Consider the following 72,089-nt stretch of genomic DNA (forward strand, 5'->3'; position numbering starts at 1 on the left):
TGTATTGCAAGGGAGAAGCTTCTAGAGAGTGTACTTTCTAGAAATACAATTAATTATTGTATAGGAAAGGGGGAAGCTTCTAGAGAATGCAATTAAATAATATTTTATTTCTTTATAGAAGAGTGAAGGAAAAGAATAAATAAAGGGGAGAGCTTCATTGTTAATCATCCGATTATTGTGAATTGCATTTAATATAAACTTGGAAAAAAAACTAAAATTTCTAATTTCAGTTAACTATTGGAGAACGTCAACTCTTCAGTGTTGCAACCATTTGAGGTCATGAAATATCTATTGAATTTGGTATTCAGGAGAGCTTCAATTTAGGAGCTCTATTGTGCTTAAATTGGAGCATACAATTATTGTTGGCTACTACAGTATGCAAGAACGATGTCATGCTACAGTACTTATGCTTGATTCATCTCCATCCTTGGGCATCACTATTATCAGGTTCCTCTTGTAGCTATTAGTAGTTAGCATTGTAATTTTTAGGCATATGATTTTGTTGTGATAATTCATAATCAGATTTTGGCATTACTGTAGTCATTATTGTAAGCCCATTTGTCTTGGAAAACTCATAACAACATTGTACATGAGAATGAATTCAATAAAGGAGATACATGTTGCATACAATTTGTTTGACGAAACATCCATCTAATAGCATATATGATCAACATAATATTTGTATGTTAATTGTTTGCCAAAATATCAGTTGGTTGTAGGTATACATTCCATATCTAGTTTCCATGCATATGCATTGAAAATATAAAAAGAACTGTACTTGCATATTAGCTCATTGTAAGAGGCATTGTAATATCATTTGTGAACATTCTAAATTTCTTAGCATTGAAAGGAAGTAATACAAGTGTTTGACAATATTCCTTGAGCTAAAATCAGTTAGTTTGGGCAAGGGATATTACAAAATAACCATATTTTATACACACACACACACACACCCACACCCAAACACACACACACATAATACACATGCGCATGTGTGCCTACACACACATACCAGATATATCCAAACCTCCACTCAATTATGCACCCTGGTCTTTAATCACTATTATCCCCTTTTCCAATTATCATTACTTAGTGAGCTAGAGACCCATCGCCCCTTATTTATAAGATGAGGTGCCTCAAGAACTTCATGATAGGAAGTTAATTAGATAGTTAATATAATTAGTGCTAGAATTTTGAAGGATAATGAACTTTAGCTCTTCTTAGAAATCTAGCATTTTCCAAAACTATCACATAGCTTTTTAAACCCATCCATTAACAAAAAAGGTCAACTCTTCTATGGAAACCAACATAGTAGTGTATCACTCCTCGAAGGCAACAACAATTGCATTCATATGTGAAAAAAAGCCCAAAAGGAGGAATAGGATTCTCAACAACTTGGATGATTTAGCTAGACAAGTTGTAGAAAGGGTTGTTAGTTATAGTCACTTTGATTATAGTAAAACATGGCACACAAACAATGCTATTATAGGGACTTCCATTACATGCATTTTCAAGGCCAATCTAAACAAGTGGGATATTGTAGCTCTTTGTAAAGCAATATTTGTTAAAAACTAGGTCAAATGTCTTAATAATGTTATTTTTAGTATCAACAAGAAAGTGGGAATTCCATATTTAGAGGTGTACATGGAAACTCCCATTGGTAGTCTAGAATTTGCAAAATTGGCTAAATGACCAACCCTTGATATTAGAGATACAAGGACCTTTGACAAGTACTGGTCAGATATGGAACATAATAAAAACTTCTTGTTAAGATGTTTCAGTTGTATCCAAGAGGAAAATACCCAATGGCTCAAACAATAGATTCATGCATATGAAAACAAAATCCTCCTTTAATGGATTTGAACAATCTGGAAAGAATGAGGTTTTCCCTCCCCAAGCTTCGCAACAATAGAAAGATGAATAACTTAGCTACTATTTAAGATCATAAGGATAAGGCCATGATTCTTGAAGATATAGATGCAAATGATATGGAGGATGAAATCATAATCATCCATCGAATTTAAATAAGTTTATTCTCATAGCAGTCTTTTTAGCATTTTTTGGTAGTTGTATAAATGCACTTGTCTATGTTGATATTCATATCTATCTTTATTCTATAACAAGCTTACCATATTAGATACTAAAAAATTATTAACAAAACTTTTGATTTTTAAGGTCATCAAATGAATTAATCATCAAGGGATTAAAATAGGTATCAAACTCAAACCTGGTCTCTATATTCATTTTCATTATTGAGTTTAGATTCTAAAATGAATCTAATTACTAGCATATATATAGAAGTAATCATGTAGATTTTAATCCTTGATCTTGTTATATTTTAAATATTTTTCAATTATGTTTTAATTGTGCCTAATTATGAGTATATTAAATTCAATCATGTATCTCAAAGACCGGAAAAGATTAAGTATCATTCAATTCAATCTAGCTTATTTAGCTAGCACATTTTAAATTATTAGTAAGTTACCAATAAACGTTGAATTAACGAATTACCATTTATTGTAGATAATTCACTAATTGGTATTATATGTAGGATTTTTTTATGGCCAAGGATTATGTATTTGTTTTTGTCTATCATAATAATGAACAATCAAGCATATCTAGTTTCTCACAGCTATGCATAGATGAAGGGGTAAGCAAGCATCACCCTAACCCTTAGCATGCGTATTAATATTCATTTCTACAAATTTGGAACACTAGTAATGCCTGATTATTAACATAATTTGCAATACCCCAACAAAAAACTCTATTGTTAAGATCTAATTCATAGAAATCTATGCCTAGGAGTTAATTCTATCTATGATTTAAGACTATTTGAAATATTACAAATGTACACATGGAGAAAGGAAAATCAAGAATGTGAAAGTTTTAGCAAAAATTCTTTATAGTTAGGATAGTTTTTCCCTCCATAAAAGTTTGGCTATTAATAGCTCTTATAGCTCATATGTTTAAGTTTGGTTTGCTTTAGTATTGTTATCCTTGATTTTGGTTTTTTAGGTAGGAATATCTATATGCAATGACTCATCTGTAGTTTTTCATGTTTGATGTTGTTTTATCTTGATTTTTTTTGTTTTCCAAAGCTAGCATATTTGCTTTTTTTTTTTTTGTTTCTAGTTTCCCTTCTAAGTTGTTCCCATGTTTCTCTTCTAGCTCTTTTAATGGTTCCTCTTTTACAAGGATGTTGTATCTTGCATAATCTTTAGCCAATAGGATAAAGATATGTAGGTTACAATTTCTTCAAGATAAGGGCATGCGATATTTCTTGGCGTTTACACCTTGTCCTTAGCTTTGTTAGTTAGAATCATGTTTCTTCATTGATCTCTCTGTTGATGTTTCTTTAGTTTCTTGTCCTTTTCATATTTCTTTTATGGTATTGATTTGCCATATCTTTTTCTTTGATATTTTTTAATGATTTTCATATGGCTTTGTTGTATGAAATTATATTATAGTGATAACTATATTCAATCTAACAAATGCAAGAGATTGTTTTCAAAAAGGATTCTACATATAGGTATGAAGCTAAGCCAAAGATACTCATCAAAATTTGGAGGACACGTTTCCTTTATCAAAAACATGGTAACACCATATAAAATTGATAATGTAATAGAAGGAATGCCTTCTAGCCCCATTGAGAAGGGATGGTAATAATATAAGTGGAGGGAATGCCCTCCAAAATCCTTTTTGATAATAGGTTAACTGTATCTCATATAAGAGGTTTCGTTTTTCCCTAGTGCCCACACTTAAATGATAAGATTGTAACTTTAAATAATAATTACTAAAATCTGGTAAATACTTTTATCAAGAAAAAATATATATAATGCATTATGTGATATTATAATTATATTATATTTTATAAATCATTTTATTATATTTATTTTTATTTAAATATTAAATTATTTTAAAATAATAATATTTCTAGATTTACTATCAAATTCAAAAGTACACATTGATCCAAAATCTACAAACATTTAAAAACTAACCATCTAATTTATTTTTTTATTATTTTCTAAATTCTAAATGATTTCATTATCCAAATTCTAATTATTATTATACTTTTATTTTAATGTTTGAAAAACACACTTTATACTCATTACTACCATAATACATTAAAAACCTATCAGGTATGGGGGATTTTATATTTCCTTAGCTCGTGTTGGTCACCCTGGAGCAAGAAACAACTGACGATGTATTTGGTACACTCGAGCTTCAAACAAATAGAGGAGGCATAATTTGGATAAAGTCTGAACTGCTATAAGATGCCTTCACAATTCATTGCAGTATCTCTATGGAGAAAACTGGAGTAATTAAATTCATGGAATGAATTTGTTATTTGTCCAAAATCAAAAGGAGACAAAGCGTGCAGCTGGACAACAACAGAATATTGAGCCGTCTCGTCAAGGGCTCAAACTAAGCGTGCTGGCTTCTAGACATCCAGGCTTCACCAAGTAACAGTCAATAAAATAAGAATGCCTTTCTTTTTATATTTCCTCACTTCTTAGGGACTGCTAGCCGTTCACGGAAATCTGCTGCCATAAGTGGTAGTCCCTCCCGTAGGGTAACCTGAAAGATGCATAGTTCGTTGAGATGATTCATAAGAAAAAAAATGACATTCTGTAGACTAGTGGAGCAAAGAAAACAAAGCATGATTTAAGTACAGACCTTTGGCTCCCACCCGAGAAGGGTTTTTGCCTTGGTAATGTCTGGCTTCCTCTTGCGTGGATCGTCTGGAGTGTTTTCAACCATTTTTACATCTGCTGCGGGTTCAATAAGCTAGGGAATACAAACAACAAGAAATGAAGCTTTTTTGGTAGCAAATCAAGAACAAGAATGAACAGTCATTAAAATCATAATTTGAGACATGCAATTATGGGGTACACCAGGAATATTGTAAATGTAGAATACAGATATATCGAATTACTTGCATGTACCTATGTATTGATCGAAAAAGTGTTTAGAATTCTTTTAAGTTTCTTATTGTTGAGGTTGTAACTCCATTAAAAGGATCAAGGTTAAAAAGGATAATGAACATGACTGAGAATTGTGCTTATCTGTGAAAATGGTATTCAGAAGACCAGAGAATCGGTAATTCATAATTTCGTAAGACGGTTTTAAAAGATTAAAATTAATCACAAAGTCCATCATAGGAGAAAATCTCCACTCACACAAATAAAACTAAGAACTAGTTTTCATAATCATCATATTTATTTTGTCCGGTTTCCGGTAGGGAGCAAAGTTTGCTACACAAAATGAACATACAAGCCTATAAGATGTAGGAATATTCAATAAACGGTCCTCGTATGATGACAAACTACGATCTACCCCACTGAATTCAAGAAACCCAGAATATATCGACTGGAAACTGTTGCAAGATGTTGAATGTTTTGTAAGATTCATAAGGCTACTTGCAGGCATCAGTATGGTTACAATTTTTTAATTTAAATTGCTTATTGGGACTTTCTTAACGCATGAGATTGGGAATATTTTAACTGCAATGAATTGGTAGCTACATCATGAAGTTGTGCAATCACTCAAGGATTGGCAACGTTAAGGACATAAAAATGTGTAAGATTATTTAGCTTTTGGTTCCTCCCTGATCCTCCCTAACTGGCCAAATTATAAGGGTGACTGGATTGGATTTCCCTGTTGTTTCGAAAGGATCAATAGAGGATCCCTTAAAAGTTCATACTCAAAAAGACAAAAGGTGTGGATGAATCTGGTGGGAAGACCCCATCCTGAGTATCATTAATACTTAGTCTGGGTTAGATTGAGAAGATATTAGTAATAGTTTGGATGCCCGTCTAGGCCAAATGCTTTGAAGAAAGCAAAACAATTCTCCCAACCTACTTTACATATTATACTGCAAGTTGCAATGTTAAAAAGCTGAAAGCCCAAGACAAGAAGTTTGTGGTCGAGTCCTTCTGCAAAGATAGATTTAATGTCTTCATTTTGAGCATGACTGACTTGTGAGCATTTAGCTTAGTTTTTAAGTTTTCTGATATGCTTCTTGTCGAGTTGGGGATACTCTAAACTTCTTGCAGTGCTCTGGGTTTGTTAGTAATGATTCTGTTTTATGGCAATGAGCATCATGACGTTTGAAACGTGATTTCTGCATTGGGGTGTTCTTCAAACTTCTTGGATAGGTCATTTACTTTTAGAGGTCACCCAGGCAGTTCCAATCATCACCACTCATCTCCAATATCATCTCAGGGTGATCGGTGTTTATCCTGATGTAGTTTCAGTGCTTTCCGCAACTCAAATGAAATTAATTAAATCTTGACTCAAATTTTCAATGTAACATTACCTTTTAAGGGGGTTATTACACATAAAAAACAAACAGATTAGTCTGTCATTTTGGAGAAAAAAGAATTCTTTTATTTTTAAATTGATATTTTCCAAAAGGCTATCTTAGGAGTTGTTTGGGCTCATTTGAAAGAATGACTTGTGGATGCTAAGGTTACATTGCTGGAATGAACCTGAGTTTTTCCAAATCTTTATGGACGAAAGTTGAAACCCCTCTCGCGATTTCTAGTCTCGAGGACAAAAACTCGCCTAGCTGGATCAGTGTGATCTCATCGAGCAATCATCATTGCTGTGAACTGAAGCTTCCACTTTTTTATTTCAGTCATGAATGTCTTTGATATTTTCAAGTTGCAGATTTGATAAGGGTTTGTGAGGTATTGTTGAGGACTTGCAGAGTTAAAGGAGCAACCGGCTAGTAGCATTGCTTGCTGGCCATTCCTTTGATTGAATATGCTGGTATAAGGTTTCTTGCAGATCAAAGCGCTTCATTTGATTGTTACTTAGCTAATTAAGGACCTCCTGGAATTACATTGCAGATCACCTAAACTTTTGGTCCTATTTCATGCTTAATGTTGGCACATAGTGTATCCAAACTTAATTCCAAGCAATTACAAGGTGGACTTGAGTTTTTGACGAGTTTTGTATATGTTTGTTATTGCTATTTAATTCATCGGCAACTTAGTATGTTGTTTTACACCTTTAGCAGCTGTATTTTCCGTTTCAGTCTAACCTCACTTGATCAGCAGTGTTAGGACATTGTGGAGGTGTTTTTACTGTTTGGTGGTGATCTGAAGAGCTTCTTTCAGTAGCATGCCTGTGGGCATGTTTGTGTGCAAATAAACTGAGTTTCCAGGGCTCTAAAAGAAATGAATCAGATCTGATTTATTCAAGAAAATTTGTATTAAAGATATTTGCATACCTGCACTTGCGTTCTTATTCACTTATTCAAGGTATTTCATTATCTCATTGCCGAGTTGTTCGGTACATGTAATTGTGATGCAAGAGCATCCGTGGGTCATTGGCAATCTTGCATTACCCAAAAATATTTCCTTTCAGTTATTATTTTTACTATTAATTTAGACAGTATTCCTATTGTTTTAGGTAGTGATGAATCCAGTTGGCTCGTTTTCTTATGCAATCCTTGTTGGCGTGGTCTACACATCATAGAGATCCTATGTCTAGCTTCGCATATTATTCCGATATTTCCAGATGAAGTCATTTTAAGATTGGTCCGATGCTATATTTGGCTTTCCTATTATAACGGCCAGGTTGGCGAGTTTTGGCTTGCGATAGGATTTTACCACATGTGATGCTAATTGGTGCATTGTTCTATGTTGCTATACATGTGGTCGACCCTCTTATGGATCCGCACGACATGATGTATCTATCTATTGACCTATATGTTGTAATACATTTACTTTGTCTCAGAGATTGTTGATTAGATAAGCCGACTTGAGGTTGGCAATCTTGTATATAGGTAGGGTAGTTGTTCTTGTTTAGGAACATAAGAGAAGATAGAGGATAACTTGAAGGCTAGTTTTTGTGTGCCTGGAATATAAGAAGGCTTATATCCTAAATCTGTAATTTGTACTTGCAAGCCAACTTGATGATAATTGAAGTTCCTATTTCCTTATTGGCAAGTGTTATTATTGCTTTGTGTTGTTATTTCCGTTGTGGTGTTTCTTGCTACAAGATTGGACATCTTTTTTTGGGAGATTTCCGACCTTGACTGCCTCAAGTGGTATCAAAGCCAGGTGCAATTCTTGGTTTACAGATCCGGATTCCCAAGATTGTGAAGTTGTTTACTTGTTGCTTGTGGGGTGGCAGAGTTGAGGATCAGACCTACATCAACTAGTGGCTTCCTCAAGGTGATTAGGAATTGGATTTGTTGTAGAAAGGTATGACAAAGAGAGTGATAACAATAAGGAATTGATCAGATCAAGTTCCAGAGTTTGTGAACCATAGAAATCTTGGTTGTGGGGTAGCAGAAGATAGATCTGATCTACAATTGCATAGGGTTACACAAGGAAGAGTTGGTGGATTAGTTGAGTGGTAAGTTGGTAATTCTAGGACTAAGCAAACCAGTTGCTTGAGGCAAATTGTTGGTTTGTGCAGATTGCTTGTTGGTGTAAAACAATCAACACTTGTGATTAGATCCCCAAACCTAACGAGATTGAGAACCATAGATTACTTAATTTTGCAAGGATATCGCCTAGAAGAATGAATCCTAGAAGGCTAGAGCAAATGATGGAGGAATTTAGAAATGAGATAATGACTGCGATCCAGAATGCATTGACTGGGGTTAGGAGAAACCCTGAGTCCGAAGATGAATTTGAAGAAGTTATTGAAGAGCTTGAGCCAGCTGAAGTTGAGTTTCCTACAAAGGAAGAAGGATTGTTGAGAGCTATGGCGCAAATGGGTGAGTCATAAAATGGATGTTGCATGTTTTTTTGCTTCATTACATCTGGAGGAATTGATAGATTGGGTTAACGAACTAAAGGGTTACTTTGAGCTTGAAGATGTTAGAGATGCACTAAGGGTTAGCTTAGCACAAACTAAGATGAAGGGTCATGATGAGTTATGATGGAAAGAGTTGACAGAGAAGATAATGGTGAACCTAAGATCACTAGGTGGAAAGTTATGGTATCCACACTTAAATTCAAGTTCATACCGAAAGATTATGAATTGGAACTGTTTAAGAAATTGTAGAATTTGAAGCAGAAATATTTAACAATGAAGTGCATTGAGGAATTCTATAGATGGTGACTCCAATGTAGTTCTATTGTTGTTTTCATAGTGATTTGAATTGAAATCTTTTCCATTAGTTTGTGTAGACCTAAGAGAACTGATCATACTATTCATATTTTGAAATGTTTGGAGAAGCGATTGTGGTGAATGTTTCTATCGCTACATAGTGGCTGTCAACTCATTCTCTTGATCTAACTCACAATCACCCATATTATTATTTCCTCTACCTTTAATTTGGTTGCCAGTTGCCTCTTGTTTTTTTGAGCTCTTCAGCTCAATTCCATATACTATATTTTAGATTCAGAAGCTGCCAGGATCAATGCTCTGATACCCATTGTAATGCCCACTTTTAGGATATCTTTGACATATGTCTTACGACAATACTCTTTACTGAAAATGGTAATGGCTTTGTCAAAAAATTTGAATTTGTTATTATATTCAGGTCAAAAAATCATGATACTATATTGAAAAGTCAATAATATCTTGAACGGAAATGTTTTCATATCTGCTGAATCAGAGGTTTCCATCCCTAACTCGAGTGGCAATATCAAGGGTTTTCATCCTCTTCGATCAAGATTTGGGTTTTCATCCTCTTCGATCAAGATTTGGGTTTTCATCCTTAATCTATAATGAACTTGGAAGGGTTTTTGTCTTCCCTATTTGCAAGTCACTTCCTCCAATTCAAGATTGATTGCTTGAATGTCTGATTTATTGCTGATTCCTTGATTAAACTTTTCTGACTGATATTTCTTTAAGGACTGATCAGTGAATGCATGAAAGTTGAATGATGCTCTGTTCCCTAGAAATGGTCTCCCCTTTCATACATTATTACTGAGAGAGTCACAACCTTCCACAATTTCTTCCTTTTGAAAGAGTAAAGTACTTCATTCCTAATCATCGGTATTCTTCAATTTATTCCTTAACCAACTCTTTACAGAATTGTTGCCATGTTCATTTCAAGGGCCTACGTTTTGAGTTTAAAGGCTGCAAGCCTAAACCCATGATCTCTTACATTTGGCAGGGCCATGATAGTTACAGTAGTTTGTAAACAAGCTCTTAACATCAACAACTAGTCTTCTTAATATGATATTCATGATGCGGATGTCCTAATAATGTAATGCCATATGGTTATACCATCGAATGCTATTTTTTCATGTTTTTTGAATTGCAAGACTGGATAGTAGTACCACTAGTGTTTTTCTCTTGTTATTTGTTGATAGTTACCTTACTTAATAAGTGGTTTTGTTTGTAATTACTCCCTAATGGATAAGTGGAAGAAGCTTATAGGTATCCAAGTGATGGTGATTTACTCCAAGAAGTGAAGTGTATAATTGTACAAGTCTTGGCTGAAGTCTAATAATATAATTGTCCTCTTTCTCGTATGGAGTATTTTTCGGAAAGGGTTTCTCCATGTAAATCTGGTGTCTCCTGGTTTTCTGAAAATGTGCAACACACAAAATCTCATTTTGTGAAGAAGATTCTATACCATGACCACTACCTCTCGCCAAAATCTTGACAAATTCCATTGCACTAGCTATGAGTTGTGGAAATTGAAAATGAAGGATCTTCTTGAAGAGAGATATCAGTAGTTACATGGGGAACCATTTGGCTGTGTCTTTCAGATTCTTTCCTCTTTAGTGTCTCTTCAATTTATCAATTTAAAAATGAAAGATGGTAATTTAATTACAGATAATTAAAATGCATTTAACTTACTTATAAGTCATTTTGGGAAAATGTAATTGCTATCACAAGTAATGGTAATGCATAGCTAAATATGAACATCATTGCAATAATTATTTCAAAAGAAATGTGGGGGAATTCTATGACTGTTGGCTCCCAAGATTCTAGGTCGAAAGTGAAAGGGCCTAAAAAGGTATAAAGAAGGATAAATCTAAAGAATGCTCTAAAACCCCCATAAGGAGTAAAGTGTTCAAATTGTGGTAAAAGAAAGCATGTGAAGAAGTCTAAGAGCAAGGAAAAGAATATCGATTCATCCATGGAAAATTCTTCCAATAATGATTTTAATGTTTTATTTATTTGATCTAACATTATTACTAGTGATGCTTAGCTTATTGTCCGAAGTTTCTCCTACCATATGACTCCTCACAAGGTGTGGTTTTCTTCATACAAAGCATATGCTGGGGAGATGTTTTCCTCGGTAGTAACAACACAACGAAGTGTAGACAGAAAATCAGCTGTAAGTAAATAAATAACACTTTTGGTAGTTAAGACTTGGGAAGTATAATAAAACATCTGATCCAAAAGGTTGACAGTTCTTGATAGATGACAGCCTTAACCAACTGCCTGGTACTACTTGTATCTTGCTCAGAACAAGTCATAGTTTGTGGTTGATTGTATAGACATGATATGAAATGAGAAGATTTATCCTTCTGCCAATATTGCGTGCACTATGTTCATTCTGAATTGTTGTTTTATTCATGTTCTGCTTGAATGTCTCTGTTTACTCTGTATAAAGCCATATACCTATAACAAGTAATCAAGAAGATTGTTGATAGAGGAAAGTTAAAGTTGTTTTTTAAAGACAAGAAGATTAAAACTCTTGATAATGTTTTGCATATCCAAGACTTAAAATTTTTACTTTCAGTACTTAAGTTGAATGATTCTGGAATGCATGTTATTTGAAGGAGTTTGGTGACAGCAAAAGGATCACAAATAGGGACTTCATTTAGGCTAAATGCCTCTATTTTTGTAACTCTGCCAAATGCCAATGTCACTGAACATGCATCTATGGTGTGGCATCATAGATTGGATCATATTGGTGAAAAAGATCTTTAAACCATTCTTAATAAAAAAATTTATCAGTGTTCTGATGGTAAAAAAGATTTTTGTCAGTATTGGGTGTTTAGAAAACATTATAAATCGTCATTTCCTAAGAAAAATTAAGAGATCATTCATTCGTATACAATTTGATAATTAGATGTTGACTCTCTGGGTGAAACTTAGTATAATGTTTTTTAGTTGACGATGCCTTGAGATACACTTCATTTTATTTTATGCATTCAAATTTTCAAGTTTTCACTAAGTCAAAAGGAATCAAAAGCCTTTGTTGAGAAGTTATATAGAATAAAAGTGTTGAGATCTGACAATAAAGGTAGACATTGTTCCCAAAATTCTATGAGCTGTGTAAAAGGTTATAATCTTTGAAATCCTCTAAACAATAAACTGATTTTTTTAGTTATATGATTTTTGATAAGACAAATTAAGTCCACTTCTAGAGAAAGATTGAGAAAAACAGCACATGTAGAAGATCAGGATCTGAGGATGGAGAAGAAAAGAGGCTTCAGAGAGTTCTGGTGATGTGTTGCATGAGCAGAAAAAGGATTATGAAGTGCCCACTACTTCTACCTTGAAGAGGTCCACAAGATAGTAAGTCCAGTTCACAAGTATAGCCCATTAGATTTTCGTTGTATATTTATTTTTTTGAGTGTTAACAATGAACCTATATCATTTAGCCCATCCAGAAGAAAGTAAGTCCCAGTTGCAAGCCACGTAGAAGAAGATCATGGTTGTAACACTTGGCATCTTGCTGGTTTGTGCCAAGGAAGGAAGCTCATTGGTTGCAAATGGGTATTTAAAAAGAAATTTGGTATAGAAGGACAGTTAGAGCACTACAAGGCCAAAATTGTAGCCACAGGCTACTTGTAGAGAGAGGGAGTTGATTTTCATGAAATCATCTCTTGTTGCTAAGTGACATCTATTAGATTCTTATTGACCTAAGTTGCTGATGCTGATGTGGAATGCAAGATTCTTTTTTTGGGATTTTGGATGTGTGTGTGTGTGTATATATTTATGCAAAGAAATACAAGAAATATACAAGAACAAACCATTCCATGGTATGACACTTCACCATTGATAGTTCAACTTCAAACTTCACAAACACAAATATACAAATTGAAAAAACTAATTAGTAAATTAATCAAGTTCAAGATCTAATGCAATTTGAATTTCAAAATCAAAACTTAGTTCATGATTTAATGTTGATCAATCAAGACTCAAGATTCAAGATTCACTAAGCAAACAAAATGAGAAGAACGAACAATGAGTGGCCTCTGTTAGGGCCATTATAGGATTTAGGAGCAAAAAGGAGCAGAAAAAGAATAAAATAAAACAATAAAGCACATGCAGAAAACATCTTTTAAGTCATTTTTGGTGTTGAAAAAGCATCTGGGCCCGCAGATGCTCTCTTATGTGTCCGGATGCTTCCCATATGCACCTAGGGAGCTCATTCCAGGCTTGTGGATGCTTGTGGACATACCCATAGCACCTCCACAGGCCCGGAATGAGCTTCCTGGGTGCATCCAGGCAGCATCCAAAAGCACCTGCGCACCAGAACGCATCAGCATCAGCATCCGGTGGCTTTGGGAGAAACTATTGCTACAGCTTGTGAATGCCATTTTGCAGATGTTTAATATGCAGGACTAAGCCAATTAGTAATCCATTTTTTATTGGTACTGAATTGAGTTAAGATGTGTCCTAACTTTGATGATGATCTCAATGAGATGTCTAAAGTTCCTTATTCTAGTGATGTCTGTAGTTTGATGTATGCAATGGTTTGCACAGACAAGATATAGCCCAAGTAGTAGGAGTTTTGAGCAAGTTTATGTTTAATATTGGTACAGAGTGTTTAGATATTTGCAAGGTATCACTCAGTAGTGTTTGGTTTCAAATTCCCACATAAACCTTCAATGTTTCCCACTACACCTGCCATGGCTTAGGAAAACATAGCAAAAGCTTATGCAGTTGAATTTTCAATTTAGTCACAAGATTGCTCCATGCTACATTAAGCTCAGTGAGTCTTCATTGATCTAAGCAATGTTGTATCAACTTCCTGTTTTTGCATTCAAATTTTATCTGTGGAGTTTGCAAAATGAAATCTTTCAATTAATGTTCCCATGCTTCAGACTGCATTAGATAAGAGTATGATTTCTGAGCTGTAAGAAGAATTCAGATTTACAATCGCTAAGTAAACACACACCTCCTTTACAGCTTCTGCAAGTTCCAACATAGTGAACTCTCCTGCATCATGCATATCAAAATTCAGCAAAAAATACAAATATAATAAGAGGCCATTGTAAAAAGATCAGTTCCCTAACAAGACAGGAGCTAACCAGGGTTTCCAATGTTGATAGGTCCAGTATGTTCTCCTTCCATAAGACGAATCAAGCCATCAACCTGTAATGTCAGAAATTCAATGAAACATGTTGGAGAAGGTCATTGAAATTGACAGATTAGATTAAATTGTAATGATCAAAAAATGCCATCCATTTATGACAACTTTTTGTCATATTTGACATCCTACAGTAAACTTGATCACATACACCAATCTCACATCACATTCACTTTTTACATGAGATGTGTTAATGGAACAAATGTTAATAGAACATGGTAGCCTAAGCCTAAAACAGTATCTTATCAAAATAACTTAAAAGAAAGAAAAAACAATTTACCATATCTGAAACATAGCAGAAGCTTCGGGTTTGAGTTCCTGGAGCTTGAACTGTCAATGCTTCACCTCTGCATGTTGATCAAACTTTGTTAGCAATGGAATGGCATATGAGCTTGCTTGAGGTGTTAAACATTTCACTGAACTTTAATAAAAGAGGAGCCTTTATATTATGTAACCTTCTATCGGTGTTTTTGTTAATGAGACAATTTTCTTTCCAGCTTTTATTACTCAACCATATTAATCAGTTCAAGCATGGGACGCTTTATTTGTTTTCTCAAATGTTCATTCTTTATTGGTGGAAAAACACTGCTACAGTCTGTAGACACCTCTTTAGTACAACTTTGTCCAAATCAACTAAATAACTACATCTATTCAAATCCAATTCACCCAATGTCACAAACCTAACTGAATTTCCTATTATTTAATTGGTTACTTTTCCCCACAATCAAATAATTTTATTATTTTAACACCTTTTTCCACTTCACATGGCTAAAATCACTAGTTAAATATGGGTGTATTATTTCTGCTGAAATCCAAGAATAAAGAGGGTTCTACAAGCCCTTGTATCCCACATCTCTCATGGTTGCAACATCTTGCTATTTGTTATGTGTGCATCCTAGCCCTTGACAATCCAACGAGCTCCATCATGATCCTCCATTCTCTCAATCCCAGAAAAGCCCTTGCCCATTCATCCTCCAGCATTGATCTTCTCCTCTCATCTCCACTGTTCACTGCCTCTTGCAAAACTCTATAAATCGAGACACCATTCTATTCTGTTCGTCCAGCCCTTCGTGCTAACTATATGAAGCCAAAGCAGGTATTCTTTTGTACACAAAAGCATCCAGATTTTAACTACCATTAGAGAAAATTAAACTTGCAATGGAGTTCATGGGTAGCTTTGTTTTGGCTGTTTCCAATGTTGTTTTGTTTTAAATTCCTTTGTGAGCTGTATCTAAAGTTGTCCTTGGTTTGAGACTCGAGCTTTTATTTGCATGTGTCCCAATTGCAATTTCAAACTAACGCTAACACAATCCTCTCTAACACCAGCCTCACAAATATATTTTTGATCTCTACTTGTTTGGTAAAACTGCATTCAAGTCACATATGTTTCCATGCTTGCAAACATAATCAATTCCATGATACCAGATCAGAATTTGAAACATAGATAAAATTTGCAAAAATAAGTTTCCTCCTCAAACCAACTCTTGACATATGCAAGCATTGAATTTATGACAGAAACTTCTCAGATACACTTACCAAAAGTGACTACCATTAAAGTTTATTTTACTAATTTGCTAGAAGTAAAAATGTAAGTGAATCTGATGTCCAACAGAAAGATATGACTAACAATAAACTTCATGTATGCTAGTACTGACTAAGAAACTAGAATTAAGGTGCACACCTTATTTATCTACATCACACCTTGCTTTAAAAACAAAAATATATGATAAATCATCTACCTGAGTGCTTGAGCAATAAAATTGCTCACAACACGACCGTCGTCAATGTTCATCCGTGGCCCATAAGTATTAAATATTCGAGCAATACGGATTTCTGTAGCAAGAAATAAAAAATATTCATCATTCCAGATCTTGTTCTTATGATATGCTTTTCCGATTCAAATGGAGTAATAACTAGAAACAAAGTACTAAGACGAAAAGCATGGGAAAGGATTATTGGTGCAATATATACCTAGGCCATGCTGCCTGTGGTAATCAAACATCAGAGTCTCTGCAACTCGTTTCCCTTCATCATAACAGCTTCGAACTCCTGTAAATATTTACAAATTTGAAATTCAAATATCAGTGTCCTTACTCTGTTTTACAAACACTGCACATTACATGTTATTAATTCATTTTTGCTTGAACCATAATGTTTCTGAAAATAAGAAACAATAACTGATTCACATCTTCAAGAAATGGCAGACCTTTCTGGAAAACATTTCTACATGATATTCAGAATTAAAAGCAATGCTTCACATACAAAACACATGCCATACATATTACCCTTCAATGCTTCTTCTTTGTGTTTCACAAGATTGCATATATTCCAAATTGAATAAGGTAAGAAATAGTTGAGATTATGATAAAAAGTGTTGTTTGTTAATGTTTGTAAAGTAAATAGCTTATAACAAAACTGTATCCACACAACCCATGGGAAATGGCAAAGGATACATATAGATTTATTAAATTTTAAACATTAATTGGCCCAACAATAACAAGCAAATCATTCTACCTTCTAAGGTCAGGAAGCAGTGTCATTTAACTTGTCAATTTAAATGTCATTAGGTTCCTCATGAAAAGACTGCCCAAAAATATTAATGGCCAGTTAATTACACATAGCTTCAACAAATTGATGTTCATGATTGATAGCATAGACCTTATCTAGAAAAATTAGTGACGAAGCTGCCATCAGTAAAACGACAATATCATACCAACTAAAAAATTAAGAGAACAGCTAAAGAACATTTCACATTATGGGGAAAATCAATGATTATCATAGTAATCAATGATGTCAAGAACAGGAGTGGACACATCATTTGGACCAAACATTATTAAATTATCCACACATCCCATGGGACATGGCAAAGGATACATAAAGATTATTAAGTTCTAAACATTAATTGGCCCAAAAATAACTAGCAAATCATTCTATTCTCTAAGGTCAGGAAGCAGTGTCATTTAAAGAACAGGAGTGGACACATCATTTGGACCAAACAGAAGACTAAGTTGCACTATCTAAATCAATTTAAAAAATTCAGTACATAATTTTAAAATATGGCTAGAAAAGCAACCACTCTCACATCTATGCACAAAGAATTAAAGTGGATAGGTATTCCATGCAGAGTATCAAATGACGCCAATTTCAAGATAAGAAGGCTAAAAATAACTATCCCTCATAGATAAAAGAATAACAGAAATGGTAAAATATCATGTTGCTGTATCTTGAGGAAAGTAACAAAAAGCAAACAATTAACCAGTTATGTGATTCCAATATGAAGAAGCACAACATATGTTCCTTATTACAGATGGTCTGACTTAAAAAAATATATATATATATATGCTCAATTTGATCATAATATGCATTAATGGATATGCAGAAGCCTGTTATATTTCATCAGTTTATAACAAAAATCATCCTATTTCAATCTCCCTAAGAAATCCTGGAAAGGAATTAAAATCAATAGATGTACTATGAACAAAATTCAGGCATTATGACAGTAATCTAAAGTCGTCAACGCTAAATAATTTGACACTATAACCAGTATACATACCAATTGGGTTTACATTGCCCCAATATTCCTCCGTCTGAGGATGCTCAAGAGGATCACCATACACTTCAGATGTTGATGTTAGCAAAATTCTGTAAAAAGTAAAAAAAATACTTTGATTAGCTCATATGACACAATGCCAGCACAACAGACTCCATCTAACATTTCAAACAATAAATTGCAGACTTGTCTCCCTAAAAACGATTATATTTATGATGGGGTCATCAAGAATATGTAAGCCATAAGAACTAACCTTGCTCCAACTCTTTTAGCAAGTCCCAACATATTCAATGTTCCGATCACATTAGTCTTTATCGTCTGTCAGCCGTAGCATACAACAGGGATTCAATAACACCACTAAATCCATGAGAAATTTTAAAATGCAAAAACTAGATTCAAAAGGCTTAGCTAGCACGATTGATTTAAAGGTTCATAAAAGAAAGAATATGATTCAACAATTCAAAATAGAAATTTCCCCTAAGATTAGTGTAAATATATTATGGAATTGGCGATCAGGCAGATAGACACACTCGGCAATTTTATGTTCCGAAAATGCTTAGACAATAAACTAAACTAAATAAGTCTAGGACAAATACTCGATATATATTTAAAAATGAATCAATTACTAGTTATAAAGTATATCTGCTATTATAGGAAAATATATCTATTAGTTCAAGCTGCAAACCTTCACAGGATTGTACTTGTAAAATATAGGTGAAGCTGGGCATGCTAGATGATATATCTGATCTACTTCTACCAATAGTGGCTCTGTCACATCTGCATCTCAAGACATCAACAAACCTATAAATACAAGTTTGTTCTGCATGGTGCATGAAAAGCCATGCCAATATTTGTAGACCTGAGATATGTTATATACAAAAATTTGAAAAGCAGAGAATGCAATAAAGAGATTAAAATCAGTTTCAATTTTCCCTTCACATCACCCTACAGTTTAAATATGTTATAAACTCATGATATACATTTTTTGCATTTTCAAAACATAAGTGACTATTTATATACTGAAATTCATAGAAAACGGGCCTAAAAAACTAATTTAATCTCTCCATTCAAAATTCATCCCATATGCAAACTGGTTTGAAGTGGGTACAAATCCCAGAGCAGGTTTGGTTCTGCTGAGGCCTAAGTTGCTGATTTGGGCACAGGTACAACTACAGAGAACAAAATTGGGTACATAGGTACGGTAAAAACAATTCCTTGGGTATAGGTACAGATATTTGCATGTGTCTAGGCAAACTTCAAACCTATACAATATAACTATATGAAGACTGATACTCATAAATCCACTTCATGCAGAATTCATTCCAGACCCATACAAGTTTGAAGTGAGTATAGGTCCCAGTCCAGGTTTGGCTCTGTCCAGACCTAAGTTGCCAATTCTAGTATGGGGTATAGAATTGGGTATGTGAGTGTGGAAAACTAAATTTCCTTGGTTACAGGTATGGGCACGGAGAGAGATATGTATATATATGTTCAAGTTTCAAAATTATTAAAAGTGATACTCATAATAATAGCACATAAATAATTTTTTTAAATACCTTAACATATCATATTCATAATTGTAAATGTCTTTTGAACTTGATGGAGCTTTTTAATTTTTTTGGGCGCCCACAAACATGGGTTTGCCAAACCCACAACAAACCTGAGCACTTGGTCAAACCCTGGGCAAACTAGGGGCGAACCCAAAACAATACCATACCTGGTCCCAATTCCAGCCTCCCAAGGACAAATTCAGTAACATAGGCCCAGGCTTGTGCATTCAACTCAGAGTACCTAGGTAGAACCTAAGATGAACCCAGTTCGAACCTAGAAAAAATTAGGAAGAACTCACCCTCCCATACATTAGAAAATTATTTTTTAAGGAAAACGGGAACAAATAAAATATTAAAACCTGGCCCACCCTAGAAAACGAAATTTCATCTTCCAAGTCACTAATAATACAACAAGAGCAAAATCCATTCCTGCCTGTCATTCCTCACTCACCAAAAACTCCATTTCTACTCATTGTTAAGAGCTGCAAGCTTTCATGAGTTAAAATACCCCCTTACTATTCCTGTGCCTCAAAGTGTTAAGCTAGGTGACCTGGAATTATCAGTTATCAGCTGTGTTCAGTATTTGATTATTGTGTTATTAATTTACATTCTGTGCAAATTATGGTTATTTTTACATATTTTATATATAGAGTATGGATAAAACTACTCATGCCAAACAAGAGAAAAAAAAATTGTCTATCCACTAAGTCAGTGTACCCAAACTGCCAATGTAGGATTAAATAATAAAAGACAAAATTTAAAGCTTGTAAACATATTCCAAATCTAACATATTCTCAGGTTTGTTGTGACTTGGAAAAATCAGAAATAGAATTACAATTTCAGCTGTTTGATTTTCCAACCAATTATTAAACTAAGTGTAACAATAAACGCAGAAGATATACTGAAATCACAGAAGACTACTCAGTTACTTCAATTTGAATGCAGAGACCAATCCCAAAAATCATACCATGTCTAATTAATTCAAAGTTTGGATGTCCAATCCATCTCCTGATATTATCCTTTGAACCAGTAAAGTAGTTATCTGCTACAATTACCTGGCCACACAATAGACATTAGCATCCACTTTTTTATGTTAAAAATATGATGAGAAAAGTAGTACACAATTAAATGAACAGTATAGTTTTAAACCTTAAAATCACATTGTCTTTAATGAACAGTAGTCTTTGCCTCCACTACATGTTAGGACAGATATTATGGCTCAGTTCAGAAATTGAAAAGAATTGCAGTCAAGAAATATTGATATCATCAAAAATTTAAATAATCATCACATCACTGGAAGAAAGCTCCACTTTTCATTTCAAGACATCCGCACACTATTTCTTTGGGACAAACTATCTATGTTCCACACCATTTGCGGAATGGACGGGGTTACGGCAGGGGACCCATTTGCCAGACTTGTCAGATTACCATCTTCAGGATACAAACAAGCAGAATCCAGCAACAAAAATTTGATAACCATAACAAAGGAGCTGGTATCAGAGAACCAAAGAAACTGACACAAGAAATTATATGAACCTCTATCGGTGGATAGAATAACTCCAAAGAAAGCTACAGAGATGTCACCCTTTGAGTTGGTGTACGAAATTGGTGTCACTCTTCTATTTTCATTAGAGCTGGCTGCCTCGAATTGGCAAACTGTTGAAGGAGATCAGAAATTGCAGAATTCTTTAGAGAAAAGGGTTCTGCATCTGACAAAGATTGAGGAGCAAAGGGAAGACATGGTAGATAGAATCTCTTTACACCAGGCAAGACTTAAACACCTCATTGTCAAAGAAGGTTAGGCCTAGAAACTTTATGTAAGGAGATCTTGTGCTGTTATGGGATTAGAGAAGGGAATACAAGGGTGCATGGAAAATTTGATTCATTGTGAACAGGGAAATTTTAAAACTCACCAAGTTTGCAGAAACAATAAATTCAAGTTGGCACACCCAAATGGAACGGCCGTGCCTCTCTCCTACAATGGGAAAAACCTCAAGTTATATCAATTGTGAAGCAAACAATCCTCAGCTTGTAATATAGTAGTTTAGGTGGTTTGTCTTCGGTTTTGTTGTGTGTCATTATTTTGTTGCATTTGTCCGTAGTTTTAGGAGTCAATCCTTTGAAGGTTTCATTTTTCTGCCCCTATTGTGTGAAACCAAAGACTCTAGGGTCATTGCTTCATCCTTATAGTCTTTGTCCCTAGTCAAAGCTATTTGTTGCCTAAGTTTTGTCCCCTCCTTTGGAACTTATGATTTTGAGTCCTTTTCCAAGACATGAATCCCTTTTAGAAACTATCTATGTTCATGTCAAGGTTTGGAAGCTAAGTCACAAGGTTTGATTTCGAGTTCGTGTTCGATAACAATAAAATTTGGATGAAGTTTGACAAAAGTAAAAAGTTCGAAAAAAAAAATCGACATTTAATTTTCCTTATATAAATTTAATTTTTTATATATAATAATAAATTGATTAAATTATAAAAATAACTTAACATCGTTAGATGAAATTGAAATAAAATAAATTATTTAATTATTTACTAAAATAAAATAATATTACTTTAAATTTGAAACTTAATGTATATATTTTAGTTTTACAATTGATAAGCTAAAATTATAGAAAATAGATCAATGTAAACATTACAACAAATTTAAAATTAGTATAATGTAAACAAAATTAAAGTTTTAATTATTTATTTAATTAACATATAAATTAGAAAAGTGTTATTTATACTATATAGTATATGAAATAATAAGTAATAAATATATCTTAAATATGTACATTAAGTAATGTGTTTTAATGTATTATTTAGTACTTCATATACATTTGCGTATACATTTGTGGGACTTAAAAATACTTGGAGGACTTGTATTATCGACTCTCATTTTGAGCGCTCACCATGCTGGAGAGGATTTGCGTTATAGGGAACAATCCAGACGCCTAGTAGACAATCTCTTTGTGCGGATTTTCTTTTGCAGGGATTTTCTTTTGACTGTTGGCGTGTCTTGCAGCGATATGACTTGTACATTTCCCTAGATTCCAACATTGGTGTGTCTTGCATCGATAATATTTCTTCATTTCGGAACTTCCATTTATTCCGCCCGAGAATGTGTTTCAAAGATCCAAATGTATCACCTAAAATAGCCCTAACCCTATTGCATACGATTTTTGGAACGAATAAGAGCGAATTTTATAGATTCTTTCAGAATTCGCCGAATTTCGAATTTCATACATGAAATGTGGCGAACCCTGTGACACAGTTTGGAAGTACTTTCAGGATCTCGTTACCTGTTTGGAACATGGTCAAGTCTCTTGTCTCATTATGTTTTTTATTCCAGTTGTTTTAATCTGTCTTCCTTATTGGGTCCTGACATTGTCCTTAACCTTTGGATTGTCAAAGTGATTTTATCATAGCACCCAAGTCTTAGTTCAAAAGTGTCTGTCAAAGTCCAGCATCCTTTTCGGAACAGCCTAGGCTTTGGTCATTCAAGTACGTAGTAGGCATTTGTGGGTCTAAGTTTTGCCCCCATCCTTTTATCAGTCTCCAAAAACACCAATGGTACTTCTAATTTGCAATCAAATATCCAAAGCTTTACTCAATATCAAAAGTCAGCATCCAACATCACTTTAGGAACCTCCATTGAAATCCACAGTTCAAAATGGAATGATGTTTCAAATTGCAGAAGTAAAACTAAGGATTACATGAAGCTTTTTCAAAGGCACTCATGGGAAATGAAAGGAGTTTTTGGAACTTCCTAACCAATCCATCGGACCTAACAAGCAGTTCCAGAAGTGATCATCACCTCCGAAAAATTCATAAGGCGGACTTTTTAAGGCTTAAAAAAGGTAAATTTTCTACTCAAAAGATACTTACAAAGTCATTTGAGTTTGATGAAATATGTTACACTTTTACCAATCTCTTTTGAAGTCAATAAGTAGTTCGAGAACTCGCTTCATTTGTCAAAGACAGATTTTCTAGGTTACAAAAAGAAAGATAGAAGATACCACTACAAAGAGTGCTTTATTTTGGATTCTAGTTATTGATTTCTTCGCTATTTTCTATAAATGTTAGTGTACTTCGTTATGGGTTTGAGGAGACTGCTTTGTAATGTCCCCTTTCTAGCAAAAGTTGTATGAGTTTGTTGTTAGCCTATCTTTCCATAGTCCAATAGGTTAAAGAAGCCATTCAAGGGATTTTACAACCATTGACCTCCGTAGTTTTCATTGCACATTGATACGAGGTGTGTGGATGCAATTTTGGGCATACTTACTATTTATAGTATATCATTTTGGGCATGGTCGGGATCTTCAATAGTGGTATCATGTTGATGATAAATAATTAAAATTTAATATTGAAAAAAGATCTTTAATATTATTGATATGTGAGAAGATTTTTAATATCATTGATGTGGTTTATTTATGCATTAATGAAGTTAATTTATAAAGTTATATATAAATGTTTAACTTTATTAATGTGAGACTATAGTTAAGTGAGACATATTTTAAATCCTTTTATTTAATAACCCATTGGAGACATAAAAAGTTTGGAAACTTCAGTTAAAGGAAGATTTATTTTAAATGACATAACATGTTAGGTTCCCACTTTAGCAGTTGTCCAATTGTGTGACCGTTAGCCTTTTCTTTTATTTTATTTAAATTTATTCATCCCACATTGCTTGTGTAAAGTGGTTGACCCTATGAAGTAGAAATAAAAGGAGAGCTTGTAGCTATTGTTAGGCATGGTGGAATATGAGAAGAACATGGATGTGTGAGTTACAGATCTGTTCTTGGCATTAGAGGACGTCTATCCTCTCTTGTAACATTCTAGATGTCATTCCCTTGGGGTTTGGCCTTTGGAATATTAAGATAATATCTTATACTTTCTATAATAGTCAACTACTTGTCTGTAGTCCGTTTTTTAGTCTAGATAGGAATGTTTCCTATCCCGTCTCTTTTTTCTTCAGTCCAGATAGGAATGTTTCCTATCCTGTCTCTAGTTTTGTTTCTAATTCCATCTTCAGTCTACATTGTTTCTTTTAGAAACAACGTCCTTGTAATTCTTTATAAGGAACACATTTGTTCCTCTGTTAATCAATTAATCATCCGAAAATCCGTTAATCTGCCAATTCTTCTTGAATCTTGTAACATGGTATCAGAGCTAAATACTTAAATTTTTTCGGAAAAATTTATAATTTCTTCTTGAAATTATTTGTTTAAATTTTTCCAAAATTATTTCAGCTAATTTCTCCAAAACCCACCTAGGGTTTTTCTGCTTGGAGAAATTCCCGAATTACGGGTCTGCAAATCGCGTGGAAATCGTGGCCATTTTTTGAAGACTCGCGTTTTTGGGGTGAAAATCTGCATGTTTTTGTATCAAATCTTCATGCTCTTAGCCGTCTCAGTCTGTCATCGTGCTCTGGGAAGCAGATTTGACCATTTTTCATCAAGAAATCTGAAGTTTTTTCAAGCTTTTTTCAGCTAGGGCCGTTTTTTTTCGAAACCCTAATTTTTGGGGTTGAAAAAATTTTTTGTTTGTAGATTCTTTTTGGGTTTTCCGAGAGCTCAACTGGGTTGTCGTCTATTTTTTCTGGGTGCCTCGATTTTTGTGCCTCGATTTTGGAGCCAGCGGATCCAAAAAACGACAGCAGATTTCTTTTGGGTCATTCTTTGATTCTTCTGGGTCTTCCGTATTTTTGCCTCGAAGAACGTGCCTTCACAGATTTTCACAGTTTTTCATTGAAAAATGTGCCATGGCATCTCTGACAAATATTCTGCTCGAACATAATTCCAAATTCAATGGTCGCAATTATAGAACCTGGAAGCAGCGCATCATCGCAATCTTCGAATATCGAAACACTGATCAACTTGTTCTGGGTGTCACGCAGCGTCCGACTTCTCCGAGTCCTGATCAAGGCGAAGCTGCATTTTTCGCCTTCTGAATTTGTTTTTGTTTTTAATGGGTTTGTTGATTTTCTCCTCAAAAATCATTTCAAGTTGTCTGTAATATGCAAGGTTGTGTGAGATTCTGGGTTTGTTGATTTTCTCCTCAAAAATCATTTCAAGTTGTCTGTAATACGCAAGGTTGTGTGAGATTCTGGGTTTTACCGTTTTTTCCACAAAAACGAAGTTTTGTAAATGCAACTTATTTTGAGTCATAGCACTCTTCTGGCAAAGCTTCTTGGTTTCAGCATTCTGTAGATCCAGGGAGGGTCTCAATTATCACAGAATGTTTCAACATCCGTACGTTGACCATTAAGGGAGGGTATTAAGATAATACTTATACTTTCTATAATAGTCAACTACTTGTCTGTAGTCCGTCTTTTAGTCTAGATAGGAATGTTTCCTATCCCGTCTCTTTTTTCTTCAGTCCAGATAGGAATGTTTCCTATCCTGTCTCTAGTTTTGTTTCTAATTCCGTCTTCAGTCTACGTTGTTTCTTTTAGAAACAACGTCCTTGTAATTCTTTATAAGGAACACATTTGTTCCTCTGTTAATCAATTAATCATCCGGAAATCCGTTAATCTACCAATTCTTCTTGAATCTTGTAACATGGAATTCATTGCTATCAACTTCAAAAACAGGCAGCTTGAGCACATTTCCAGCTACAGGCAGATTGGGTGTAATTGGTGAGTTGAAGAGTTTGTTATGTATTTGATTTTATGATGCTAGAGTAATTAGTGAGTTTTCTTGTATTTAATTTTATTAGTCTGAAAACTAATATTATTTCAGCAGTAGTTCAATCTTCAGTTTGCATAAATTCATTCTTGTTCATGTTATGCGGTTTCAAAATCTATGCAAAAAACATTAAAATCTTTATCAATTAGTTCAATTCTTGGGCATTTCCAAGGTGCCCATTACATAACGAGATATTAAAGGAAAAGCATCACAGAAAAATAGTGAAGAAGCAATTGTGACAAAAGAGGGCAAAGCAAAATCCCTAAAAAAATAAGAAAAGACAAAACTTGTTTTGTTTATCCCACATTGGTAGTGTGAGTGAATAAGCTCTTATGAGAATGTTATAAAAGAGTTTCAAGAGCTCTCTTTCATGCATGCAGGAATATATATGAAATAACAAATTTATGAAATATTGGAGAGTTCTTCAAGGCTTTGTGAGGACAACATCTTAATGTCATTCTCTTTGTTGTTGGAAGATACAGTCAGGAGGAAATTTGAGTATTCATTTCGAGGTAAAATCTGATTATTCAATATAGCTATTGTTTTCATTTGATAAAATTACAGTTGCTTGAAAGAGATCGATTTGAGGAGTTGAAGTCTGAGACAGAAGCCAAACTGTTGTGACCTAACTGATACTGCTTTAAAGTGTTGTACAAGCTTGAGCAAGTCTGTAAACACCTTGAACTGGGTTCTATAGATCAGTGAGCTAAGGGAAGAATTACACAAGTTTGCAACCGTCTTAGAAATGTTGTGCAAGCCTAGATATACCTAGGAAGAGTGTCCTACCAGTCAAAACCCATCAGCAGCAGTCTGTATCAGATTCATGATTGCCTGGAACAATCTGTACAGGTCTGAAATGTTGTGGACAGGGTGGCAAACAGTCTCATAACTCCTGGAATATGAGTCATACCGACCTGGGAATGTACTGTTCAGAGCAAGAGGTATAAAGACAAAGGGTTATTAATGCTGTTGTAATCTCTGTGAACATAATCAGGACTGAAGCAGCAATCGGGTATGCAAAAACTTTTGTTATTTGTTAATGAAAAAAAGATACTAATTCTTTGTTAATGATTTCTCAGAGACATTGCTGTTAGAGTAGAAGTTATTGGGTAAAATTGTGTTAAACTAGCAAGCTGCTATTTTTATTATTTGATGTAGCATTGTGTTTGTCAGTACTTACCATATCCAATCCAAGCAACCATAAACTCAACGAGTTTGACTCAAAAAGTACACAGCTGAATCCTGATAGCAATATTACAATAAGACTTTTGACAATAGGAGCAGACCTTTACAGTGATATCAGAGCAGGTGTATCCTTCCAACCTGAAGGGTTAATCAGAAAAATGAAGACTTATGAAGAGATGCTAGAAGATCTTCAGTGCCTTTGTAAACGGATGTTTAAATCCATCTTCAAAAAGTCAGGAGTTAATAAAAATGACTCTTCCAGTGAAAAAATTCAGAATGTCAGTGAGAACAAACTGAAAAGACTTTCTTTTCTTGCAAAGATACTTGGAAGCCTAATTATATATGAATAGGGAGAATGGCTAAGGTGTAAAAAGAAGAAAATGGCATAGAAGGGAAGCTTGGGAAATAATGAATGCATGAGTCGAATATAAGTTTGATTTTAAATAATCATTTGAATAGGGCAGCTGAGGATGAAGTTAATTCTCCATGTATTTCTACCAGCACAGGTGACTACAATACTGCCCATCAGATTGGAAGATCTAAACATGAAGTTGATGTCTCATGTATCACTTAAGATGAGAACCTTGTTGAAAAATCTAAAGATAGATAGCCAAATTAATTTGGACAAGAAATGATAGTTGGGCTCCATAAAAAGGACAGAATGAAGTGTAGGGAAGAAGTTTCTTTTGATTCTTCATGTGCTTCTAATAAATACTTTGATGTTCATGAATTCAAAGAATCGGAACTGACAAAAGATGTTTGGACAAACAGAAAAGAGGACAAATCAATTGATATATGCAAAGGGCACACCGAGCTCTTTGTTGAATAAATGATAATCAGCATTGCTAAGGCCAATGAAAAGTATTTGTTTGAGGAAACTGAATATAATGATTTTCCTCCATCTCCTCTAGAGGATTGCAGGGTAACAACTAGTGATTCAACTAATTTTAATGAGTACAATTGCTCCTATAAATGATAGTAAATCTGAAAAATTCATTGAGTGGGAACCCCTTTGTACTTGGACCTTTAGATGTGAAAGATTTTAAGTAGCATTCTGCAGTTTCAGAAAATGTTCTTATGCAGATATTAACAAGAGAAGACAACAATCATAAATTCATTGAAGACCTCATTTGGAAGACCCAAATTGAGGAAAGATAAAAGGGAGTTGCAAGTGAAGTTGTTAGTGCTCAACTTTGCACAATCAAATAGGCATTAGAATGAATAAAATCTGATTACTTGCAATTGCTCAAGGATAGGAATCTTGCAATCAAGTTTGTTGAAGACAAAGAAAAATAAGTTGATGACCTTTGCTTGCAGCTGAGAATGGCTCATTGTTCATTGTACAAAGCAGAGAATCCGTCATCTATTGAAGCCACTTCTATGGAACAAAAAATGAACAGGACTATGGAAATCATGCAATTTGTAGATGGCAAGGATGAAATAAGGTATGATGATTCCAAAATTTTCTGTCATAAGGAGATCCAATGTGCTAATGAAGTTCAGTAGGGACAAGTTGAACTTATGAATGTTGATGGTCTGTCTTCTCATGATGATACAGTTTGTAGCCTAAGCTAGTTGATCTAACAGGGTTTGTAGGTGGTTTTCAGGTTGATACTTTTGAAGGATCAGTTGCTGATAATAAGCATCCAAATTTGGAAGGTGTGCATGAAGATAGCATTGAAAGGATGAATCAAATGAAGTTTTCACAAATGGGAACAGCAATATATTGTCTTGTTATGTACTTAATAGCCAAAGGGTGATGAAAAATCTCTTTGTGAATAACATAGGATTGGAATATCATTTTACAAATAATGAAGAAGATGGTTTTTTGGTCTCAAGCTACTTTCAAGGTATGTCATCTGACATCAGACCTATTGTTCCTTATTCCACAAAGGCACCATTGCTCATCATTTTGGAGAGATGAGGTTTGTAAAGGTCATGTACTAGTTAGAGGATTGTATAAGCATTGGAATCATTTATTTAAAGAGCTATCGATGGGAACTAATAGATTACCTCTTGAAAAGATAATGCAATTCGATAATGCATGGTTTATCAAAAGGAATGTTCCTTCAAGAGGAAATGTGCAGCAAACAATGGAAGAATTTCCAGATTCGGTTCTTTGGATTACCAACTTATTCATCAGTGATTAATAGCTGCTATGAAGTTATTGTGAAATCTTGGGACCTTGAAGTGACATTAACAGCAGATTGTATTAATTTATATGCACAGCATAGTCCCTATAGCAACTTGAAGTTGAGAATGGTTGATTATTTATCAGTCCATGACAACAAAGGCACTCTTGAGGTAATCAACAATCAGATTTCCAGAATTAGTACTGCTACTATAATTTGTCCAAGCAACTTTTAGGGAAAAGAGAACATAGATTTTGGAGATGACAAAATGAGGTATGAATTATTCCAAATTTCAGATTTCAGTTTGGCATCAGAGACATGATTCCAATTGCATATTTACATCCACATTAGAGGCTTCTATGTGTTTCAGCTTGGTGGGACAAGCATTGTTTTGGGAGTTGATTTCATGATTTGCAATACGAGTGGAATTTCAAGTGATGAGATTTGGTCACAGGATTGGAATTGTGGGCAAAATTTCAGTGTTGGTTCTGCTGTTCACTTTCAACACCCATAGTACTACATTTTTTAAAAGACAAATGTGTATGCATTTCTATTGCAGCAGATGATTAGTACATAATTGAGGATTGATGGAGAGGAGATTGTTCGTCGAAGATGGTTTTTCAGCTACTCATATTCTCATGACACCTATGCATTCAGTGAGATTTCTGATTGTCCGTTGTTGTCTTAGTTCTTAGTTCTCACACTGTTTAGTTCTTAGTTCTTAGTTTGGTTTTGAGCATTTGCAGTCTTTAGTACAGGTTATGGGATATTCTCTGGGCATAGTTTACCTACTAACCACTATCTCTTGGGAGAGTTTAGGACACTATTGTAATTTCATGCGACTAGTTGGCAATCTTTCAGGTGATAATGTGTTGATCACAGTGACATGGGTTAGCCAGTGTATTTGAGGGCCTCCCCTTGACACTTGGAGACTAAGAGTCAATGATATGTATTCAGTTGGGGATGGAGTCATTCCTAGGTTGATAGATTGCAAAGTTGTAACAATGATTGATCTTCATTTTCATGATGTCATGTGGAGTGATGCTTGGGTTTGTTTTTTATGGTGGGTGAGTAGAGTTAAGGAATAAGAATCAGATCGTTGATAGAACTTTATTTTTATTTACTTTGATATGATGACTGGAATCTCTTCTTGAATCTCCTTACTGACGTGAATTCTCCTTGCAGATTTATACAAGAGATCTGGGCTGTCAAACTGTAAGTATGTATATGATTGCTTTAAATATAGAATACAAATGTATAAGTTGGAGACTTCTGCAACTTTTAGTAACGCTGACTCTCTCTCTCTCTCTCTCTCTCTCTCTCTCTCTCTCTCTCTCTGTCCCAATGGGGCATATCTCAAGTAGAGACGTGTTTCTATGCAGCCTTAGTCCACGTAGGGACATGTCTCTATATGAGACATTCTCCAAGACTGCCTTACAACCCCATTCATAACAAATATCACTATTAGAAGATGCTGTTTCAAGGCAGTGATTATTGCTGTTGGTAAGGAGTCACTTAACCAAGGAATGTGATCCTTTGCTACTGCCAACACAATCATCATATGTTATGAAATCATTTCACACAGTTATAAACATATTGATACCATTAAATCAATAGCAGCATTGATCAATTATCATTGATTAATGTTTATTAGATATTGTTCATCCTTATGTAATATTAATATACACACACACACATACACACGTTCATATCTTAAACAAAATGAATTCAAGATCAATATACTAGTGAAAAGTAATATTTCATTGATCCAAAGCTACAACATTAACACTCCCTCTTAGCTAGGGAGGATAGTTTGTATAAACAACAAATTATTATCTCGTATTGTGAGAGGGGAATATCATCTCAATATGAATTAAGGAAATGGTAAGTTTAAGGATAACAACATATATCCACCATTTAGATGTTACCTCACGGCATCATCAAAAGTACGATACATTCATGAATATCAACCATATGATAGCCACCGTACTTATATCTTCTTTGGTATGTGCACTGGCATCAAGTCTCATGATACATGCTGAAGAAGATATTTGCACATGGTGTCTTTGTTGATACTACGCCTCATAGTATCCACCATGACATATCTCAGTAATACAACTTATTGTAGTTGTACACTACTTAGCTAATTACATAAGAGCTATTAACTATCATGATCTCCCATGGACATCAACCATATAACATACATCGTAATAGTAGGTTAACCTATTGTTAAGATGGTCACCTGACAATAGTAACCACAATCAAACATCATTGAAAGATCGTCACCTTCCATGATGTTTCTACAAAATCAAATAGTGACGCACATGATAAACAAAGAGTTTAAACATAACCATCTTTCAACATTAAAACTTTATTAAGACTCAACCTCAAAATATAAATACATTTTCACCATACCAAGCTTACCTTTGAAGTGATTTACATTTATTTTAGAGAGGGGCTTGGTTAGAATATGAGCATTTTTCTCATCCACACTGATATATCTCAATTCTATGACATTTCTCTCTACCATGTCCTTAATATAATGATCGGGATCTCAATGTACTTTGATTCATAAAGATGAAGTTGTTTGGGAATATGAACCATCACAAGCAATTGAAGGCTTGAAGATGTTGGGCATCAAGAGATATTGCTAGAGATGTAGAGACTTCTTTATGATGATGGAGAATTTTAATGGATAAAGTTTATAAGATAAGAATGCAGAGGTGGTGCCCACTCATCTTCAACCAGTCAGACAAGTTCCACATGTTCAAGTTCATCCAATTAAATCACTCCAAGAGTACGTGTAGCTGTTCTCTCATTGGTTCATAAAAGAAATGTAATTTTCTTATTGGCCCACAAAGTGGTGCTTTATTGTATTTGGATAAGCATTAAATACTTCTAGCTGGTGGTTGCATTAGGGCTTTTTTGGATAAATCTAAGCCATTGATCTTAAATCAATCTTAGTCACTCATTGTAATTGAACCCTCTATATAAGACAGGCCTTTTCATGTGTAAAGAGAGATTTGCATAGATAGTTGCTAATATACTGCCCAAATTATTCCGTCTTTATTGTTGTTATCATGGTGAATGTTTGTGAATTTGGAGTATCGCATGTTTTCTACATTTCCTCACTCAGACTAGGATTTCCATTTCTGTTGACTAGAAGTAGAAGTAGATGAATGTAAGATATTATTATTGGTGAATTTATGGTGAAATTTATCTCCATACCTTTTGGTACTTGTTCACTGCTAGTAACAGTGTAAGGTTAATCTGAACTATTGCAAGCATTTAACTTCAATTGGAAATATTCATTTGGACTACACCATAATTGGGTATCTGAATGAGTGTTGACAATTTGAAAATCATACATGCATCCTTTGAAGGTAGCACTCTTCTTTGCATAGTTGATTTGGCAAAGCAAAGACTAGTTTAGTTCCACCTCACCATCAATATTGTCTTACATTGTTAGAGTTAGCTTAAATTCTCTAAACCCATATCATTTTGTAATTTGTTTCATTAGAAGTAATTAAAGAGCTCCAATTGTCAAATACGTTTCCATTTGCAAAATTGATATCCATCGAATAGGCAGTGTAAGTCCCTCTATGATACCCAGCATATCACATCATACAGCTAAGTTGAGTCCACAATTGGAAGGAACATTGAGGTTGTCTTGTAAAGTTTCTGCAAATTCTCTACCTTTTCAATCAGACCTGTAATCTATCCTTGGTTGCTGAAAATCAACTTCTTAATAAACTGAAGTATGAAGGAGTTGTTTGCTTTTATCTTGAACTGAAAGTTATTTATCTCTGCAATAAGTTGACTGGGTATTATTGCTTGAGGGAGCAGACTTGTTGTACTTGCATGTCCTCAAACTACAATAACACCCTCCCTAAATATCATGACTAAAGAGCATGTCCCTCAAAGGGACATGACCCTTCCTAAGTCGGCTCAAACCCCTCTCCCAGAAATCGGCGACTTAGCAAGGATGGTTAACAATAATCAGTAACTAACACAATGTGTTAACATTAATATTAAATTATCTCAAGAATCGCTGCCTATCACAAGAGGTATTTGCTATATATTTAATGCCTTCAAATGATATTAAGGAGGAGGAAGACTAGGTGCAGTCTGCACTCTCAGACCAGTGGATTATTATAGTTATAAACTTAACATGTCTTAGTTAATCACACAATCATATATGCTGTTTAGTATCTAAGCTTCCTTATCCAAGAGAAGATTTGATTTTTGGTGTCTCATCTTGGAATATTAAGTGTTTTATACTACATGTTGGCATACTCACAAAACTCACATCAACAAGTATCTCTCCTTCTTCATAAATATGAGGTACATGATACCTCCTGCCACCTTACCATTTTTGAGGAAATTATAAGGTTGATGCATAAGTTTGACTCCTATCTCCTCTCAGACTGTCTAGTGAAATGGTGCATAGAAGTGAACAGCTAATGAGATGTGTTTCGTACCCCTTTTTCTTGTTAAGACTGCACAACGTCTTCATTTTAAATTAATACAGAATGATCTGTCCTAGGCTTGTAGCTCTTTCTTGGATGACTTTCAGTTAGCAGGGATGGTAAATTAGCTTCTGATTATGAATGTCCCAACTAGACCTTACTTTCTGTCCTATAATTTTAAATATTTCTTCTGGAAGCTTTGGAGGTCCTTGTGTCATTTCGATCTCTGACATGATACTGGTGATTTAACTTTCTCTTCTACTAATGCAGTCTTACTTTACTCTAGGACATTGTTTTAGTGGGTGGTCTAAAAATCAAGCTAGGCTTCATTTCTATTATATATGATAGTGGTTCTAGCCATCCAGAAACCGATGCTGTAATTATCTACTTCTGATGTTTAATGCAATTTTTCTTTATGTTAAAAATAAAAGAGCTTCAATATGAATAAGATTTACCCAAATTTCTTAACTTCAGAATAATTTAAGCTCCATTAAAATTACTGTCGATGCTTATTTCACTTAAATATTAAAGGATTAAGGGATTACCTCTTTGTCACCAGCTTCCATCAGCCGATCCACTAAATGAGATCCAATGAATCCAGCCCCCCCTGTTACCAATACTCTCAATTTTGCCTGTCACGGATCATAAATTAGAGACAAGCCAATTTATTAAATTCTAACAAGTATCTTGTAAAACAGTAAGACTAAGGTTGTCCATTTCCTACTTGACCTAAATTTTAAAAACTGATAAGCTATAGCATAGTTTTAATTTTCCTGGCTTACAAAATCAGTCAACTTCGTATTTCTTTAAGCCCTTGCTGATTATACAAAAAGCATTATTCTAGTAACACTATTATAGCTCTGTCACAGGGTACTTTACATTTGGTCTGCTTAAAAAAAATACTTACATGAAACCTGTAGAATGGGTACTATAAAGATCCCGATGCTATGATATAATTTACATTATATGGATAGAAACATACCATCTAAGCACCAAAGTTTCCAAGCCTCTTCACTAGCTAAAAGCCTAAAACACTTGTTGCTAATAAATTCAGAGGATTTGATTTGCCCTTTTATGTTTCCAAGCTTTATAAGTTAAAAATAGTAACCTTTCAATAACACTACTTTTTTCTGACATTAAAGATTCTATCAGCAATATGTTGAATGATAAGCAAACAAATTGACAACTAAATTACAGTCTGGGTAAATAAATTATTGGCATCTACCATTGTGATGTTCAAAACCACTCAAGTCTACGAAAACATACTCCAGTAACAAATTACAAAAAAATACAAATATATCTTGACATGCATAAGATGGATATCTTAGGATGCATACTACATGTTTATTTACTTGGCAAACATGGCATCTACAAAAGTAAGGAAAATTTTGAACTAAATGGACAGCCCACTTATCAATCTAAATATACATATATGTATGTATTACATGCATAACATGTGATATTGATTAAATCCTGCACAACCATTTCAGATCTTCGTAGTTAAAAGTGAAGACAGATCTGTATGAATAGTATTGAAAAGCACAAGTTCAAGAAATCTAGCTTAAGGAGCATATAGAGAAACATCAGCATGAATGTTCACTGAATTTAGAGTTCTACAATTAGAATATCAATACAAGGCTTTCATCATCAGTAATGACAGGAAACAATGCAATGAAGTGAAGTGAACAAGCAATTATGTCCTAGGATGAACCTGTACCTGTGAAAACTTAGAATTGCGTAAAGGAGAGGGTGTTGGAGGAGGCCTTATGATTGTCTGTGAAGAGATTACATCATTCCTCAAAGAAGGTGCAGCCATTGTGAAGATAGGCTACCTGCATTTGAAAACCATGTAAATAATTAATTGGATTTAGCAAACACTATTTATGAAAGTGTCACTTCAGATTGACCTGAAAAATTACTGTGAAGAGTGTAAAAATAAATTCTGAATTCCATGCAAAAACCAATAGCCTCTATATGTCACAGAATTTCTCCATGTAAACCTACACGTTGAAGCAATAATATATCACCATTTTATAAGTGCATTTCCCTATGATGAATTCAAAAGATAAGATTGTGAAAGGTTAAAATCTCGTCTCCAATCTTGTGAGGCCTTAACACACATTTTGAAAACCTTGGGCCAATGCCACTTTTTAATGACCAATGAGAAATTGAAATAAGACAGAACTGGACATGTCATGAATATCAAGAAAAAGTTTCAATTAATACTCTATAAACTTCACACCAATTCATAGGGCTTAGTTGAACATGAAATGATCAGCAGTGAATCTATTCTCTGAAGGACTTGCAGATTTATTAGATGAAATAAAGAAGACAAGAAACATGTATGATAAACAGCTGTGTATAATTTCGAGATGGTCATGACCAGATAAGCATTGAGGCCTCTCTCAACATTTCTAGCAAATTTAAATTTCAAAAGTACTCAAGGGGCATATATATCTACTAAATAAAGCAATATATTGAATCAATGAGATTTCTGAATTTCTACCACCAGCTGCAGGGTTCTCCTATAGCTCTTGATTCAGTATATGAGGAAATGACTTTGAGCTAGTGAGTTCATTTGCAAGAGAAAATAAACTGAACTTGCAAATGGTGAAACCCCAATTGTCTAACCTCTCCATAAATGGCAAGTGAGTTCTATTGTGACCTTTTCACACAATTGCACCATTGTAAATGGGGATCCCCTTCTTTTCACTTTAGCAGCTAGTGTTTTGGTGGCAGTATTGCAACTTTTAGAGGTGTTAGATCAAAATCTTGAGCCAGGTAGTAGTAGCGTCGAGACTGTCTTAGGTGTGAACCAAAGCCTCTTGAGGTAAGTGTTAAATATCAAATTCCAAATCCTTCGTCTACTAAGGACTCTTGAGCCAGAGAAGGTGGGAGTATGAGGTTTTCTGAATATCCAAGTGAAATTCAGGCAAGAGTGAAATAATTTTACACTTGATTATTTTTAGGAGTGAAACAATCAAGCCCAAGGCATGAATAAGTTTCACTTCGACCATGCAAGGAGCCCAACTAACAAGCATATTATGATTTTCACTTGACAAACCCTGTACAAGAAGAGGACAAATTCCAATTTAGACTTGTATTAATGTCCAATAGGAAGACCTTTTTGGCTCAGCCTATATAGGTGAGCACAACGGCAATGCATTTTCTAACAATGTGCTAAGTATATGTGCCCAACAAAAGAGCTCCAATCTGCCTTGTATGCAGAGTCCCACACCAAAGACAAAATATGATTTTTACCAAAAGTATGAAGCCCAGCACAAGTATAAATTCTGCCTAGACCAAGCATGAAGGTGAGCCCAATTGGTGAAAAAACTCCACCCAGCTTACTAAGGCACAAGCACAACCATCATGCAAACTCCAAAATGTTTAGAGCTCAAAGACTAGTCATATTCCACTCCAAGTGCATTATGCCCACCATGCAAGCAATTTCTGAAAATTGCTAAGACAAGGTGCCGAAGCAATAGACAAATTCTGCTCCATATATTGAGCCCAACAAGGTGTAAATTTCCGAAAATGTATAAGCATCATGCCCCAAGCTATGCTAATTTCTGGAAATCGTAAGGATGCATAAGCCCAACACAAGGGCAAATTCTGATAAGTGTAAGAGCCCAACTCATATGTAATGTCCAAAAACATTAAGGGCAATTAAAAATTTGTTGAAAAAAAATGCTTAATCAGGTTGGCATCATGATGAGATTTGCAATTTGCAATTAATTTGATCCTAACCAAGTTGGCCTAGCTCCAAGAGACCTGTCTCTTGACTAAGATACATTTATAAAAGTAATCTAAAATTCATGTAAATCACAGCCATTTCAAGGCAAAATTGATCAAGTAACACGCAGAGCAGATTACAAATGGCAGTCAGTGAATTTAGAGTATGATTTTGTGAGAGGAAGTAAACTTTGAAAACTCAGAAAATAAAAAAATCAGAATACCAATCAGGTTGAAATTGAAAGTTGTTGGGTATCAATATTGATGAAGGGTACTTCACTTATTAACACAAACAGATACAACATAATAGAGAAATAATAGCAAATTGCAAGAACAGAAAAATTGGCTTCTTATCACGTCCACAAAAATGGAATTAAACTATTCAAAAATATGATATGCAAAGTCATGTGGGCATTTTCCTTACAAGATTTTGTAAGTCAAAGCCACCATATCCATCCCCAAAATTGTCCTAGACAACCCTACAGACCTTCATTAAATAGGCAATTTTCCACTGCCCAAGAAGGTTCTAGATATTTTAATCCTAAACTTTGAGGCTGACCAACCTTAAAATATTAACATTTATATTTTATTACATTTGAGTAGGCCCCAACAACTTTCAGAACTCAAAAAGCAATTTTGAATGAATCTTATTTTCTTTGATTTCAAGTAGCACAACTTTCAAAGACTACAACTCATTGCCAATTGCTTCAATTGACTATTATTACCCCATTTTGAAAATGCAATGAACTACTCTACAATGCATGACTAGCACAAATTTCAGCTAGCCGAAGTTTGATCATTTTCCAAGGTCTCTAAAGCCTTCAAAACTGAGTTGAAAGTTTTTAAACACTAAGAAAATTTTCAATATCTTCAAAAATAGACTCGATCTTGTATTGAAACTTTACCAGCAGGTTGATATATCCAAAGTGAACCTCCAAGGAAGAAATTAGAACATTATGAGCTCTAACAACCAACTTGCTAAATATAGTAAGCTTCCATAAATAGAAACTCAACAATGAGATATCCCTTATTGAAAAAATAAAGCAGAAATATTTTTGAGTGACGCAAGATTGCCCAAACACCCTGTATGCTCCTGCATCAAATACAAAGATTACATAGATACAATTTTAGTATCAAGTTAAATTTTCCATGAGAATACCTTAATTCTATTGTATTCATCATTTACAGACTTAGCATGAGAATATTGTCTTGTTTTGCAAGGTGCTCAACAAAAGGAGGCAAGGGTTTGAGAAGATGCAAGTGAGGCCTTTCATTTGGAGATTTCAAGTAAGGCAAAGGTGAGTAGCTGCATGTGCAAGGAATTCTAAGGTCAACATAAAGAAGTCCAACATTCACATCAAGAAGATAGGCCAGATGAATTTCAAGGCCAAAGCCAAGATGCAAATCCAAGTTCAAGATCAAGTTATCAAGATGGATTTCAAAGGATAGGTCAAAGATAGAAAAATCATCACAAACTTGAATTTATTTTTGAAACCCAAGTTCAGCTAGAAGGATCCAGCAGCATAAAGCACTTACATCAATTTTAAAGGTCAATATCAAGACCTCAAGATATCAAGTAGAAGAGCAAGATCAAGGCAAGATACTAGCATAAGCAATGGCAATGAAAGGATTAACAAGAGGATGGCGAAGGTTCATGAAAATAAAGCAATTTGGGAATATGGGCCATCACAACCAATCAAAGACTTAATAATGTTGAGTATCAATCAATATTTCTTCATTCCAAGGAATTAATGCAAGTCTTACAAGATAAGCATGTTAAGGTAGTGCCCACTCATCTTCAACCAATCAAAAAGTTAAACTTGCACATGACCAAGTTGTCCATATAATGTCTTCACCTAGCCAGTTTTCTCATTGGTTCTCAAAAGCAATCTATTTTTTTTTTTTTATTGGCCTACAAGGTGGTGCTTTCATGTAATTGTATAAGCATTTAATGTTAGTAAGTAGTTGTTGGAGTAGGCTCGTGTTGGATTAATCTAGACCATTGGTCTTGAATTAATCTAGGTCATTCATTGTAATTGAACTCTCTATTTAAGACAAGGCCTTCTCATTTGTAAATGGAGACTTGGAAAGATTGTTGCTATAATAATACCAAAATTACTCCTCCATTGTTGCTATCATGGTGAATGTTTGTGAAGTTTTGAAGTATTGCATGGTTTCTACATTTCCTCATTTAGAGAGGATTTTTGTTTGTGTTGAGTAAAAGTACAAGTAGATGAATGGAACATATTGTTGTTGGCAACTTATGGAGAAATTATGTTCAAAACTTTTGGTGCTTATTGATTGCAAGTAACAGTGTAAGGTTGGTCTATACTCATTGCCAGCATTTAACTGGAAATGTTAATTTGAATTATGTCATCATTGGGTATTTGAATGGGCACTAACAATATGAAAATCATCCACGCATTCTTAGAAGCAAGCACCCTCATTTGCATAGTTGATTTGGTGAGTGGACAATATGAAAATCATCCATGCATTCTTAGAAGAAAGCATTGGTTAGTCTCATCTCAGCATCAATATTCTCTTCCATTGTACAGTTAGCTTAGATCCCTAAACCCATATCTATTTGTGCTTTGTTTCATTAAAGGTAATTGAAGAGCCTAAATTGCTAAACCATTCACATTTGCAAAGTAGATATCCACTGAATGAATTGCATAAGTCCCCAACTAATTACCGACATATCACATCATGGATTCTTGATGGGATGGATGACAAGAGTCACTAATCTTTCGTATAAAAATGGAGATATGTATTATGAATAACCTATCTAATTAGCACAACACAGCATTATGGTCAACCTTCTTCTAAGGAGACATTTCAGGAGTGATAGAATGCAAAATCAGTAGATGGGTAGTAAAAGCAGAAAAAAGAGAAAAAGGACAATGAGTTAAGACCAAAGAAATCTCTTACTGATCATTGCATCACTCTTAGGCCCCTAATTAAAAGTATATTGGACATCTAAGTAGATGTTTTCTATTGCTTCATTTAAGCCTTCGACACAATGCCTAGAGAAAAACTTTGGAACTGGATGGAGGACCTTGAAAACCCAGATGCATATAAATCAGTGGTGCACAGGCATTATGAACAGGCCAGGGCTGAAAATTAGAATTGGAGAAGGAATGTGTGAACGTTCTGGAAGCAACATTGGCTTCAAATGGGGCTGTCTTTCACCCTCCACTTTGTTTGGATTAAAATTTGAAAAACTTAAGAGTGGTTAGACATGGCAACTTGATAGATACATGGTGAAGTTAGTAGATAGGCGAGGGCTAAACATCAAAACAAGAGAAAAAATGTCTGAGTGCTCTAAGAAACAACATTGACTTAAATTAGGGCTGCCTTGCGCCCCTGATTTCATTTGGATTATATATAGATAAACTTGAAGAATGGTTAGAAAAGGTTGTCAACTTGCTAGGTATGTGGTGACGTTCTCTTATATGCTTACAGTCTTATCTTAGTTGCAAAATAGCTTATGGTCTAAGAGAACATTTAAGGGCCTTCAAGAAGGTCAGGATGCAAGTGACACCAAAAAATATCGAAGACGTGATATTTTTGTCAAGAAAAGAATAGGAAGCAAATTTATTGTCTTTTAGTAGGAAGCCCACTAGAAATAGTGGAAGAATGCAAGTACCTCGGGGTCAGCTTTAACAGTAGGCTTGATTGGGAGACCTGCAAGTTGAAAGGATACAAGGAGGTTTAAGTTTCATACTTACACCAATACAGATTAGAAAAGCTAAATTGTGAGAAAATTATTTTCTTTCTTACATATCACATCAATGGTCCCTTACAGCTGTGAAATTTGGGAGAGCAACATATGAAATCACAAGTGAAGATGGTTTAAAAGAATTTAATCATAAGCAAACTCAAATCGAAATTTCAGTCCCTTGCAAATTCGTTTTGGCTAAAGTAGGAACTTTCCCATCATCTAACAAAGCTACAAAATATGGATAACCATCAAAAGCAGAGAATGATTGTGAAGGATGAATCAAATTTAGGGCAGAAAAGGATGAACGAGAAAAATGGATGGCCGAATAAGTGGGACATTAAATTGCAAGTGTCCTAACACCAATGAAGAAATTTTAAAAGGAAAAATACTGTAGAAAAGTTCAAGACTTCTAATGTGGACAAAGCAAATTGGTTGAAGGAAAGGTCACTATCATATGAAAAAACTTATTTCTATAATTAACGGGAAAGTGAAGTAGTTAATTGCACAGTTGAAGATCGGATCACATCATCTTATGTGTAAGACTGGTAAATGGATTACACAAAGGAAGATTAAGAAAGGAGCATGCATATTCTGAACCAAAGGGGTCATGGAGGCAAAATTATAATTCATCATGTAAAGTGCACAACCACAACCTATGAGTAGATCCATATACAACCTAAAAGGCAAACAAACTAACCACCTTATTTGAAGAAACGAGGCTTACCAAGATCTAAAGTGGAAACAACCAAACCACCTTATCGGAAGAAACAAGTTTTGAGAAAACTGCAAGTATTTTTTATTCAAGATCTATAATAGAAGATGAAACAGCCAAAAGAGTTCTAAAATGCCTTAAAGCTGTCACTCTTGATCCCTTGCAATGTTTGATCTCATTGAGTCATTAAATCTTTTGTTCATACATTCACTAAAGTTAACAAATATAGACGTGATGGTGTCAAAAAAAAAAAAAAAAAATTAAAGAAAGAAAAGAAAAAAGACCTTGAAAGAAAAATCTAATATCTATTAATAGTTAAGAACATTCCAAATATCACATTAAAGCCAGATGAATGTCAAAGCAGTACAATGGTAAATGGACAATAAAAGAAGAATTAAAATAAATCAACACCGTACTAAATTTTCTTAACTTTTTAGAGTTCATTTGACAATGTAGGATAAAAAGGATTTGGATAAAATCAGAGTAGCAATCAGCAAAAATTTCAAGGAAAAGGGTTTTAAGTCCACGTGATGCCAAAAGATTGTGAAAAGAGTATTGCAGGATAGCAGAGGAAAACATTAACTCAATAAGCACATGGTAGAGAGTTGTAAATGCATATTAATGCCAACGCGGAGAAACAATGCGGTGCATTTAATATTTAATTATTATTAATATTAACAAGATAAAAACTTTTATTTAGTCTAAATGTAAGAATTAGAAATTTAATGTGAAATACATCAAAGATATCACCAAAATCTCCACTTTACCCAGACGGTTTCAATTAGTTTAATGCATTTTGTAATATTTCATTTTTCTAATAAGTTCCGTAACTTTAATTGAATAAAAAATATTTTTTTTATAAATATTCTTTAAGCAAAAAAGAATTACGTGAAAAAAAAGCACCTAAAATTTACAACAATAAAGAGAACGATAAATTATGCAAAATCATTAATGCTCTAATGATAAATTATGCAAAATCATTACTGCTCTTTACAGATTTAAACAATACCTCAAAATCGATGGATCATAAAAGCACTGTTTAAACGAAGCCAAAGCGAAGAGTCTCGAATATATTAAGCACATACACGTCAAACTACTATAACTAACAAAATTATACAACATTTCAAAGACAAGCTCCCGACTTTGTACAAAATTGAACATTGAGCTTCGCAGACTGTCTAAACTTCAGTTACAGAACATGCACAAAATTATTTTCAAATGTCTCAGACAAAAACAATAAAACACAAGCCCTCACCAGAAATAACTGGAACCACTAATTTAGCAAGAAATATCTCCAAATCCTCCTAATTTTCTCGAAATCCAGCAGCTGAACACCGAAAACTATCCTCTTAAATAGCCAGAGCTCTGCACACGCAAGTAAGCCTAATGACAGGTCTCAGATTCGAATCTCACTACCAAACAAAGCGATCATTTTACGCAACTCAAAACGACATCGATTTTCCATTATAAATTCTCTATTTCACTCTACGCATGAAATATTATTATGATATACTCGACTTTAATGAATTTCTTTGTCAAGAGATTTTTAAAAGATTTTGAGCGGTTACCTAACCTGCAAATCGACCAAAAGAATTTGGTAGGCTTGATTGTCTTCGAATTACATGCAATGGAAACACCCGCCGTTTAATATATTCTTTAGCAAATTCAATTAGGGGTGAGATTATTTGTCCTGCGTAGACAGCGTGTTTTGTGCGTCGCAACTTTTCAATTGTTCTGCTTCTATTGGCTGGCCTACGTGGCTTTTTTCTCCGTAAAAAATGCGATGAAATTAAATGTTTATTCTATTACGTCTCCGAAACTAATGTATGGGAGTTTGAAAGCGATGGGGACGGAAAAATGATGGGTTGCAGAGCTGGCAGTGTCGTGCCGGTCTGTTCCGCAACGTTTGTCTAGTCAGCTGTCGCTTTCGCCACGTGAGCATCCTGATATTCTGTGGAAAATTCAGGCCTGGTCCACTACTCACGTCTTCAAATCGGATGCTCGTTTCGTTTTGATGTCTGACGCAGTATTTGATGACGTTATTTATATGAAAAAAAAAGCCAAAAAAGGTATTGGCTAAAACCTAAACTAAAACATAGTAAATGAAAGAAAAGTTTAATTAAAAACAGCTAAGTGTCCTCCGGCATCGACTATCCAGTCACGAATTTCGTTCCGGCTGGATGTCACTCATACCCCATACCATATGGTCTGCCATGTCATGGCTACAACTCATTTTGACCCCATATTCAAGTCACCTTTTGTCACGAATAGAGTGATTGTTCTCAAATCATTGCATATTTTAATTTAAAAAATCATTGCATATTTTAGTGAAAAAATTGGATTATGATATTTTGTCAAAAGACCGATAGATAATTTTAAATGCACGGGATGTAAAAAATATTTATAACTAGCAATCACACCTTAAGGGTGCAATAGGTACACCGAATAAGTTTGGTATTAATATTGATTCAATTGTAATTAAGTGCTGGTAATAAATGATTTTGGAAATCATGCACATTTAATGGTATGTTAAATTATTTTCCTTGTATGTTAAAAGTATGTCTATATTGTGTTTATAGTAGAGAAATGGTAAACTTAAATTAATGAAATCTTCTTTTTTTGGCCCCAACAAGATTTATTATTGTTTGGTTTTTGACGAAGTATAAAAAATAGTTGTTTAAACTTGAGGTTGGCTATATCTAAGTCAAAACAAAGTAGTCTGTAATCATAGTATGTAGTTTACATGAAACTCATCAAAGTGTATTCTAATTAGATTGGGTGTAGATTTGTTCTTGTCTCTTAAATAAGAAATATTATCTTTTTAAAAGTGTGAAGACATGATATATTAATAAATAACATTGGTTCAAGGTTCATGAGGGAAAGAACCAGCAAGAAAACCCTCAATCCTTATCGAATACAAAGGAATGTGAACTTAGAGGAGGTAGGTGGGACCTTAGAAATGCCCTTATAACATGGGCTACAAGTAATATTACTCGGCCTGGGCGAATTGTTTAGATTGCATAAATTAATTTGGCATAGATGGAATTATCTTTTTATCTTGATGTAGATGCTCTTTGATCTGATAGTTGTTGCAAGTGTGCCTCCTCCTCTATCCTCCAAGCTACAAATGGATTTGTGTTCATACGTGCTTATCTATCAAATGTAAAAATTGGTTGCATGCACAAGCAGGCAATATCTTTAACTCTTGAAATTGTGGTGAACATAATTCCTTGTTGGTCAATGTTTCCAATATCAATTGTGGCATGTTACAAAGTAAGGCCTTGAGCTTTGTGTATGGTCGATGTGGTTGATTCCTATCCCATGGTGGGCCAGTATTTTTTTTGAAGCGTACAACAACAAATAAGGGAATTTGTGGTGATGTTTCATCTTTTTTGTAAATAATTGTCGTTAATTGGCCAAGTGCACCATTTACTAGTCCTATGTCAACCCACAAATTGGAGGATAGCATAACTTCTTGCCCAATACATAGAAGTATCTTTGATTGTAGTTGTTCATCTTTTGGATCTAAAATTGTTGAGCCTTTAGTTGTTCTACTATGCAAAGGGCTACTGGCTTTGTTGTCCATAATAGCATTTTTTTATTATGTAATGAAAACATTTCATTTGTGGCAAATAAGTGTGTAGATTGTAAAAACATATGCTACTCTTCAGTGGTCATTGAGGACTTTGATATTGAAATCAATAGTTTCTAATCTTCAATTGTTGGTTGTGCATTTCGTAGGTTTGAGAGAAGGTTATAGAACCTTATTTGAGTTACATCCTGTCCATCTTGACGAAATATTTTCTTCAAATTTATAATTGTATTGAAGTTGCGCCATAGTGCTCCCCCATATGATGTTGGTGCATACATTTGAATGTCTTTAACTAGTGGCAGTTGCCCTAAATCACCAAATAGTACCATAGATCACCCTCCAAATGGAATGTTGTTTTGACATGGAAATGCTTCCCGTAATCGTCTGTCAATTTTTTCCATTAGCTTTGGCCCAATGAAGCTCATTTCATCTATTAGAATATACCGTATGAATTGCATTGATTGTTGGAATGTTACAGGTGTTTTCCCTTGCAGTTGTAGCATTTCTTTGATTGGTATTCAAAGTGCATGATAAATTGTGTATTCTTGAATATTGAATGTTGCTACACCTGTTGGTGAAAGGAGAAGTGGTGGTGTCCGTCCATTTTGAATTGATTTTGTTAACGTTTCCTTGGTGCAAATGATCAAGTGTGATTTTCCTGTTCTAGTTGTTCCTTGAACAATCATTCATAGTGGTGAGTTTGATGTGTTTTCATTTGCATGTGAACTAACTATGTCATTGACATTTTTCTGCTCTGGTGCTAGTGTGCTTTCTAGATTTGTGTATGCTATGGTATTAGCATGAAATGAATGACGTTTGGAGTCAATAAAGGAAGTAGCTATAACTTCTTCTAATGGGCTGACTTCATGTTCTCCCCAATCATGGTTGATATCTATGTTGTGTCGACCTAACATGTCCATGACATCTACATGAATAGATTCTCCTGGTTGTAGACTAGAAAGAAGTTGTCATTCTTCACACATGTCTTCCTCTATATTATTTGTCTCCATAATTGGACTTTCTAGATCATCATTTGTTGTTGTTGGTATATTTGTTTGGTGGACATGTCATGGAGTATACATGGTTTTAAATCTTTCCCAATTGTGTATTGCTTCTTCATCTGACTTCTCCAAATCTTGTTTATTGTTTCTAAATGGATAGTATAACATTAATTATGTCCAACAAAATGTAGAATATGCTTTGTCATGCATAGCTAGGATAGTGTTGAATCTTGAAGAGACTCGAACAATTGCCTTCTTTGGATGTTCTTTCCATTGTTTTTTTTGCCTGATGATTTGTAAGACCATTTTTTAGTTGCCTCTAGAAGTGATATTGTGTCAAGATGTGTGGGTTGACCATTGTATATGTCAATATGGTTTGGTGACATATTCACAGTTGTAGGGGAGATGGAAATACGATCTACAATTGTTTTGTGAACTGAAAGAGAAACACATGTCCTGCTATTGATGGAAAGGGGCAATTTGAGTAGAAGGTGGGAGGTCTTTTGTGCACTAATGGGAGGTCTTTTGTGCACTAATATCTCGTTCAACAAGTAGGCCAAATAACATTTTTCTAAAAGAATTTGTTGCTGGTGTATCGAAGGGAGAAGTGGTGGAAATTTGAGATAGCATTGAATGGTATGTTTCAGACTTTTGTTATGCTTTTGTGGCATATTTTGTAATATACTTGAGCACTGTATTGAGTGAAATAACAGGTTGGTAGTCTACGTTGGCTCTCTAGATGGACAAAATTGATGGGTTGTGTAGGTTTAGGCATTGGTCATTTCTAGCTTGGTTATGTTTGGGTTGGCCATTTTATGCAAAAGTGATGTTTTATTTTTCTTGTAAGGCTTGTAGTCCTTTATACTGACATACCATAGTTGTTTGCTTCCTTTGAAGACATGTTTGAGGGGTGCATTTAGTATGTCGTTGGACACGACTGAGTAATTCAGTGTAATCATTGAGAGGGTTATTTGTTAATATATTATTTGTTTCCATTAAGCAAGGGTCCTATGTTGTTGCTCAATAGAATGTTTCACTCCTATTATCAGTGCTCCTTGGGTTCCATCTAGATTCATACCTATCAATGTTCTCAATTGCACTTTCTACTAGTTGTTCATTCCTCTGGTCTAGTTTGTCAAAATTTGGTTCTCCAACTAGCCAAATAAAGCCATGGATGTGTGCAAAACCTTTGTGTTGCTATTCATACCTATATAGAAACAAAAATTAGTATGTAATTTAAGAAAGACTAAAATGATATGTAAACATGTCATTTAATTTTTTACCTGTACTAGTAATCAGTTGCTCAAAGTAGTTTCTCAAGGACCTCTTCATGAAATGCAATAAATCTATGTTGCATGTATAGTGTTGTAAGATGCAGATTCTCAATTATATTTTGTAACCTTCATTTAGTAGTTCCAGAATGATTTGATGGAGTTTTTGAATGCATTGTGTTGTGTAGGTCTGTCCATTTTGTATCTATAGCACTAAGAGTAAAGAATAGTGTTGGACAACCTAGTTGAATAACCATGTCAGATAGCTCCATTCTTCTTTCATTCCAAAAGGGTCATGTTCCTTGTATATTTCATGTGAATCACATTAGCTGATCTGCTAGCTTATTTTCTGGCAAATCCTTTAGTCTTTGTCTGAGGGCACCAATAGTTGGGGGTAAGGAGTCATCTATTTGACGTTGTACACAAATTGACGTTGTCGCTTGACTTCGATGCCTCATTAGTAAGTTCAATAAGAAGTATCTAAAACATAGGTGTTGACCAAATCTATTATCATGGTATTGAATGAGGTGGAGAGCATATTTGTGCATTTGTATTTCCTTCACACGTTGTTGCTTGAAGTTTGCAATCCCCTTCAAAAAGAAAGTTGGAAATGCCATTACAAATAGTCCTTTTAGTGTTATACTCATTTATCGGAAATAGTTGGCCATTGTATGTTTGGGGGACATTCTTTGCCTAAATGGAGTAATGAGAACACCTCTGAAACCTCTGTAGAAGTGGATCAAAAATTAGCCACAAAGGAGGATTGTGTTTCAATAATGTTTTGTAGAAGGTCCTCTTCTGTAGCTTGTGTTTTTGAATATTCTGATTCTTGAGGATCATCTCTTGTTGAAGTTTGAAATAGAAGGTTTGATATGTCAGTACGTACAGTAGGTCAAGAAGTTAATGCATGTTCATCTACTTGTTAATCATTATAGTATGGATCATTATATTTAAATCACCAGTATGCCTTGGCAAGTCAGTTGCAATTGATGTTATATCTTGAGGGAATGAAATAGTGTGGCCACTATATTTGAGTTGTCCACCTCACACATAAGTTACTTGAAGTATAGGACTCACTCTTGCAATTAACATCTCTTCAATTTGAGTAAGTAATTCCAAACAACGTGGTTGTTCTTTAGGTGCCATGGTGTTCCACTTTGAGAAGCGATGTCCATCCTTTTCAATTGCAGATCTATAACATGTTGCTTTCTCATCTATCTCCTTAGTTTTTATTCCTAGGTATCCTTCCATGCATATTAAGCATGTGGACATGTTTTCTAGTGCATCTAACTTTGAACAAAAGCTTTTTCTAGCTTTGTAAAATTCATTAGTGAATTGTGGTGCCCTTTCATTGGAGTGAATTGGGTTTCTATCTTCTCTAGTATTTTGGTGTTGAGATGGAAATGTTGGCACAAAGGTGGAATTTTTAGATGTTGACATTGCAGCTTTAGTATTATCAAATTGCATTGTTTGTCTTTTTAGTCATCTTTTTTTGTTGATATCTTCTGCATTTGCATGGTACCTTTTTCTTTGCATCTCATTGCATCGAGCCCTCTTTGTGATATCTTTGTTAGTATAGACTTCCATTGTATACTTGTCCTTTAGACTGTAATGTTACTGTCAATAATGAGTTCAAAATATGAAATGTGTGTCTATATTCTTAAGAATGGTAATTTAACTAAAATAACATATTGGACCCTATAACAAGTTGGTACTTTTAAAAACACATATGAAAGCATAACTTAAAGTTTGAAGGAAAAAAAATGTTACTAATTTATGACTTCTAATATGAAGCATAATTAGATCTACTTACATAGTATAGAAAAAAAAAATTTATTCAACATGTGATTTAGTAACTCAAAATTTGAGTTTGGAAATGACATATTAAGAAGCACAAAACTTTGTTGCCAATTTACATAAATATGTAAAATTTCTTATTGAGCCAAATAAAATGTTATGTACATTGGATTACACTTAACAGTAGCAACAAAATAAAGATTGTACATTATAGTTTGTTGTAAACCACATAAAGGTCTACTAAATCTTACACCATTTTAAAGGCTTTCATAATGATGGTTTGAGTATTTTGTCCATCGAATGTGGATTCCTTGATTCAGAGATTAAATATATATTTATAATTTATGACTTTGTCCAATATTTCTTTAACACCATCGAGTTCTGCAAGCAGCAGCTGGAAATCCTCCACAAAGACCCCCAGTAAGGCATTTGTTGGTCCTTCAAATGTTGTAACTTTATGGAGTTCACTTGATTCATCTTGCAAATCCATTTTCAACATGTAGCTAAAATCACAAGTGGGCAGTTTGACTAAGCATTTTGGGAATTCAAATGTAGTAGGAGATAACTGAGTCACATTTTTCTTACATTTCTTATTTTGAATAAGTTGAGGACATGATAGGTAGTAAAAATTGTCATGATGGAGATTTGTAATATTGGCCATTAGACAAGTGTCCTCCTCAAAATTGGTTTTATTAATCAAAGATGAAATTGGTACTAGATTCTTAAAGGTTGGAATGAGGAAGGAATTTATTGACAGTGCTTTTGAAGGATTAGCAGTGGTTCTAGTGGCATATCATGCTTCAAGTGTTTTTGCTTCCACAATTTTAGGATTTATCATAATTGATTTTGAAGATATACTATCTAATGTCTGTCCACGCCATGAAACAATGTGTGTAGCTTGGATCAAAATAACTGGTGGATCTGATACCAATGACATTGTTGAAAGTTTCCCTCCTTCATCTTGGCAAAGGTCACCCAAAGTGTCATATCAATAGTACAATTAGACATATCAATTATGGAAACTATACATTTCACCCTCTCGGTGCCATATGCTTTAGGAATGGTAGATGTAGGGGTGATAGAGAGGAAAATCCCAATGACATCTACAAAAAAATTAATAGGCAACTTTGCATAGAATCTATGCTCCTTATGTTAAAGCAATGCAATGGAATGCTAGATTCGACAATTGTTGAAATAGTTATGGTGGATGAATTGTGTAAAACTATTTCAAATGGGTTAGTAGAGTTGTTGTATTTTAGGTTGTACACTTTTACTCAGCCATCGTTGATGACATAAAGACTGCTTGATTGGAGTACATTATCGAATTCATCTATGACATCATTGAAGCATGTGACATGAATTATTGTATTTTCTTTGTCAATAAAGTCAAAGCCAAATACTTTTCCATCATGTCTAGCATTACTAAAGTTGTGTACAAGACTTATACTCAATACCCTTCCTTCAATTGACCAATTCTTATGATACAAGGTCAATGTTTTAATAGGGGTAACAATAGAAGTTGGTAGACTTTGTTTAGATGTACAATATTCAATTCATATAACTAAAGATGGCAAGCTTTGACTGCTCCTTGTCAAAGTGGTGCTGGTTCCTTTTAGTAGTGGAATTGGTGTTCCAATCATTGCCTTTGTACTTTCTATGACTTAAAAAATTGTAACTGCAATTGCACTACAATAGACAAGTGTATATGATTTAGTTTGTTGATGTAACAAAAAATCAATTCAAGTGCATAGAAAATAAGTTGAAAATGTATGTGAAGTTTGGAAACTTTTTACATGTGTATTCCGTAAGGGAGATGATAGAGCCTTCTTGTAAGATGTTGTCCACAACAAGCTTGTTATATTGTTGAGGAATAATGCAAGGGTGCATGTGCACGCTGTCAGAGAGGTGTAGTTGATAGGTGACATTATTCGATCATTGTTGCTTTATTGGTTATATACTTGAAACTTGTAGTACAGGGTCTTTAAGTGCCACATTGGATAGAAGAGTGGCAATTGCACTCATTGTTAATGGTGTCTTTATGTCCATGATGAATAACTGGCATAAATAGATTTAAGTCAACACAGGTTAAGATAATGTATAAGTACTAATGAAGGCCAACAAAATTTACAAAGATGAGAAAAACTAAAAAAACTATAATCACAAAAGTCATAATTATTAAGAAGTGTGTGTGTGTGTGTGTGTGTGTGTGTGTATCTTAAAAAAAGCACATCTTTTTTTTTTTTGCTAAAATTGATTATTGTATTATAAAATAAATAAATGTACAAGTGAACGTTCGACGCATAGCTTAACTGACTATGAGATACGAGATTCACTTATTCCTATAACTATGAAGGGTGATACTTAAAATATATATTGACATATTCTATAATTCATGCTCTATCCAGAGCTACAATCACTTCCAATAATGGGCTCTTCTTGACCCTCCAAGTCAGATGGTATTAGCATTTAACCTGGGGTAGGTATTCAAAGTTCTATTTGCTTGTTTAGTACAACTGGTGGTTGTTTTTTGGTGGATCATAGTGTCATTTGTTTAAATTACATGTATCAACTACTAGTGCCTCTATGGATAGAGTAGTCTTAGTGGGTTTTGGTAAAGCAAGAAAATAGTTGCAGTGACTTTTTTCTTACGTAGTGGGGTCCATTTCTTCCTTTGCCCCATAATGCGCACCAATGCTTCTTCCAAAGTTTCCCTATCAGAAGGTACATCACATTCAAATAAATCATATTTTGTGTCATTGCTTTTCCAACATTTATGTAAACTGGATGTCGAAGCCTTTTCCTTCTTGTTTAAATTAGGATCACCATCTTAAAAAACATTTTAAAATACCAATATCCTTCTAGTACTAATAATGTTGACTTATTAGTGGCCATATAATTGTGCCTTTTGAAAGAGCTATGTGCACAAAAAATATTTATTGAAATTTTTGTAGACAACCAATGCATTTAAAATTGTTCTACATGCTAATAGAAAATACTTATTATTGATATACTGTTGTAATAATATGTTACAAGTAGTTGTCATGTTTTTGTACTTTAAATTGAGTGTGATCTTGACTTTGTAAAATCAATAACTTTATAAGTAGGTAAATTTGCAAAATGAGGCACCTGCAAAACATATCATATTGTATAACATTGCATAAATTTTCATGATTCATAATGTAAAACAAATTTAACAAAAGATACTCAAATCATGATTCTTGCTATTACTAAAGAGATTATTGTGTTTATAATGATATAAGTTTATAATGTATATAGTGGAAATTATTATTAAAATAAATATAGTATTGAATAATTATTTACTTTTAAGTCACGTGAAATATATATTAAATTAATAGTAAGAAAATATACTTTTTAAACATGTAGAATATGACGTTAAATTATAGGAATTGTCCAACATGGTATTAATGAAATGCATTCAGCAAATGATAATGAAATGTCCCTTTCTCTTATTTTATATAATATTTCAAGCCTTTAATCAGATTTTTAAAATCAAACAACCAATATTTCGAAGATCCACCAATTTCTCAATAAACTCTAAATCAGGTATGCCCAAAATAGTGCCAAAAACTTCACAGCTTCACATATTATTAATAAATCTGAAAGTGGACATTTTTACAGAAATTTCAGCAGCATAACAGCCTACAAAATGAAATTTCCAAATCTGTATAACATTTACACAACAGCTCCCAAACGGAGGACAAAAACAATGCTCATTGGGCTCCCGAAAATAACACAAAATAGTCTGGAAACACCACAAAACACTAATAAACTATCACAGAAGTTTAACCATGACCCAATACATATATTCAGCTCTATTTTAACATCTAAATGTTTGAAATATAGCATCAACCCAAATTGATAAGAAATACTCAACGGAAAACACCAAACTCTTACAAAAAATCCACAAATTTGCACTATTTAGCACAAGGGCAAACTTTGCATGAGCTTGCACATGGAATGACTTTAAACTCCCATCCTTAGCCTTCCTGGAAACCTACAAACTCCTGTCCTTGGGTCTCCTTCTCCACAGGTTTGGCAGCCTTTGAAGAACAACAAAGCAATGAGCAAAAATCCAATTCTGGAATGAGTCCAAAATGCCTCCAAATCCCTTAAAAGAGGGCATAACCGTAACTCACATCCAAGAGGGGTTAATAAAACATATTTTAATAATAATTTTCATTTATTAGTCCATTGGTTTCCAAAGATTAGCCCCTTTTGCCGAAACTTCACCTTTTTGGGCCTGCCTACCTTAGCAAAGATTATTATTTTTAATTATTTGAAAAGGGGAGATGACAGATAAGTATCTAAGTAAACATATTTTCATCACATTACAATTTTTTAAACCTAAATGCTATCAATTTTTTCCACATTAATGACTTGTAAATTAACAATTTTTCATAGGTTATTCAATTTCAAATAAAAGTACTACATTTTGAAAAGAAAATTTTGAATACACTTAATAAATTAATGCACCTAAGACAAAAGATATTAATACCACTAAGCAAAAGATAAAATATTCAATAATTCAATAATTTCATCAATTAATGCCAATGATCCCATTCATTGATAACTAACTATTTAAATTAGTTGACATCATTTTGAAATCAATTTTAAAATAATTTGGATCATTTTCAAACAATTTGCATCATTTTCAAATCTAATTGCAAACAATTATAATACTCCAAATGTTCACACAAGTCACTATTTTAATTATATTTTATAAAAAAATCACTAAATCTAAACGTAATCCTACCAAATTCCAATGAATACCCTACTAATATGAAACTAACAATTACTTAATTATTGATATACTTTTCTAATATAATGTTACAAGTAGTTGTCGTGCTTATGTACCTTAAATTGAGTGTGATCTTGACTTTGGAAAATCAATAACTTTATAAGTAGGTAACTTTGCAAAATGAAACACCTACACAAAATATCATATTGCACAACATTGCATAAATCTTCATCATTCATAATGTAAAATGAAATGAACAAAACATATTCAAATCATGATTCTTGCCATTACTAAAGAGATTATTATGTTTATAATGATATAAGTTTATAACGTATTTAGTGGAAATAATTATTAAAATGAATATAGTATTGAATAATTGTTTACTTTTAAGTTTGATATATCACGTGAAATATATACTTAAATTAATAGTAAGAAAATATACTTTGTAAACATGTAGAAAATGAAGTTAAATGTTAGAAATTGTCGAACATGATATTAATGAAATGCATTCAACAAGTGATAACTATCTAAGTAAATATATTGTCATTACACTATATATTTTTTAACCTAATTGCCATTAATTCTTTCCACATTAATGACTTGTACATTAACACTTTTTAATAGGTTATTCAATTTCAAATTGAAGTACTAAATTTTTAAAAGAAAATTCCTAATACAGTGCAAATATTAATGCACTTAAGATAAAAGATATTAATACCACTAAGCAAAAGATAAAATATGTAATAATTCAATAATTTCATTAATTAATGCCACCAATCCTATTCATTCTTAACTAACAATTTAAATTAGTTGACATCATTTTGAAATCAAATTTTAAATAATTTAGATCATTTTCAAATCTATTTTTGAAAATGTTATTTCATTTTGAAATCTAATTGCAAACAATTATAATACCCCAAATGTTCACACAAGTCATTCTATTAATTATATTTTTTTTTAAAGAATCAATAAATCTAAACGTAATCCTACCAAATTTTAATAAATACCCTACTAATACCAAATTGAGAGTAATGAGAATATGATGCTATATGAAAATAAACAATATATAAAAAGGCCTATTCCTAACTTATTTCAATAAAAATATTAAAATACCTATAAATACTCAACACCTATTCTAAATTAAGCATTATAATAATAGCCACTCACACCCCCAAAGTCACAACTACCTAATTTTATTCTTTAAACAATCCTTCAAACTCCATTGTTCACTTTATAAGAGTTGTATTGTTGTTTTTCTTCACATGTGTTATATTAATGTGTTAGTTGTCTTGATTTGATCTAGAAATTCTCTATCCAGCAAGCAAATGCATTAAGGAGGCATAAAACCAATCCCTTAAACTGTTGTCACCAGTATCCAATTCAATTATGTTCTATTATGTCATGGAAAACATTAAGTATGCAAATGATGTGTAAGACATGTTTAAGGATTGCAAAGATAGTAAGATGGAATAGTTAAAAAGCATTACAAATAAATAAAGACTTATACAATCGCATTCTGAAAATGGATTTCACTCTTTCTTTCAATGATTAATATAATATTTCGTCCATCCATTTATTTGTAATCACTAACTAATTTAACTTATATTACTTCAAAAAAATAAAACACTATCAATTGATCCTTGATTACAACAATGTTTATAGTCTTCATGTTAATACCATCTCTGTTGGAATAACTAAATAAAGTAGAACTTTATTATTTAAATTATATCGACAACGTTTATGGTAAAAGGATCTCACATTGTTGAAGTTAGAAGAGCACTTGCACATAAATATGTTGTTGGTTATTGTCATAAATGAGATGTAATTTTCAACATTCCTATATTCTACACATAAAACATTGTTCTGATACAAGACAAGATACCTAAATTTTTTGTGAGAGTGTAGCTAAGTCAACTAAAGAGCCCTATGCAGTGAAATGGTCACCTCAAAGTTGAATATTTCAGATATAAGCTTCAATTTTAAACCTACACCTCGGCTTTAAAATCCCCGATAGTAGATTGAATGTGATATTTTTATGACAGTATCTAAGGATTTTTTGAAAGAAAAAAAAGGACAATTTTCTCCCAAGTACATAGGTTAAGATTTCCACCTATAATCAAATATTCTAAACAATCATACATATATATTTTTCCATATTATATGTTCTCTTTGCATTCACCCTATCTCTGTACCTAAAGTATAACTACCAAAAGAAAACTTGCATTGTTAATAATGTGAAATGAAATTATCCAATAGAATTGTTATAAGCTATTTAATAATTTTGTTATCTTTAAATGCAAATATTGGAAGTGTTCAAAACTTAGACCTTGTATTTTTTTATTTGTGTAATTTTTGGACTTTAAAGTCAAGTGCGACATGTGTTCATATGGGATTAATATAGACTTCTAATTATGCTTTGACCAAAAATGTGGGACAAATGCCAATTAGAGTGTTTATAGGGTGGTTTTGATGAGTTATGGGGTCATTTATGACTTGGATGAACTTGGAGAGTGGATGGACTTTATGTTTGGAGGATCTAGGATGAGGTTTGCAGCTTATTTTTCTAGATTTGACCTTGAGAGTTTTTTGGAAGTGTTCAAAACTTAGACCTTGTATTTTTTTATTTGTGTAATTTTTGGACTTTAAAGTCAAGTGTGACATGTGTTCATATGGGATTAATATAGACTTCTAATTATGCTTTGACCAAAAATGTGGGATAGATGCCAATTAGAGTGTTTATAGGGTGGTTTTGATGAGTTATGGGGTCATTTATGACTTGGATGAACTTGGAGAGTGGATGGACTTTATGTTTGGAGGATCTAGGATGAGGTTTGCAGCCTATTTTTATAGATTTGACCCTAAGAGTTTTTTGGAAGTACTTGGTGAGTTGGACTCACTCTTTTCCTCGGTTCTAATTATTGACTGGAAATTTAGTGATTTTCTAAATCCTTGGTCCTTTTTCTTTATTCTATAACTCAATTTTATTGGAGATTGAATATATGTAAAGTCTTATTATATTTGCAAATTTTGTCAAATCTACTTGTTATTATAGTTTAAAATATGATATGTGATTGATAAAGCAAGAGTGTTTTACTAAAACCTTTATTCAAGGCTTCTATCTCACAATTTATATATAATTCTGTGAATAGTCCTTAGTGCAAGTTGTTAGCTTTGTTGGCCAATTATGCGACCGTCAATTTTGTTAGAATGTATGTTTTCCTTATTGGTGATTGTATCTTTAAACTAGTAAATGAAATATTTATGCATAGGAAGACTTAACAAGTTGTGTCAGTTGTTATCTCTTCATGGGAACTGAGTATCATCCATCAGTATCTATTTCCTCAAATTGGTATCACTTTAGTTAGTGCATTTTCAAGAAAAAAAAAATCAGTTTTAATTCCTTTCTTTTGTTTCTTTCCGTTTTCTTGAGAAAGTAGTTGTTTTATTTAGTGTGAGAACTAGCTAGGAGGTAGCCTTATCTAGAGATTCACTACTCTAACTTTTAAGTCACCAACAACTTAGGAGTGATTCCATGTTTCCTTGAGATGTCAAGTTTGTTCAAATTGACAAGGGTGTAATTTCAAGTGATAAAAAATCCTATTTTGGAATTGGTCATTGTTCTATTTTTTGTACTTGATATTTCTCCTCTTATGTGTTTCCTACCTTTCTCAAAAAATAAATATCAAGATGAGGGAGGTGGCAATAGGCTTGACTAGCTTATATTGTATGATTATTTATTTTATTTTATTTTATTGTTTTTGTTGTGATGTGTTTCCCTTATGATGTAATGCATCTTATATGTTTTTTTTAGATTTAGCTAAATAACCTTGTTGCCCCATTGGTACAAGGTGATAAAGGGATCAAAATTGCATTAAAAAATATTATGTTTGTATCTTGCTTCTTTTATGTGTTGGTACATGTTATATTTTGCGTGTTCTATTATTCATAAATGTGTCTTCATGGTTTGTAATTAGGGAATATGAAAATTAGTAGCTACCTATTCTTTGTCTTCTCTATGATGTTGGCCAAAAAAGGATCTTTGTCGTAACACTTACTAGTCATTCTTCCATTGTGTTTGTGGTTTTCGCACATTTGGGAGATGATGATAATTAATTTTGATACAATATCTCATGTATTATTGTATGATCATATTAATCATAATGTTAGTAAATCCCTTCTATTAATTATTCTTACATTTGCTTATTTCATTTTATTTGTCTTTTATTTTGGGCATCTTATATTGGAAACATTTATTGTAAGAGCGTATATGCCCCATTAAATTTATTTCTTAGGTTAAGGCTTTTGTAATTGATTTAACATAGAGTCATACACTCTACTCTGTATTTCACATTTTGTACACACAAACATGATGATTCAATGAAATCTCTCTTGAAAATGACCAAGGAGATAATGATTTCACTGTGTTTATCATTTCCACTAGATCCCTTAATGGGAAAAAGACTTTTATTAAGGACTAACCCTTCTTATTTTGATCCCTAAGGAGGTAATTCTTTTCTTAGGATTGATCATTTCTTTTTCAGACACCTAAATGGAGACAATTCTGTCCTTAATTCCCTACTTTATGGATTGACTAGCATAACAAATTTGTAGACCTTCAATGTCATATGTTGCTTCTCTTAATTATGTGTGGTCCATATTAAGGCAATATCTTACTAGGCTGATCACATACTTCTCTCTTTCTTTCTTTCTTTCTCTTTCGAGTGATGCCTCTCTTATCTAAGTTTTTGGATTTGATAAAGAGTTGAGTCAGTTGGGGACTTGATGTTTCTTTATCTCTTTTAGCTTGATAATATAATTCTTATGGATTCATGCTAAAGTAGGAGTAATAGGTCAAAGTAGAATTATTTTATTGATCCATGTGACTCAAATACCCCAAGACCAGGGGAGTAATAATCAACTATTGAGTCCTTTTTGAACTATACTAAATAGTTTCCAAGTGTCAATTATCTAATTCTAACATTAGTGGGAAACTGAACCAAACTCAAAAAAATTATTTATGGATAACTTAATTCTATCTTTTGAAATTGATTAATAGATATGTATTCAGCTTTGAGATATGAAAGGAAGGTGTAATTGAATTATATAAAAAAGGACCTTAGAATAATGCGGATATAGGTGGAAACAAAGATGAGGGATCAATGTATATCCCTAAAATGTTAGCACCCATAACTAGATGCTCGAGGACCTATTAGACCCCATTTTGGCAATTCCAAGTCTGAATGTTCATAATGATTGATCTCAATGTCATGTATTTCTTTCCCCAACTTCTTTTCACCATCCCAATATCCGTAAAAATAAATTAGTGTAATATCTTAGAACATGTCAGCATTTCCAACAACATTCTTGAACTTTGGACCCAAATTTTGTCCAAGGCCTAAAGACGAGATTTTATTGTTAGATTTAGATTTGTGGTCAAACTTGATCAAATTTGAATCCTAAAATGGATGGATTTTAGTATAAAAGGACATCCTCTCCCCTTGATTTATTAATTTTAATCAAGTGAAATTTATGCATTAATAATTAAAGACATCAAGCAATCAAATTGCACAATGGAGGATTTGGATTCATGATTTAAAGGGAAGCATCCAATTTAATTTCTTCATGTATCTATTTTTTCAAGATCCATCCAATTAAAGAAAGTATTATATAATCTATTAGAGACTCTATCACATGATTTCCAAGTAGAGGAATTCTCAATCAAGCAAGAAGATCCATACATATATCATTCTCTCTCCTCTTTACATGTGCTTATCAAGCATATCTACATTCTAAACCTAGGAGTGGCAAGCATAGATTGATACATTTATGAAGGAATCATTTGTTATAAATATAATTCCAAGGCCATCTCTTTATATCTCAAGAACATTCAATAAAATTCATGGATTTGAACAATTACTACATATGTTTGTGAGGGTTTCATACAAGGTGAATCATCAATTTACCTTTTTACATTACTTAATGAAATTTCTTGCATATACAATGTATGATTAATAAACATGTGTTTTGACAAAGGAAATCCCCTTTTCCAAACCCTTTCCCCATTTTTTGTGTATGAATAGGTTGTGAAGCTATAATTTCAAATCTGAGCGGTACAAGTGCAGCCATAAGATCTAAGAAAGGTTCATTGATTTTTGTTTGGAGCAATTTGTCATTCCCAATTTAATCCCAAAAAACTATCAAGTTCTAAGAAAATTTACTTGTTATTTCTTTTTTTTTTAGTGAAAACTTTAGATTAGAAAGATATAAATCCTTATTATTTAGATTTTTAGTTATAGTTGGATTTAAGATTTCGAGATCCAAGAAATTCAGGTTCAAAGTGGCATTTGCTCCTTCCTATTTCTAGGTCCACTTATTCTCTCTATTTTTTCCTTGCACTTAATTTATTAGATCATATTGGTGGAAACTACAATTGGAACAATTTTTATGTTTTTATTGATGTCAAACCTAAATGACCTAAGACATTTACTAACAATGTAGAGTGTCATACTAGTTAATTGATAAAGAGAATTTCAAAAGAGAGATAACTAGATGAGTTAGTGGAGTTTTTTAAAGTAAAGAGGAGCAAGTATGATGGAATTACAATGTGCATTTGATCATTTAGTCTTTAACAAGATAATGTGTTGTTTAATCACCATATGAAGTGAAGAAGATAGTTGAGTTGATGTATAGAAGAGAAGACAAGAAGTTGAGTAAAACACTAAGCTTGACTAAGTGACAATTTCACTAGGTCAATGAAGCAAAAGATTAAGGAACACAAGAGATAGTTGAGCAAACAATATCAGTTGAGTGATAGTTATGGCCAAGAAAATTGAAGAATAAAGTTTAGTAGAGACCAAACATAGTGAAGACTGAGTGAGTCAGTGAAAGCCAAGTGAGAAAAAACAATAGAGACTTTGCTACATAATATTGACCAAGCAAAAGAACACAGTGATGACCAAGTGTCAAAAAATAACAGTTTGTGAAAGAATCAAGTTTGAGGTCACTATTTTTTGGATTAGTGAAAATGAATAGATAATAAGGATTGATGAGATGACAAAATTGTATGCATGAATTAAGTTTTTTTTGTGATCAAAGACAAGGATTTAAAGAGAAGTTTCTAGAAGTTTGAATAAAGGAGTAGAAGAATAAAATGATGGATAGATTCATATAACCTGATCAAAACCTAATATCTACGATAATTTATAAGCAATAAAAGATCAAAGATACCTATTTAAGGATGCATAAGGGATGATTTCTAAGCTTGGTTCATTGTTGGTTGACAATTTTGTTAAGAACCCGTGAAGAACAGAGTAGAAGAGGAAAATTGAGAAGATTGGTAAAGTGTGATTGCTTGAAGGGTTTCCAAGAAGACCAAAGATGGAGATAGTAATGAAAACCATTAAATGAACCAGAAAATGAGCCAAATGGAGATTCAAATTTTCAAAGTGAGTTGTATCTTAATAACTCAAACCTAGATATTGTAGAACCAGAATCAGTGTGTAAAGAACATTAACAAATAAAGTAAACATTCACAAACCAAAAACTAAATTCACATATATGCTTAGACAAAGAAAGCAAACAAGAAGTGCAAACCTCACAAGAGAAAACAATCCATGCTTTCTTGATTCTGTAGATGTGTCCTTTTGCTGTGGATGTATGCTCAAGATGCTCAAAAGTTGCTTCAATGGAGATGGGTAATGGCAAATTGGTAGCTTTGTGAGCTCTCAATTTGGCATTATAAGGGTAACATTGATGGCTTTGGTTCTCAAAATAGCATGGTAACTTTAGCTCAAAGATTGTTGATGAAATGGCTTGGGATGGGATTCAATTTATAGGCTAAGGGGTAGAGGGATGGAGGGCTTAGATGCAAGGATGGATGAAGGCTTAAGGAGGGCTAAGATGCACTCAAAGGGGAGCACATGGATTGTGCTTGTTTAGCACCAATGGGAAGGTGACACTTGTCACAAGGAGGATGAGTGTGAGAGGGTAGGGTTAAGGGCATGATGAGTGGGGTTGAGTATGTAAGAGGGATGTAAGAGGAATGAGTGTGGAAGAGGGAAGAGTGTGGAAGATGGGTGTAAGAGTCATGAGTGGGCTTGTAAGAGTCTTTATGTTTTGTAAGAGCACTCATGACTTAGTGGTTGGGTTTTTTTGAGGGGAGACTTTGGTTTGGATTAGGAAAGTCTTAAACTTGTTTAAGGAATGTGACAACATTAGGGGGTGGATTAGGCTTGGGTTTAGGATTAGATTAGGGATGTTAGAGATGTGCAAGTGGATGGCATTAATGAGGGTGGGTGAGTTAGTGGCTAAGCTTGGTTAGTATGGGTGGATGGGGTGGATTAGGCTAAATGGAGGATTAGAGATAGGTTAGGGGTTTTTGAATTTGAGGATTTTATTTATCAAATAGATTTATTTAATAAATGGGGATTTTTGGAATTAGATAGAAGAATAGGATTTAATTGATAAATAATAGATTATTTGATTTATCAATTAGGACTATAGATGATTAATTAAATTAATCAACTAGGGGATGACAAAGGATTAATTAAATAGAAATTTAATTAATAATGCCTTTTTAGATAACTAAATAGGATTACTAAAATAGTGTAATCAAATTTAGGTGTCTACAGATATTACTTTCTAACCATTGTGACAGTCAAAATCCTTTAATCAAGGTTGACCTAACAATCATTTGTAAATCCTTTAATTAAATGTGACATTCTAATGGAATGATCTAAAGACCTTGTTGGGACTCAAAATTGCAGCAAGGATTTAGAGTACTGATTGGAAATTTTTACAAAAGGTTAATCCCTATAGATGCTTTTCATGCATGTGTACCCTGTTGTCATTTTGAGGCTTATGATGTGTTTTAGGTGTTCCTCACCTTTCATTCAATATATACATGTGTTTCATGATGATAAGTCACAATTCCAAGTCATTTCATGAAGTGTCATTTTGAACATTTGAGAAATTTGCATTTTTGCGTGAGTGTCAAAGGCTAGTTTGTATTTGAATATCTTGTACCTAGTTAAGTGTCATGACTCACGACTTTAGGAATGTTTAATATACATATCAGAGAACCTATGTTTCTGATTTCAATTCATTTTGATATGTTTTGATAGGGTTTTGCATTCCTTGAAGTTAGTTGTTTATCTTTGTCCTGATTTTGCACTTTGCACATTAATCTGGGAAACCGTGTTTGAATGATCATAACTTTGACCCAATTGACCCTATTGAAGAAATTATTTTTTTTCTTCCTATGTTCGTGAAAAATTTAAGCTTGTGAAAATGTATTTGATCAGTTTGCAAACATGATTCCAAATGTAATTTAATAAGGTATCATCGGTAACCAAATATGTAAATTGATCAGGAGGTTTGTTCAGGATGTTATAACTCCAAAACTATGATAGATGAAGTCAAATTGATTGCACCATTTTGTTCCACTTTGAAAATACTCCAAGTGTACAAATTTTAAAGTCTTGATGAATCCATTTGCAATCTTTACTGCATCTATTTTGTTTGCAAAAATCATTGTTTCGCCAATTTACCCAATATGCAATTCCTAGAACTCAATTTTGCATGCTTTCCAAATTTTCTTGGTTATTTGTCATGGGCCCTAATTGTGGACTTATACTATCCATATGAAAGTGAATCAATGCCCTAGATTACATTTCCTTTAGTGACCATTTGACCTACTTTTTAGGTTAAATCCAAACGCCTTTTATAGCTTTCTAACATGTCATTTGCACGATAAATTGAAAAGGGAAATTTGATGGTCAATATCTTTTGACACAGGAATTTTCGTGAGATAAAAATTTGTAGACTAGGAGTATGTAGACCAAAGAACACAAATGCAAAGTTTTAGGGCTTGATTATTTGATTTTGTCAATTTTAAAGGCTGGTTCATAGGCCTCTTTGCATGAATATGGCATATTTCGAAAAGAGGTTAAAAAGTGGTTTTAATTGTCTAGTTAGTAATTGAATTTGAATTCAATCTATGTAAGAAATCAGTCAGAGCATAATGAGGGGTTAATAGTTTGAAAATGAAATTTTTTTTAGCCAGACCCACAATGGGGTCTAACTTACTTCATCAAATTGATAAACATTGGAGAGATTGAAGGTGTTTAAAAGGACTCTAGTCATGATTTTTCATTAAATTAGTGCAAATATAAAATGATAAATGGTTTACATTTGAATAAAATGGAAGACAAATGAAAGAAAAAGGGACTAATCAATTCATATAATGAAAGCGATTCTTAGGAGGTTTTGCCCTCATTCCCAAGGACCATATTGCAATTTGGGATTCACATCACATAGATACATGAGTTCACTCTATCAGGTGAGAAGTATTCTATCAAATGGAAAAATAACTATAGTATGAGTGGACATTGCCTCATTTTCTTCTCCTAAACTAAGTATATTATAATGATGGTGATTGTGATTAAAAACCAATGCTTAATTATGAATCATTCTTTTGTTCTTATGAGTTTGGTAAAGTATATGAAAGATATGGAGAAATTTTCTATTTGTCAGTGTGGGAATGCAGACAATTGCCCCATGGTAGCTACATTTTCTTCTACAAGCCCTAACAAAGGATATCAAATAATTAATACTAAATAATGTTGCTAGTTCAAATGGACTGCATACAATTTGGTGGAAGGATTTGAATGCACCAAGGAGATCTTGAGTTTTAATGATGATTTTTCATTCCAACATTAGTTCCCTGAAGCTGTAGTCTAAGATGTTTGAGGAGGGTCCTTGTGTTTCTAATGTAAGGAAGAGTGCATCAACAACCTGGGCCAAGAAAATTTTACCATCTTTTTGAGCATAAAAAAAAAACCCTCTATGCTTTAGAATACACCTTCATAGAATCATGCACCTCATTAGGAAGAAAGTGATGAGGATTGGCCTAAGGAAATACAAAGGCATTTTTAAAAATAGTTACAGACATACTTAAATTGGAGGATGGAGTGAACATAGAAAAGGTTCAATCAAAATGGACTAGAATTTTATTTTTTCCCAATCCACACAGAGAAAGCAAAAACGAATGCAGTGTTCCAATGCCATTCAATATGAAATAAAGCTTTTATGCCATATTTGCCAAACATGCGTCAAAACTGTTGCATGTCTATGTTTTTTGTTTAAAATGGGCAATGTAAAGTGCTTGAATGAATATGCACAAGGGGGGAAATGGCAATGCAAATGTGGTGATTGAAATCAAAATCAACAAGCCAAAACTGCAAAATGTACACTAGCCTTTTGTAGAGTTTTTGCATAGTGCAAGTTGAGTATTGAAAGTTCTTCAGAGGACAATGCTAGTTTTAGTAATGGGCATTAATTTTTTTTTGAAGATGTGATTATTTATAGACATGGAGGGTGTAACTTTGGAGCCAAATGAATGGATGATGCACAAAGACAAAATATAAACATTGCCAAGCTAGTGTATGCTAGAGAATCATGCAACTAGCATGGACAATTACATTTTGTGATGATTTCACGCGGTTTTGAGAGTAAAATTTTCTTACGCATGGTTATCAATGTGTAAGGTGGCAATAGGGTGGTAGCAACGGTGAATTGTGAAGCGACATGTGACATCTGAGTGCAAAGATAATAACATTAGTAAAGGACACATGTCATGATCTTGCTATCTCAGAAGAGGATGGTGATGTCATCACAATGAAATAGGATCACGACATGTGGCATTGTGTGCTATGAAAACTAGAGTGCAAAGAACATTAAGCAATTGAAAAACATTCACAACCTAATCATATACCAACATATAGATTAGACAAAAAAAGAAAATAGGAGGGATACAAACCAAAGGAGAACACTCCAAGCTTATTTCAATGAGTGGATGTGCCCAAAGGATAGAGATGTATGTTCAAGTGTGGCCTCAAGTTTCACTAGATGAGAGATGGATGAAGGATTCAACAATGGAGGAATGAGTAGATTTTTCCATTATAATGGTATTTTGATAGTTCTTAGGCTCCCAAAACAGTATTATAAGTTTTCATATGAAGGTGGATGATTTGTGAGAGGAGAGGGATTCAATTTATACGCAAATGAGTGAGAAGGAGATAAGAATTGTTGATGGATAATTAACTGAGTGAGGTGTGAGATAGGCTTCAGCTAACTAAGATAGGTGGAGGAGATGTGGCATGAGAGTGGACTTGGGCTTCAGTTAGAGGGAATAATTTATGCCTTAATTTATGTAAGAGGAGGTGGTGTGTTTCAGTTAAGGTAGGTGAGGTGGTTCAGTTGACTGGATGAGATGGGAGGTGAATGGATTTGTTAGAGAAAAAGTTGGTGGGTGATCTTAATTAAATAAATGAATTATTTAATTAAAAAGGAGAATTATTGGTGCATAAGATTTAATTAAATAAATGAATTATTTAATTAAAAGAGGAATATTTGATGCATGAGTTGAGTTTGGGTAACTATTGGGTTAAGGGGTTAGTTTGTGGGTGGAGGGATTTAATTAATTAAATTAATTAAATAGAGAGGGATTTTGGAGATTAAATTAAATGGGTTTTGCATTTATTTTATTTAATAGAGGAAGGGGAATTTTATTAATAAATTAGACTATTGGTTGTCTGTTAATTTATTAATTGGGCTATAATTAATTAATTTAATTAATTAATTAGGGGATAGCACTAAAATTATCTAATTAGGGGATAGCACTAAAATTATTTAATATTTAATATTTAATATTTAATTAAAATATGCTTTAGAAGAGGACTAAATTTGATTACAAATTTATGTGATTAGATTTAGGTGTCTATAGTAGGGACTCCTAGGTGGACTCCGGTGAGGTGGTGATTGAGGTAGATTCGAGGACCAATTAGAGAGCACCACGTGGTGATGACATGGAGCGTCAACTAGAGGGTGTTGGCAAAGCAATGACTGGATAGGAGCAGCCAATCGATGAGTGACATGTGTCACTATCTAAGTTGACCAAGTTTGACCATGTGTAGAATCGATGGGGAATTTTTCAATAGTATTAATTAAAAGTCTAGGAATAAATCCAAATTTAAGCACTCGTTTTAAAATGAGGTGTGAAAAGGAATTTGAGGAATTTTCATCTTGGCCCCATTCTTTTTTAAACTTGAGATCATTTTATTATAAAGTTTTGACTTTATTATATAACTAAATTTTTTGAAGAAAAATAGCCTGCACATTCAAAATAATGGCCTGCTTGATTTTCATAGAGGGGTCTTTAGTCCAAATCTTCACCAAAACTATGAGTATCATATATCATTGGAAAACTCTTGGAGCAAATTTTCTAATTTTGTAGTCCAAATGCGTGCAAGTGTCAATGATAAAAAGTTATTCAAGGTTTTATATGAGTAGGTATTTTTCAATTATTTTTTCATTCCTAGTTGTTTGCGGTTCAATGATGGAAGCTAGAGATCTTTCCTTGCAAATCCTTCTTCTTGGCAGCAGTATTATTTTGTCATCTCATGCATTTGGTGGAGTTTTTAGCAAAAAATCTGATCTTTTCTCCATGAGGGGTTTCCATTATTTTGAAGGGATATTTTCCAAGTTTGTTGCAGCAATGATGAAGATCAGATTTGGCTTTTAGTTAAGGAGAGAAGAGAGAGGATTTTCTTTCAAGGAAGATGATGAATGAAGATGACAAGTGGCATGACCTAATCAAATCTTACTCATCTTATTTATTCTACTTATTCTCTTATTTTCTCATTTTGTAGGGTTCGTTCCAAATTTTGAGCAAGATTAAGATGTGATTCACCATTTATAGTATTTATTTATGTATGAATAACATATTGTAATTTCTACAACAACTAGTGAAAGATTACTTTTAGATCTAGTTTGTTGAGTATTATTTTGAGTCATTGTATACATCTTGATGTACTTCCTTCAATGAAATGAATACAAAGTAGTTATCATATTATAGTCTTAATGTGAATCTTTTATCCTATCTTTGAGTTGTGCAACTTGCTGAGATTTGGGGGAAAAGAACCCAAATCTCAGTTGCAACATGTTTAAGGTTGTATGTTATTGTGTGTTTTGCTATTGGTTCAAGGGATCAAGTAAATGCTTAATGTATCTTGACATGTTTTTATGTCTCATGGAAGGATTGTGATGAGCAGATAGTTTATTGTGAAAGTTGATGTCTCATTTACAAAGTAGATGGATTGATCTTCAAATTCATGATGTGTATTTTGATTTGAGAAACACCCAATGGATAGGGAATTGATCTCAACTAGGAGATTACATGTCTTTGTTGCTTCATATCAGGGTTATGTTGAAAACATTCAAATATCAAAATCATTTTCCTTTTTATGTTGAAGAGCTGAAAGGATAACCCCCACTTAGCTTGTGAATGCATAGCTCATGTTATTAGCTATTTCATACCTTTTTTATTGCATGAGTGAAGAAGAATCAAGGTTTAATCTACTTTGGTTAGATTCAGGTTCGTATTTTTGCACTAGCCATATGGATGAATCTAAGGTCTACCTGCCTAGTTTTTGTAGAGCCTAAAGAGGAGTATAGCCTTATAGTTGGCCCAAGTTTTATTAGGGTACATCCATCATAGGATTTAGTTGCCCTTATATGCATTTTATTTCAACTTCCTGGTAGTTAAAATCACTGTAAAATTAATTTCCAACAAACCTCTAACTAGGTCTCTCCTAATATGGTGATTAAGTCCTTTAATAGGACCACACCTAACAATGTGTTTTGTAACCTTTAACAGGGTTGGCTCTTAATGGAGCTCACTTTAGAAGAGTGAAAAGTGGTATCATGTTACTTGGTGGTTTTTCCCAGATTGGTTTTCCATGTTAAATCCCGGTGTCATTTATGTGTGATGCATGCTATTTACTATTGTTTTATTTTTTGCTAGTCGGCATTTACAAAACAAAGAACTAAGTGATGAATGAATAAGTTAAGTTTTTGATGATATGTTATATTGGTTGAGTGGTTTTATGATTTGAATAAGTCCTCTAAAGTTAGTAAAAGTTGAATTGATACATCTAGACCTAAGGATAATTGATTCACCACTCCGACCCCCCTTAGTTATTATATCATTCTAGCAATATCATAGATTTAGTGTAAGGAAAGTTTGAAGGGACTTAAGCTAAAGATCAAGATGTACAAGATAGTTACCTAAGTTCAACAAGGAGAACTTCCCATCATCACAATGACTGATGAAATTACATCTATCAAGAGTTGGAGATTATGCATTGTACTCAGTGGAAAATGAATATATTGAATTTTCTAGACATGTGACACATGAACAAAAGAAGGAGAAGCAAGAGCATAATCAAGATGATAGATCTGGCATCTTCCTTGAGTTATGCTGAGTTTGATGATGTAAAGAAATGCACTACGACAAAGAAAATGTGGGATAAGTTGGCACAAATCCATAGGGGAGACAAAAATGTGTTAAGTGCTAAAGTAGAAAGTTTGAGCGGCAAGTTTGATGACATGAGAATGAAAGAAGGAGGAAATTGTTGTGTAGTATTGTGGCCAAATCAAGGAGGTCGTGAATGCAATTAGAGGTGTTAGAGGAATCATATCTGATGAGACTATGATAAGTAAGGTATTGAGGACTTTACTTCCTATCTATGCAATTAGAGATTTTGCAATTCAAGAACTAAGATGTACACTTGGTATTGATCTAACCTTGGATAGTCTGATTGGTAGACTCATTGCATTTGAGTAGTCAAATTTTGATAATTATACACCCTCTACTGTTGAATGTGCTTTCAATTCTCAACTAACCCTTGATGGATCTAAGAGAAAGAAGAAGAGCAAGCATGTGGATAGTGAAAGTGAGTCATATGATGATCTTAACGAGTTGGAAGCATTAGAGGCAATAAGGCTACTAAGAGGAAAAGGAAAATATAAAGGTAAGCTCACTATTATCTATTTTACATGTAACAAAGTTGGTCATATTTCTACAATATGTCATGATAGAGATGAGAAGGAAGAAAGAAAACAGAACAAGTAATGAGGAAGGAGAGACAACAAAGACAATTGAGGTAACAAATACTACAAGGGAAAAGGTAATAAATCTTGTTACCTTGCTGAAGAAGATGGTTCTGATAGTGATTCTAATAAAAATGATGAAGAAGTTGTTTATGTTGCAATGAAAGATAAATTTGATAAAGGTGAGAAAACTACTTTAATTTCACATGTAAGTAAGAATGATAGATGGATAATTGATAGTGGTTGTTCATATCATATGATTGGTGATACAAGTAAGTTTGAAAAGCAAGAACATTATAATTGAACTAGTATTAAGTTTGGAAATGATGCACCATATTATGTGAAAGGTAAAGGATCAATTATAATGCATGATAAGATAATATGTAATAATGCATATTGGGTTGATGGTTTGAAATATAACTTGTTGAGTGTGGCACAATTGAATAGTTTAGGCTACCGAATTGAATTCCAAACTAGGAAGGCAAAGATTTGTGATGCTACTGATGAACTAATTGGAAGTAGTGATCAAACAAGAGGCAACTTATTCTCTCTAGACCTATCTAAAGATATTTGGTTATGGCATAAGAGGTTCTCTCATGTGAACTTTGATAATTTGGTAAGCATTAGTACGATGAAAAGAGTAAGAGGGTTACCAAGATTGAGAAAACCTGCTAAGATGATGTGCAAAAAATGTCAAATGGGAAAAATGATAAAGTCTAGTTTGTAAGAGTAAGACTTATTGTTTTGATGATATTTTAGAGTTGGTTCATATTGATTTATGTGGTCCTATTGGAGTGCAAAGCTAGTATAGTGACATATATTATTCTACTTGTTGGTAATTTCTATAGAATGATGATGTGATGTTTCTTAACAAAAAATTTGATGCATTTCAAATGTTTAAGCGGTATTTGGCTAGATTTGAAAAGGAATAGGAAAGAGTCTAAAGTATTCAAGATCTAATAGAGAAGGTGAATTTATATCATATGAGTTCGATATATTATGAAATGACAAAGGAATTAAGAGACAAATGAGTGCACCAAGGACTCCACCACAGAATGGGATAGTGGAGAGAAGAAATAGATCAATCATGGACTGTGTGAGGACACTAATGATGGAAAATATTGTTTCCCAAAAGTATTGGAGAGAAGCTATAAGTGCTATAGTCTATACTCTCTGAACTAAGTTCAAGTTAAGAAATGTACAAAAAAATTCTCTTTTGAACTTTGCTATGGTTATGCACCTAATGTCAATTATTTCAAAGTTTTTGCAAGAAAATGTTACATATTAAAAGATTAAGGGAAAGGAAAACTTGATGCAAAGAAAGCTAAAGCTATATTACTAGGATATTCCACTAAAAGAAAGACATGTAAGTATTTGAATTCTAACACTAACAAAATTATAAAAAGTGAAAATGTTAGAGTTGATGAATTTATGAAGAGGAATGCAAGAAAGAACTTGAAGATTATAAAAAAATTGTTTACATCTATGAAGGAGAACCTAGTACCTTACATGAACCAGAGAAAGAGGTTATTGAGAATCAACAACCACTCACTCTCAAGGTTCAACATAAAATCTATGTCAAGCATCAGGTTATAGAAGTTGAGTCATAGAATAAAGAAGTTGAATATCAAAGAGAGGAAATTGAGCACTAAATAGACCATATCGATTTGTAGCTAGAGATACCTAAAGAGGATGAGAAAGAAGAACCAAGTGAATTACCACAAGAAGAGAGAAGACCTTT

General features: G+C 33.5%; 1 protein-coding gene across 10 annotated transcripts; it reads right to left on the reverse strand.

Moving 5' to 3' along the window:
• Positions 1-4,120: 4,120 nt before the first annotated feature.
• Positions 4,121-43,597, reverse strand: LOC149577929 (UDP-glucuronic acid decarboxylase 6-like). 10 transcript variants are annotated; one of them, XM_089826595.1, is made up of 16 exons: positions 43,551-43,597; positions 43,233-43,342; positions 41,191-41,228; positions 35,527-35,641; positions 34,355-34,441; positions 20,322-20,409; positions 18,490-18,581; positions 18,058-18,122; positions 17,808-17,896; positions 16,226-16,303; positions 15,994-16,087; positions 14,535-14,601; positions 14,196-14,259; positions 14,063-14,103; positions 4,678-4,788; positions 4,121-4,578 (listed from the first exon to the last, which is right to left on the reverse strand). In XM_089826595.1, the coding sequence occupies exons 4-16, from the start codon at positions 35,623-35,625 to the stop codon at positions 4,507-4,509; spliced, it is 1,047 nt and encodes a 348-aa protein (XP_089682721.1). In that variant the 5' UTR covers positions 35,626-35,641; positions 41,191-41,228; positions 43,233-43,342; positions 43,551-43,597; the 3' UTR covers positions 4,121-4,506. The 10 variants fall into 10 exon arrangements, with proteins under 10 accessions (XP_089682721.1, XP_089682711.1, XP_089682732.1 ...); XM_089826585.1 differs by having other exon boundaries at positions 43,233-43,360; XM_089826606.1 differs by having other exon boundaries at positions 43,546-43,597.
• Positions 43,598-72,089: the final 28,492 nt, after the last annotated feature.

The sequence above is a fragment of the Cupressus sempervirens genome, chromosome 1 (assembly GCF_028749045.1).
Source record: "Cupressus sempervirens isolate cs-2001-9-10 chromosome 1, ASM2874904v1, whole genome shotgun sequence".
NCBI lineage: Eukaryota > Viridiplantae > Streptophyta > Pinopsida > Cupressales > Cupressaceae > Cupressus > Cupressus sempervirens.

What these genes read in the sequence shown, in the direction of transcription:
- LOC149577929 (XM_089826555.1), bottom strand. Translation starts at nt 35,625, where the DNA reads ATGGCTGCACCTTCTTTGAGGAATGATGTAATCTCTTCACAGACAATC. An exon ending in TATCAACATTGGAAACCCTG is followed by an intron (nt 14,104 to 14,195) that starts GTTAGCTCCTGT and finishes TGCATGATGCAG; the next exon opens with GAGAGTTCACTATGTTGGAA. An exon ending in TTGCAGAAGCTGTAAAGGAG is followed by an intron (nt 4,789 to 14,062) that starts GTGTGTGTTTAC and finishes TGTATTCCCTAG; the next exon opens with CTTATTGAACCCGCAGCAGA.